Source organism: Macaca fascicularis, chromosome 14 (assembly GCF_037993035.2).
Source record: "Macaca fascicularis isolate 582-1 chromosome 14, T2T-MFA8v1.1".
NCBI lineage: Eukaryota > Metazoa > Chordata > Mammalia > Primates > Cercopithecidae > Macaca > Macaca fascicularis.
Window position 1 is genome coordinate 113,475,598 of NC_088388.1, and position 72,089 is coordinate 113,547,686.

The window sequence follows — 72,089 nt, forward strand, 5'->3', positions numbered from 1 at the left end:
TATAAAATCCTTGTTCATTTAGATTTGTACATTTAGTTTCCTTCTTTTTCATTCTTCTTTGCCTTTCTCTACTGTCATTTGGGAGAATTTATCTCCTGCTTCAAGAACTATCTTTAATATTCTGTAAGACATCTTCTAGTGACAAATTCTCAAGGTTACATTTTTAAAAATCTTATTTTGCTTTCATTTTGAGGGTTACTTTTGCTGGCTATACAATTCTAGATTGACAAGTGTTATTTATTTGTTTTTGGTTTTGGTGGTTAAGAGCATCAGCACTTTGAATATGTTACCTAATTTTCCTTCTATTTCCCTAACTGCCCTTTGTTCCTCTCTTGCTTTCTCTCTAGATTCTAGATCTCTCAACTTCTCACTGCCCCAGTTGCTCTGTGATGCTTAACAGATCAAATATAACATTCTCTAGCTTTTCTAGTTGCTCTCAAAAGGAGATTATAAGCGAGTCTGCTATTTTGGGAAACATAAATTGTATTTATAATTATAAATATAAACTATACACCCATCTATGTATATGTGTTTATGTGTGTATGTATATACATACATATATATGCACGTTCTATATGTTTTTATTTTTTTTCATTTTCCAAACAAATGTCTGTGGCTGATATGTAGAAATATAAGTGTTTCATTTTAATAGTGCTTTTATATAGTCACACATAGAGAACAAAGATGATTAGAAGTGGCCATATTGGATACGTTTGCCTTGTTTTCATTGCTAGTTTCAACATTTTACTACGTGTGATTAAATATATGATGTTGGATTTATGATATTTGCTTTTCTTAATGCCTTTTATTAGATTGAGGAAGTTCTCTTTTAAGAAAGAGTTTGTGAAGTGTTTCTATTACTAATGGAAGTTGAGTTATTGACAAAGGCCTTTTCTGATTCATTGAGGTAATTATATGAATTTTTAAACTTTTATGTTTAAATATGATATATTACATTAGTATATTTTCTAAAGCTAAACAATCCTCCTGTTACTGACTTCAGCTGAACTAGGTCATAATATAGATTGGATATTTATACATAACTCTGTTGTACTATGTAAGAGTCCAAATTAACATGATCGTTTTGAAAGCAGAATGGCAATATTTTTGTTAGTTTGTGTTTATCTATGCCCTATGTCCAAGCAATTCAATCTGGATACATCACAGAGGACTTCTCAGTCAGGTCCATAAAGAATCACATACAAAGTTTGTCTTCAGTTGATTATATATATAGGTGTAGTTGTAGGGAATTAAATAGACTTTAATATGTATTACTATGAAATGGTTAAGAAACAAGTAGTGGATGTGTATTGTGGGACACTATCCAGCAGATAGATGCAACTCACTAGATTTATCTGTAACATGAAGGGCTCGTTAAAACAGCTCTAAGTGAAGAAAGAAAGAAACATTATAAATCTTTATCACAACATTTTTATGTAAATTAAAAATACACATACAAAGCACAATACATGGATACACACATATTCAAAGATACAAATTAAAAAGGAATTCTTCCTGCTTTTCTGGCTTTGTTTATGGCTCATCCTGCTGCCCACCTGGGATGGCCTGCCCCTGCACCAATCTAGACTCTATAGTCAGTGAATCCCCGACTCAGGGGCAATCTCTACAGGAAACTTTCCAGCATGACTCTAGACCACAATGATCTTTCCCATATTTTGAATTCCTGTGACATATTCATACATTTCTCACCCAAACAATGTCATACATAAAACAAGGCAAAGAAATACCAGCTGTAAACAGGTATTTTTGATGTCCTTCTTCCTCTCTCCAACTAGATGTTAGGTTGAGTGACTGTATCCGTGCTTGCTTCCCACAGAGCACTGGGGACTTTTGCTGGTCGGTTATTAGAGAAATATTTTATCTTGATGCTGTCTCACCATCAAAACCAGCCTATCCTTGTCATTAAGAGAGGCTCTCACTATCAGTTTTTTTTTTTGTTTCCTACACTTTCTTCTGAGCTCTCTCCCTTTTCTTCTCTTTCTCTGACTTGGGAGAACCCCTCGGCAGACACAGCCTTTCTAATTCCTTTTGCTTTCTTCTTCCCTGCCCTCCACTGATCACTGGCAAGATTAGAGATAGAGAAGGGCAGTCTCCATAGTTTTGCTTTTGCACCTGTTTTAATGATCTCTCCTATCTGGGTGGCTGGAAAAGTACCTGTGAGTTCTTAACTGGCTCTTGTGGCTGTGTAAAACTTGTTTGTTTCTTGTCTGTGAACACATGTTTGGGAATGGAAAACCCCTTAGTTCTGAAACAGCTGTGGTCCTTGAAGTCATAGTGTAAAAATACCCCAAGTGACTCTATGGATAGGCTTTCCTCAGAAAATCTGAAGTCTCGCGACAACTCCAAACAAGAGAACACATTGTCAGTGGACACCATGCAGAGAACTGGTGGGTGATTGAGAATTCTTTTTTGTGGGGCACTTTTGCAGGCTTGATGAACTTTGGGGCCTCTCTGTCATATTTTGGATATATTCTCCTAGCAGAGAACATGTCTTTATTTGTGTAAAAAAGCCCTTTTTACACAAAACCATCTGTTTAAATAGGTGCTTGTTACATTCCACTTACTCTCTGGCAAATGTAAAATGAATCATTGTATTTTGTTTGTTAGCTATAGACTGAATCTTTAACATATACTAGACATAATTCCTGGTGCTGTGAACAAGGCACCTAGTGAACAAATACACGGTCCTTACTGTTAGAGAACCTAGAGTTTACTGTGAGTAGAACAGGTAAAAATAATATATACAACTAGATTAATGAAATTTTTTGGATAGTGATACATACACTCATGAAAAGGAAACAGTGAAGTAATTAAGAATAATAGGGAGATGGAGTGATCTAGTTTTAGATTGTGTGGTCAGGAAAACTTATCTGAGATTTAAGTGACAAGAAAGACTCATCCTTACAGATCATGGAAAGGAGTTTGGAAACCATTACAGGATTTTATATAGGGATGTCAAATGGATCTCATTTACAGTTTAAAAAGCTCAGTCTGGCTACTGGGTGAAGAATGGGTTGTAGAAGTTTCAAGATTATGAGCAAAAGATCAGTTATTGCCTGAGTGCAGGAAAGAGGTGACATAGTTTAGACTAAGATGGTAGCAATGGTGATAGAGGAGAAAGATTCTCCACATATATTCTAAAAAAATATGGCAGAACTTTGAGAGGAATGAGAGAAGTAGATGAATCAACGACAATTTATGACTGCCTGTATGAATCTTGGAAACATTTCTGAACTGGAGAAAACTAGGGACAAATGCATTTTGGAATATAAATCAAGAGTTCTACTTTTGATCATATTGAGTTTGAGATGCCTCTTAGATAGGTAAATGGGAAATTAAGTAGGCAATTAGATATGCAAGTCTTAAGCGCAATGGAGAAATCAGAGCTGGAGACAAATACCTAGAAGTTACGGAAATCAGAGGTGGTATTTAAGCCAGGGAGTGGATATCATCGCAAATTAGCATATAGATAGAGCAAAGTAGATGCCTAGGAATGAACCCCAGGGTACTCCAACTTTAGAGGCCAAGCAGCAGAGTGGGGATTGGCCAAGGAAAATGGGAAGGAGTGACCAAGGAAGCAGGAGGAAAACACAGAGAAATTTGTGGCACAGAAACAAAGGAAAGTGAGTGAGTGAATAAAGAAGGCACAGTCAATTGGTTCAAACACTACTGAGAGACTGAGTTAGATGAAGACAAAGAAGTAGCCATTGGATTTGACAACACAAAGGCCATCAGTACCCTTGGCAGGAGTGATTTAGAACATAAGCCCAACTGGAATGTGTTGTAACAGACAATAGGAGGTAGCAAGGACAAAAACATATGGACCATGTTTTCAAGAAGGTTTTATGAAAAGGGGAGAAGATATGTGGCCATACCTCAAGAGAAACATACAGTATCAGGGGATCTCTCTCTCTCTCTCTCTCTATCTCTGTATATATAGCATATTTGCACACACATGGAGAATATTTATATTCTCTATACACACATATATATATTTAAATTTATGTTTTCTTTTCTGAGATGCAAACTATTAGAGAGCAGTCTATTTGTTTCCTAAAGAAATGACCCAGTAGAAAGGATTGGGTTGATGACTGTGTCAGTTAATGATTTATTGCCTCTTGACTCCAAATGTGGCCTTCTATACATTCTCTGCAATCATGGACAGAATTCCCTTGAGCACCCTCCTGTATAGTGGGCACATTGCTAACCTTTCTCAGCAGAGGACTTTGGAGGGACATTGCAGAAAGAAGGAACTCTCCTGCTGTTTCTGGTGGCGGTGCAGTAGGCTAGTGTTTTTGGTATGGGGCCATGCAGTGGGGCTCTTCCCCAGCCATGTTCCCAGAATAAGCAATCTTTTGGCAACCTTGCAGCCTCATCCTGGCCTGGCAATAACCTTTCCTGGCCTTCCACATTAGCTACAGCACCCCAGCACTCCCTGTCTGTGAAGGCCTACTGCTTGCATGGGCACTCGATTCCCCATGCAGGCCCCCTGCACAGCTCATCTTTGTCCTGGGCTCATCTTTGTCCTGTGTCCTTGTCCACACCCCTGGTTCCTGGTTGCCTGCACCCTGCCTGGACTACGGAGGATTCCCTTCTGCTTGTCCAGCAACTGCAGACCAGCTCTAGCCTGGGAAAACCAATGATCTTCTCTGTTATACATTTCCCAATAAGGCTGAACCACAGCCTTGGGGAGGGACCTTCTTCTAAGTTCCTTTTGGACACCATCCCTCAGCCTTAGGCATACCACATAGAGATTTCTTTTATCTGATAGTCACTCATTTATCAGCATTTAGTAATTCTTTATATCAAACTTCCCCTGTTTGGCCCACTGGGTGGTTTCTACCTCCTCATTGGACCCAGACTGTTAGTTACAATGATGAGAAAGATTATAACTGCAAGAATTCAACACAAACTGGTACTTAGAATAAACTTTTTATCTTTTTAAATACCCTCTCTTGAAAAAAAATACCTCACCTTGTCAGTTTCTTTTCAGTATATTCTTTAATATGCTTTCCTCTTGTTAATAGTTTCCCTTGGACATTTTTACAATTTTTTTTCTTTGTGGAGTATTTATCCAAAATATTGAAGAATCCATTCAGCTCCAAGGGCTGTATGTCAGTCATTTTTACTTTTTCCCTCTGTTGGAAGAGCAACTTGTGCTTGCTATATATATATATATATACTGGCCAATCATCTCAGACAGGAAATAAACATACAAAACATCACACAGACATTGCCACAGCTAACTCTGTATGTATATTGGTTTGGTTTTCAGAAGAACCATCAAACCTTTATGGATTGCTGCTAGAAAGTGCTAACTTCTGAGAATCATCATTCTGAATGTAACTTTCTATCTGAGCTTACATTCCCTCTTAGAGTTCACATATTACAAATATATATCTTCTTTTCCTTTTCTTAAAAAAAAATCTTTGGGTCACATTCAAATTTCAGTTTCTGTGCTAAATTTATAGTGCTCTATGTTCCCTTTAAATATTCTGCCCCTTTTGCAAGATCTTCAATGCCTTTTATCCATCCTTACCTCAAGTAGAAAGGGGTAGTGGAAAATCACTGTATTAATAAAAGAAAGCAGGTGCTGTTTTACCATTCTTGGAGCTTCACAACCCTTGGTCATTCTTATCTTAGCAGCTATAGTAGTCCCTGGTGATGCTTGAGTTAAGGTACTGCTTCCTCCTCCCTTTATTTCCCCCTCTTTTCTTCACTCTCTTATTCTCTTTCATTCCTTCTTTCTTATTTTCCCTCTCCCCTTCCTTTCTCTCTCAACTACCCACCCATTGTAATTAGGATAAAATTTAAATTCCTTGCCATAGGTAATAAGGCCACATAAGATCTAGCTCCTGCTTATTTCTCTAACTTCTCAAGCCTCTGTCTTCCTCCATTTTGTCTCATGACTGCCTCCTTTTTTAATCTTTTTTATCCTGCTTACAATGCTTCTCTTCTGAGATGCTTTTCTAAATATCTAGTCACCTCCATCACCACCATGCCATTACACTATCACTGATGTGATATGCTTTCTTCATATGACTTTATCGTGAATTATGGAATCATTTTATGTCTTTTTTGTTTATTATCTTTTTCCTTTATTAGAATATAAAGCCTTCGATGGTGAGGTATCTTTGTCTTTTTGATGACTGTATACCTAAAGACTAGAACAATTCCTAGCATATGGTAGGGATTTTAAAAAAAATTTTGACCATCTGAGTGTATATGGGGCATTGAACTATGAACTGTGATTATTGGCAAATAAATAGAAAAGGTATTGTCTCCTGCCCCCCCCTCCCCCGAAAAAACCTGGATAAACATATTTAAGCTGCCCTATTGTAATTGTTTTTTTCCAGATGCAGCTACTCTTGCCATTCTGTCTATTCGGTCAGGGGCCCAGTAGTATCTGGGGCACGGTGAAGAGTACAAAATTAAGGAAGAATATGGTACCAAACTGCTTGACAATAATCACATTGCTCTCTTCAACTGAAATTCTTATATCCAACCCTCTTTTTTGATCAAGTCTTGGGAAGGCCTATTAAAATGCAAATGAGAGTGATTAAAATGTTAACCTACATGTGTAGATTATAGGAACCATTGTTACTGATTATCTACATAATCGTTTTCAGACAATAGCAGCTCTCAAACATGTTTTAAGCCGCGGAATTTTTTCAAACAAAAAGCTGACCCAGGATTCCATATACATATAGGTAAGAGTGACTGATATTCTGGCTGAAGCAGTGGTATTGGAACTAGTACTCTGCCCCATGGGGTACCTCCCCTGACTACTGCCCCTCAAGGTAGTACCCAAAGTACCACATGAGGGCCAGAGAGCTGAAGTTACTTATCCAGTCTTTTGTTGTTGTTTTTTGAGGCTGGGTCTTACTCTGTCACTCTGGCTGTAGTGTAGGGGTGTGTCACTGCAGCCTCAAACCCCTGGACTCAAGTGACCCTTCCACCTCAGCCTCCAAATGAAGAAGGAATTAATGGAATCAACTACAACCTAATAATAGTAGTATTAGCAATTTTAAAATCCTCTTAAAGCTGCTGCAAAGGGTGACCCCCCCAACCCCACACTCAAGTTAAAAGGGAATATTAACAGCCTGTCTTCTCTCTGTGGACAGTGGACCTTATCTATACTCCCCAACTGCACATTCCTCAAAGTTTATTACAGGCCCAGAGAGTTCCTGCTTACCTTCCTGTATGGCTGCAGGGTCACAAGACTGATAATTTTAGGTTGAAAGACCTGTTTCTCTCCAGATGTAAGAAATGTTGTAATGCTGCCTTTGTTTCTTGCTTCTGTAACTCACTTCCTGCCTCATGTGGTTCCTGCCTGAAGGTGTTTAAAAGTAGGAAAAGCCCTTTGTTCAGGGCTCAGACTTTCTGGACATATGTCTGGCTGAGCTGGTGATCACCTTAATTTTTTTTTTTTTTTTTTTTTTTTTTTTTTTGAGACTGAGTCTGGCTCTGTCGCCCAGGCTGGAGTGCAGTGGCCGGATCTCAGCTCACTGCAAGCTCCGCCTCCCGGGTTTACGCCATTCTCCTGCCTCAGCCTCCAGAGTAGCTGGGACCACAGGCGCCCGCCACCTCGCCCGGCTAGTTTTTTTTTTTTTGTATTTTTTAGTAGAGACGGGGTTTCACCGTGTTAGCCAGGATGGTCTCGATCTCCTGACCTTGATCACCTTAATTTAATAAACTCTTCTGAACCTTTTTTGGCCTCTCCAGTCTTTGATTGTCTTGCAACACAAAGTGCTAGGATTACAGGTGTGAGCCACTGCACCCAACCCTCCAAAGTCTTCAAATGATCAACAGCAACAAGACGAAAGACAAACTTCCTGAATTCTAATGCCCCGTGCTTTTACCTGTGTTATCCTATAAACCTGGATGAAAAATACTATTGAATCAGATTAGAGCCTAGTATCAGGAGTTCCTACAGAGAGAGAAAATTTAGAGGTTTTCAGGACCCACGTTTCCTTACTTAGAATCCTCTCTATGACTATGGGAGAATTGCCTCACAAGACTTCTCTTCTGACTTGGAAATTCATCTAGAGCTTGTCTTTAGTGATAGAAATAAACAAACAGGACTGCTTTCTCCAAATATTTATTTTAAAATTACTTTATCACTCTGAATTTTCATGCATCAGAGAGAACTTTTACCCATAGGTATCTTGACTTCCCATTGGTGAAGAGTGGTATGGCTCTGATCAAGAAGGGTAGACTCTTTTCATGAGTGTTTTTAGTTTTACTTTTAAGTGAAAGCCCAGATTAAAAACATCTCATTTAGCTGAATTGGTGGCTTATGGATCAGCCATAATGTAGATTCTCTGCTCTTGCTAGTTGGGAATTCAGAGCCAAACAGCATCTGGCCTGCTAGTAGGCAGTCAATAAATTTTTTTACTTAAGTGAATGAATTTCAGACTTTTGTGTTATTTAACAAATATAGTTTAGCAATATATTAATCTGATTTCCCACTACATGTTGAGGTGGGTGTACATCATTTGTGCCATATGCAATTGTTATATCCCAGGCATCAATGATACTCACACTAAGATCCTGGAAAATGTCCTTTATGATGAGATATTGAATGTAACCATGAAAGTCACTAAATCTTTCTGCATCATTGTACATCTCCCTGATGTTTTCTGTTTTGATGATAACCATAGTGTCTGGGCTTCTCAGAAGAAGACGCTTAATGGCTTTGTGGACATTGAGGGCCCTTCGGATAAAAACATCAATGGGAAAGGGTCTGAAATGCTGGCCCAGGGAAATAACAATGACAGTATTTTTTTCTCCTCCAGTTCTGTCAATGGCACGGGTGAGGTACTCCATCTCTTTGACTGAATAGGTCATTGATCCTACCAAGGGATAACAATGTTTTTGCCACTGGATGTTGATGTTCCTATCCAAATCCACAGCAAGCTGGTGTTGCAATTTTCCAGATTCATGCAGATCCACTGACTTCAGTGCTGATAACAAATAGGCAATCCCAAAATAAAATGAGGATATAGTTACCAAGATTGAGTAGATATAAAGATAGAAGAGATTTAATTGGTATAATTAAATAAGCTAATCATGTCTAATTTATTATAGGTTTAGATGAGGAGATGTTTTTGAAAATTATTTGAACAGTCAAAGTGTTACATAGTTTCTTGGATTAAGATGGTGGATAGGAGGCACGACTAGCTTGCAGCTCCCACTTGGACAGACAGAGCAGCATGTGGAGACTCACATCATGAACTTTTGCTCCAGTAACTACCACAGGAACATACCAGGAAAGTCAGGAGAATCCATAGACCCTTTGAATGAACAGGATCACCACTGCAGCCTCTCTGAGATGCTGAAAAACTGTGTCCCTAGGGCAAGTTTGCATCCTGCCTATAGGATGCTGATGTGCTCTTAAAAGTGCCACCTCCTGGCTGGAGGCCAACCAACACAAAACCAGCACACTAAACAAAAACACAACCAAGGACCCTCACAGAGTCCACTTCACTCCCCTGGTAACTCCGCTGGAGCAGGTGCTGGTATCCAAGGCTGCAAGACCTGAAGATGTGTCACATCACAGGATTCTTTGCAGACATTCTCCAGTACCAACCCAGAGACCAGTAGCTCCACTGGGTAGTGAGACTCAGAAGAGCAAAAACAATCACTACAGTTTGGCTCTCAGGAAGCCCCATTCCTAGGGGAAGGAGGATTAAACCACATCAAGGGAGCACCCTGTGGGACAAAAGAATCTGAATAGCAGCCCTTGAATCCCAGATCTTCCCTCTGACATGTCTACCCAAATGAGAAGAAACCCAAAAACCAATTCTCGTAATACGACAAAACAAGATTCTTTAACTCCCACAAAAGATCATACCAGTTTACCACCAATGGATCTACACCAAGAATAAATCTCTGAATTGTAAGAAAAATAATTTAGAAGGTCAATTATTAAGCTAATCAAGGAGGCACCAGAGAAAGATGAAGTCCAACTTAAATTAAAAACATGATACAGAATATGAAAGGAAAATTCTTCAGTGAAATAGATAGTATAAATAAAAAACAATCACAACTTCTGGAAATCAAGGATACACTTGGAGAAATGCAAAATGCACTGGAAAGTCTCAGCAATATAATTGAACAAGCAGAAAAAAGAACCTCAGAGCTAAAAGACAAGGCTTTTGAATTAATCCATCAAAGACAAAAAAGGATTTAAAAAAAATGAACATATCCACCAAGAAGTCTGGGACTATACTAAATGCCCAAACCTAAGAATAATTGGTATTCCCAAGGAAGAAGAGAAATTTAAAAGTCTGGAAAATATATTAGAGGGACTAATCGAGGAAAATTTCCCTGGCCTTGCTAGAGATCTAGACATCCAAATACAAGAAGCTCAAAGAACACCTGGGAAATTCATCACAAAAAGATCATTGCCTAGGCACATGGTAATCAGGTTATCTAAAGTCAAGAGGAAGGGAAAAAATCTTAATAGCTGTGAGGCAAAGGCATCAGGTAACCTATAAAAGAAAACTTATCAGATTAACAGCCGATTTCTCAGCAGAAACCCTACAAGCTAGAAGGGATTGGGGTTCTATTTTTAGCCTCCTTAAACAAAAAAAATTATCAGCCAAGAATTTTGAATCCAGTGAAACTAAGCTTCATGAATTAAGAAAAGATAATCTTTTCCAGACAAATGCTGAGAGAATTTGCCACTATCAGCCAGCACTACAATAACTACTAAAAGGAGCTCTAAATCTTGAAACAAGTTATCAAAATGCACCAAAATAGAACCTCCTTAAAGCATAATTGTCACAGGACCTATATACAATAACACAATGAAAAAAAAAATCAAGGTATTCAGGCAACAAGTAGCACAATGAATAGAACAGTATCTTATACCTCAATACTAACATTGAATGTAAATGGCCTGAATGCTCCACTTAAAACATACGGAATGGAAGAATGGGTAAGAATTCACCAACCAAGTTTCTGTTGTCTTTAGGAAAGTCACCTGTTAATAACACATAAGGACTCACATAAGCTTAAGGTAAAGGGGTGGAAAAAGATATTCCATGCAAATGGACACCAAAAGCAAGGAGGAATAGCTATTCTTGTATCAGACAAAACAAACCTTAAAGCAACAGCAGATTAAAAAGACAAAGAGGGACATTATATAATGATAAAATAACTAATTCAACAGGAAAATACCACAATTCTAAATATATATGCATCTAACACTGGAGCTCCCAAATTTACAAAACAATTACTAATAGACCAAAGAAATGAGAGATGGCAACATAATAATAGTGGGGAACTTTAACATTCCACAGACAGCACTAGACTGGTCATCAAGACAGAAAGTCAACCAAGAAATAATGGACTTAAACTATACCCTACAACAAATGGACTTAACAGATATTTACAGAACATTCTACCCAACAACTGAAGAATATACATTCTATTCATTAGCACATGGAACATTCTCCAAAGTAGAACATATGATAGGCCACAAAACAAGTCTCAGTACATTTAAGAAAATCGAAAGTATATCAAGTACTCTCTCAGACCGCAGTGGGATAAAATTGGAAATAAACTCCAAAAGGAACCCTCAAAACCAAGCAAATACATGGAATTCAATAACCTGCTCCTGAACGATCATTGAGTCAACAATAAAATCAAGATAGAAATTAAAAAATTATTTGAACTGAACCATAATAGTGATGTAAGCTATCAAAACCTCTGGGATACAGCAAAAGTAATGGTAAGAGGAAATTTCATAGACTTATATGCCTGCATCAAAAAGTCTGAAAGAGCACAAATAGATAAACTAATGTCATATCTCATGGAACTGGAGAAACAAGAATAATCCAAACCCAAACCTGGCAGAAGAAAATAAATAATGAAGATCAGAGCAGAAGTAAATGAAACTGAAACAAAAATAATACAAAAATAAATGAAACAAAAAGCTGGTTCTTTGAAAAGATATATAGAATTGATAGACCATTAGCAAGATTAACTAAGAAGAGAGAAGATCCAAATAAGCTCAATTAGAAATAAAATCAGAGATATCACAACTGATACCACAGAAATACAAAAGGCTATTCAAGGCTACTATAAACACCTTTAAACACATAAACTAGAAAACCTAGAGGGGATAAATTCCTGGAAATATACAACCCTCCTAGATTAAACCAGGAAGATACAGAATCTCTGAACAGACCAGTAACAAACAATGCGGTTGAAATGGTAATAAAAAAATTGCCAATACAAAAAGTTCAGGATAGATTCACAGCTGATTCTGTCAGACATTCAAAGAAAAATTGATACAAATCCTATTCACACTATCTCAAAAGATAGAGAAAGAGGGAATCCTCCCTAAATCATTCTGTAAAGCCAGTATCATCCTAATACCACAACCAGGGAAGGACACAACAAAAAAAGGAAACTACAGACCAATAATATCCCTGATGAACATAGATGCTAAAATCCTCACTAGCTAACCAAATCCAACAGCATATCAAAAAGATAATCCACCATGATCAAGTGGGTTTCATACCAGGGATGCAGGGATGGTTTAACATACGTAAGTCAATAAATGTGATACAACATATAAACAGAATTAAAAACAAAAATCACATGATCATCTCAGTAGACACAGAAAAAGCATTTGAGAAAATCCAGCATCTATTATGATTAAAACCCTCAGCAAAATCAGCATAGAAGGGACATACCTTAAGGTAATAAAAGCCATCTACAATAAACCCCTAGCCAACATAATATTGAATGGGTAAAAGTTGAAAGCATTCCCTCTGAGAACTGGAACAAGACAAGGATGCCCATTCTCACCACCTCTCTTCGACATAGTACTGGAAGTCCCAGCTGGAGCAGTTGGACAAAAGGAAGAAATAAAGGGCACCTGAATCGGTAAAGAGGAAATCTTTTTACTTCCTGTCGCTGATTATAAGATAGTATACCTAGAAAACCGTAAAGACTTATCCCAAAAGCTCGTAGAAATGGTAAATGAATTCAGCAAAGTTTTAGGATACAAAATTAATATACACAAATCAGTAGCTCTCCTTTACACCAACAGCAACCAAGCTGAGAATCAAATCAAGAATTCGACCCCTTTCACAATAGTTGCAATAAAATAAAATAAAATAAAGTAAAATCCTTAGGAATATACCTAGCCAAGGATGTGAAAGACCTCTACAAGGAAAACTACAAAACACTGCTGAAAGAAATTATAGATGACACAAATAAATGGAAACACATCACATGCTCATGGATGGGTAGAATCAATATTGTGAAAATGACCATACTATCAAAAGCAATCTACAAATTCAATGCAATTTTCATCAAAATACCACTATCATTCTTCACAGAACTAGAAAAAACAATTCTAAAATTCATATGGAACCAAAAAAGAGCCCTCATAGCCAAAGCAAGACTAAGCAAAAAGAACAAATCTGGAGGCATCACATTCCTTGACTTCAAACTATACTATAAGGCCATAGTCACTGAAATAGTATGGTACGGGCATAAAAATAGGCACACAGACCAATGGAGCAGAATACAGAACCCAGAAATAAAGCCCAATACTTACAGCCAACTGATCTTTGACAAAGCAAACAAAAACATAATGTTGGGGAAGGACACCCTATTCAACTGTTCAGCAAATGGTGCTGGGATAATTGGCAAGCCATATATAGAAGAATGAAAGTGGATCCTCATCTCTTATCTTATACAAAAATCAACTCCAGATGGATCAAAGACTTAAATCTAAGACCTGAAGCCATAAAGATTCTGGAAGATAACATTAGAAAAACCATTCTAGACATTGACTTAGGCAAAAACGTCATGACCAAGAACCCAAAAGCAAATGCAACAAAAACAAAGATAAATGGATGGGACTTAATTAAACTATAAAGCTTCTGCATAACTAAAGATATAATCAGCAGAGTTAACAGACAACTCACAGAGTGGGAGAAAATCTTCACAATTTATACATTCAACAAAGGACTAATATCCAGAATCTACAAAGAACTCAAAGAAATCAGCAAGAAAAAAACAATTCCATCAAAAAGTGGGCTAAGGACATGAATAGACAATTCTCAAAGGAAGATACACAGATGGTGAACAAACATATGGAAAAATGCTCAACATCACTATCAGGGAAATGCAAATCAAAACCACAATGTGATACCACCTCACTCCTGTAAAAAAGGCCATATTCAAAAAATCAATAGATGTTGGCATGGATGCAGTAATGAGGGAGCACTTTTACACTGTTGGTGGGAATGTAAACTAGTGCAACCACTATGAAAAACAGTGTGGAGATTAAAGAACTAAAAGTAGATCTACCATTTGATATAGCAATCTGACTTCTTGGCATCTACCCAGAAGAAAAAAAATCATTATATGAAAAAGATACTTGTACACTCATGTTTATAGCAGCAGAATTTGCAATTGCAAAAATATGGAACCAGCCCAAATGCCCATCAATCAATGAGAGGATAAAGAAAATGTTTTATTTGTATATATATAATATAAGATGTTATATATATTATATATAAAATGTTGTATATATATAAAATGTTATACACACACATACACACACTATGGAGTACTAGTCAGCCATGAAAAGGAATGAAATAATGGCATTTGCAGCAACCTGGATGGAATGGGAGGCTATTATTCTAAGTGAAGTAACTCAGGAATGGAAAACCAAACATCGTATGTTCTCACTCATATGTGGGAACTCAACTATGAGGATGCAAAGACCTAAGAATGATACAATGGACTTTGGGGACTCGGAGGAAAGGTTCAGGGTTGATGAGGGATAAAAGACTATACTCTGGGCACAGTGTACACTGGTCGGGTGATGGGTGCATCACTATGTCAGAAATTACCACTAAAGAACTTGTCCATGTAACCAAACACCACTGGCTCCCCAAAAACCTACTGAAATAAAAAAATTAAAAATTAAAAAAGTGTATGTAAATGTGAGAGATTATGTTCATGCTACCTTATAGAATCATGTGGAATCTAGTGGAGTGGGGATGGAAAGGTAGTGAAGTAACTTCCTTGGAGGATTATGTGGTCAGTTTTGTAGATATTATTTTTGTACATTTCGTTGACTGTAGACTAAACTCATTTGAGGATAGAGAACGGTACTAATTGATGGTCTTTTCATAAAAAAATATGTAAACCCTATTTCCCCAGCCACTGTTTAAATTCCCTCAAGACTGAAATTATATTCTGTACTTCTGTGTTTCCTTCACATATGCATGGGATAATATTAAGTGCCTTACTATAATAATAAGTATTACTAGTCATTTGTGGAACCCCTTACAATATACAAAGCATTTGTTTGGACTGATCTATCCATTAACCTCAAGGATCCTCTCATGTATATTTAATTGACACATGAATAGAATGAAATGAAGTTCTTCCATTTTCATCATATTAATTAGACTTTTACCAGAACAGCAGGGCTAACTGCCTTGTAGTTAGAACTTTTGAGGAAAATGTGCAGAGAAGGATTATTGATGCTTTGTAACACGGGATTGTCTTAGAAGCAAAAGGCTACGTTTGAAGACTTAACCCAGTGAGGCTGGAAAACAGAGATGCTCTAGGGTAAGTTGGAGGAAAATGGTAGAGCTATTTTCTTCACTCTGCTTCCAACTTACTTCAGTTTTCTTTTCCAAATCACACTCTGGCCATAGAATTTAACTTTTAAGACAATGTACAACAGTTGTTTTTCTATGACAAATTAAAAGATGAGTTGAAGAGGTAGGTAACTCTATAACTCAGTCCTTTATATGACCTAAGAGAATCACTGTTATGGAATGTGATGCTAAAGGCTGTTACTAGACCCTGAATTTTGTAGATGAGGTAATTGAGGTTTCCCTAGGAGTTTAGTCATTTACCAGAGATCACAATTTAAAGCTCTTTGAGTTGACAATTTAAACCTTCTGTTGAGAATTTTTCTTATAACTTAGAACTAAGGCCCTACCAATTTTCCTACTTTTATTGGATCAACTTTCCTTCTAAGTTTGAGATCATGAGTGGCCTCATTTTGGGAAGGCCAGGATGGAGCCACAGCTACTGCATTTCTCTCAGTGATGAGAGCCAGGATCCGGGGTCATAGAGGGACAGCCAATAGTGGTTTTGTAGGTGAGGTTGCTAAGGTCCATTAGCAAATTTGGAGTTATTACTGGTGCACTCTTGGTTTAGTAAATAGAGCAACTGAACTAGGATTTTAGCAATTGGATTCTATTCCTGACCCTTAAATTAAGTAATGATAACAATTGCAATGGCTATTGGTTTTTTGGGCACTTTCTATGTGCCACTACGCCTTGCAATGTGTTAAATACTTTATATCCATTACTTCACTTAATCTTCGATACAAACTTGTATTAGTCTGTTTGCATTGCTATAAAGGAATACCTGAGGCCGGGTAGTTTATAAGGAAAGGAGGCTTATTTGGCTGATGGTTCTGCAGGTTGTACAAGCATGGCATCAGCATCTGTTCAGCATCTGGTGAGGCCAGGAAGCTTTCAGTCATGGCAGAAGGGAAGGGGAGCCAGTGTGTCACATGGTGAGAGAGGGAGCAAGAGAGATGCCAGGCTCTTTTAAGTAACCAGTTCTCACATGAACTGACAGAGCAAGAACACACTCATTACCATGGGGAGGGCACCAAGCCATTCATGAGAGATTCACCTCCATGACCCAAACACTTCCCACTAGGTCCCACTTCTGGTGTTGGAGATCATGTTTGAACATGAGATTTGGAGGGGATAATCATTTAAACTATATCACTATTATTATTCCTGGTTGATTGATGAGAAACACCAGGCAGGGAAAATAAATAACATGCCCAAAGTCATTGTTTCTAAATAGCACAGCCTAGGTCTGTTAGACTCCAAACCCATACTTTACTTGTGCCTACCTGATGCAGTCTATTTCACTTCTGACATCTGTTCTTTTAGGTAATGATGACAGTAATAATACCTTACACAAAAGAGAACTTAACCATGTGAGAAGCAATATTCTAAATGCATTGTATGGATTACCTTATTTTACCAGATAGAAATTCTTTTCATCTTTAGTTGACAGATGAGAAAACTGAGGGATGGAATGGTTATGTAATTTGTTCAGAGTCACCCAGATAGCAGGTAGGGAAGTCAAGTTTTGAACCCAGGCTGTCTGGTTTTAGAATCATACCCTTAATCATTATGCTGGTTCTAGAAGCTGGACAATTTAATATCTTAAGTTATCTTTGGCTCCATCAATAGTTTTCTGAGCCTACTGGGTACATACTGAAGTGTGAATTCTGCAGAGATAGGGATATAGTAAACCTTTTTCTACACTGGTTTCCTTCCAGTTAGATAGCTGTCTTTTTTTTTTAAAGGAAAGATAACAATGCCTTGTGAAAAATTTTGGTGTGTTGTGATTGAAGAATATGAAAAATAAAGAGGCATTTCCCATATTCCCTTCTCCCCTTTGAAATGGAAAAGAAGTTTTTGAAAGGGGTAAGAATTATAACTTAGACTGAGGCATACTGTTGATACTGGCTTTGAAGTATTCCATCCACTGGCGCATCGTGGAATCTCCCATTAGATATATGAGCTTTCCTCTCAGGCATTCCTTCATTTTGACTGTAGCCAAACTACAGGAGACAGGATTCCATGTGTTTCTCCAGACATGCCCACTGGGGATTGTGGATGTCATTCCAACCTTGCATTTCTCTTTCTTTGCAACTGTTTCTTCTGCCAAAGAATCAGTAAGATAGGATCTTCTAAAACATCAAATTACCCATCAGTATTTATTAAGAGCCTTCTATCCTCTAAGTATCCTAAGAGGGGGTAAGGGTGGTGGTAATGGTGGAAAAAGTCTTATTGAAGTATTCTCTTAATGGAACAGATTTTTTTTTTTTTTAATAAAAATTTTTCTGTGATGTGAATTTCCTAAATAATGTGCATTAATGTTCATTATAAGAGTATATGTTTCCTCCTAGAAAAGAATGGCTTTCTGGAGGAAAATTTAAGTATTTTCTAGCCTTTCTATGAAAGTAAAGTCATGAATTCTTGCATAGGAATGGAAGCTCAATTATCCTATCATTTTAGCTCACTTTACCCCTAAGTTTGTCACACTGTAAGTGTCTTAAATGCCACTATCAAAATACAAATCCTTTGAGTTAAATAAAGGTGACATAAAAAATACTAACAACCAGTTTGACTTGGGAACTGGCCAATCCAAATGAATATGGCTATAGGCTGTACAGTATCTTGGAGGTCCAAGATGGGCCAGGGATTAACCCCTCAGTCTTGGAGGGGTTTAGAAGAGTCTTGGAATCCAAGTGTTGAGGTCGCCATGATGGTGAGGAAGCCATGATGGTGAGGAAGCCATGATGGTGAGGAGCCCATGGCAGGTTTGGGGCAGTGATTATTAATCAACCGAGAGAAGTAGTTTAATATTTTAATAACTGGTATGCGTGTACTCGTGTATGTGTAGTGAAAAACAACATTTCTATATCTAGGTACGTATTTAGACTTCAGTGTAGATAGGTTTATTAGTGATTAGCAAGGCTTTCTTTCTTTTTTTTTGTGATTAGCAAGGTTTTAATGCTGAACTTGCAGAGACATAAAAGCTCTTGCCTTGAATCATTTTAGATAGGAGTTTCCTAGGCTATTTGGATTCAAAGAAATTGGAGAGTAATTAGTAAATATAAGTGTGGAAGTTCTATTTTGTATGCTAACAATTGTTTGAAAGGTGGCAAAGATCCAGAGGGAAGGATTATAATAAATTGACACCCAGATGGCAGGTTGGAAACCTCTAGATGGTGATGGGCTAGTGGTGATGTGGGAAGAGGTGATGGCAGTGGTATGAAGAGGGGTGTTGTGGTGAGGTAAAGAACTAGGTACAGAATTGGGAAAGAGTTAACACTTAAAGGTTATTGTATAAATCGGGCAGGGAATTCACTGACTGACAAATAGACTGATGATGAGAGTTACAGTTACTAAAATAGGCTTATGATATCCCGGTGATTCAATTATTCACTCACCTAGATAACTGGTGTCTTGGCCAACCTTAGATAAGCCAGATGAACAGAGTGCTGATAGGACTGAAACAGTGAACAAATCCAGTAGAAAGAAAAAACCCTTTAAATGAGTCTAAAACTAGGCACCACCCACCAAACACAGGAGTACTTACTGTTGCATTTGGAGACACTAATCGTATTGAATTTTTCCATAATCTCTACACCCACATTTGACCTTAAAGACACAAATACAGAAATTAATCTGTGGGTGGCCTCAAATCAGGAAACATACAGAAACTAGATTATCCAGTGCCTCAGTTATTTCTTAGAGATAAGTCAATTATTATGCCTACAGTTTCAGGCCATTTAGTAAATTTCCATTTCTTTGCCTATTAGGCTATGGGATACAGTTACCCGGAAGGCATGTAAGAGGATTTATTGAGATGCAGAAAAAATGTATTAGAGCATACACACATATACAAATGTGCATTTCTCATTTTCTTTTAGTTTTTATTCTGTATATATTTTTATCTCATTGATAAGAATTAAATATTCAAAAAGTTTGTGGATTACTAGAGAATGGGCACTGTCTCTAAATGAATTCACAGATCCTTTCCCAAAAGGTTCTTACTAAAGACACCCAAAATTGATGCACTCACAAGACTTTTCTTTGGATCAGTATATAGGCCAAATCACAATATTTGCACACGTAGTCTCAAGAAGTAATTATTTTTACCTTTCAAAGAGGCTCTTTTCTTGTTTGCTAAGATAAGAAACTTTCTTGTTCTCAGAATGCATATGAGTGAGTGCAGCACAGGGCATGTGTTGAGGCCTCACACAGTAGAAGGCTTCTTGGTCTCTGTTGTCCAGGTACTGGCACAATTCAGCATTTGTGTTTAGGATCAGGCCACATTCAGAGTGGACTTGGGAAGTGCCATTGACGAACTGGCCAATGAAGATCACCCTGTCATAGCCTTGGTTCCTTGCACTCCAGAGTGCTGACACCCCTTCACTGGGGTGGATGAGCAGCAGAGACAGGGAGACCTGGCCCTCCCAGAATAGAGTGAAGCTGACCAGGTAGGTACCATTGTTGAAGTCAGTCACCTTTCCCGAAGCACCTGCCATCAGGGCTGGGGAGGACATCCTGGCCCTCAGGAAATCCCCACCATATTGCTTCCTGTGTCCCAAGTGGTCCCTCATTTCCAGCAGGATGTCCAGCTGGTCTCCCCTGCAGTACGTATCTCGAGGGTTGAGGATGGTGGCTGTGCTGTGTGTGGCGCTGGTAGTGGTGTTCATGTGGGTGAAAGGTCTGGGTGGGATCTGCTGATCTAGTTTTTCTATGATTTCCTTTATTCTGAGTTCAGTCTCTGTTAGTGGCTTTAATGGTATCAGTGGTGCTTTAAGGAATAAGGACTTTATGGAATTGTTCCAGTGATGGAGGGAGATGGGTAAGTTTAGAGCAGACCAAATCTGAAATGACAGCAAATGTGATATGAGATGGATAAATTTAAAGCATACCTGAGCTGAAATGAGAGGAAGTGTAACATGCTATGAAATTAACCTGTTCCTAGTTCTGTTCCTGTCATTTTTACTTATTATGATTTTCAATATTTATTTACATGCTATTGTCAATGTTATTTAAATTATCCAATAAGAAGACATAGAACGGAGAATGACTGACAGGAGGGACAGAGGGACAGGAGGTGAGCAAGATGGCGCAAAGGCAGGGCACCAGGAGGAAAGTCTGTTACTACTATGATAGGGATATTGGAAATTACTATTATGGACAAGCCCACCCAAGGAAGCCTCACTGAATCTGCATGACTCACAGTTTGCTGCTCAACTATGGGTTCTACTGAAAAATGGAAACCCTCCCCCTCACAAAGCCAATGCTGAGGAGATGACCAAGTACCACAGTGATTACTGCATTAAATTATTGTGCTCCATCTGTCCAGATTACGTGTCCAAGCACAGCAAGCAGATGCGGGGATTTAATGTTAGTGAGGACTGTCCAGTATCTGATGGCCTGTTTGACTTCTGTCAGTTGTCTACTGGTGGCTCTGTGGCAAGTGCTGTGAAACTTAATAAGCAGCAGATGGACATTGCTGTGAATTGGGCTGGGGGCCTGCACCATGCAAAGAAGTTCAAGGCATCTGGCTTCTGTTATATCAGTGATACAATCTGGGCCACCCTGGAACTGCTAAAGTATCACCAGAGGGTGTTGTATGTTGATGTTGATATTCACCATGATGATGGCATGGAAGAGACCTTCTATATTACAGGCCAGGTCAGGACTGTGTCCTTTCATAAATATGGAGAGTACTTCCCAGGAAATGGGGACCTATGGGATATTGGGACTGGCAAGGCAGATATTATGCTGTTAACTGTCTGCTCCTAGATGGGATTGATTATGAGTCCTGTGAGGCCATTTTGAAACTGGTCATGTCCAAAGTAATAGAGATGCTCCTGTCTAGCGTGATGGTCTTATGGCATGTCTCAGATGCCTTGTTTAGGGATCAGTTAGATTGCTTTAATCTGACCATGAAAGCGCATGCCAAGTGTATGGAATTTGTCAAGAGCTTCAACCTGCCTATACTGTTGATGGCAGAAGGTGGTTACACCATTTATAACGTTGCTCAGTGCTGGAAATAAGAAATAGCTGTGGCTCTGGATATGGAGATTTCTAATGAGCCTTCATACAATGACTAGTTTGAATACTTCAGACCATATTTCAAGCCCTACATCAGTCCTTCCAATATGACTAACTAGAACACTAATGAGTACCTGGAGAAGATTAAATAATGGCTGTTTGAGAACCTAGTGATGCAGCCCCATCCATCTGCAGTCCAAATGCAGGTGATTCCTGAGGATGCTGTCCCTCAAGAGGGTGGCATTGAGAATGAAGAAGACCCTGACAAGCATCTCCATCTGTTTCTCTGACAGACGAATTACCTGTGAGGAAGAGTTCTTCGGTTCTGATGAGGAGGGAGAGGGTGGCCGCAAGATCTCTCCCATCTTCAGAAAATCCAAGAGGGTTAAAACAGGATGAAAAAGAGAGACTCAGAGATGAAGAAAGAAGTCACAGAAGCGGAGAAAAACAAAGGAGAAGAAGCCAGGAGCCAAAGAGGTCAAGGACCAGGTCAAGCTGGCCTGAGGAAAGCTCTCCAGCTCTGGCTTCCTGCCTAGTCCCCAATCTTTCTCTCCCAAACCCTCAGATTTTATGTTTTCTATTTCTCCAGGTATTCATATAAAATTTATTAAATATAAATAGTTCCAGGGACTAGACAGAAATCAAGACCCTGAGCCCAGGGCAGCTGTGCTGGGTGATCTCTTCTAGGAGCTGCCTTGCCACCCATCCCTCCGCAGGTCTTAACTCCGAAGCATAAAAGGTGCCAGGTCTGGATGAAAGGAATACTTTTGTGCAAACATGAGACAAAATACTGAAATGCCAAGTTCCTGCTTAGTAGCTTTGGAAAGGTGCCTTTATTGCGCATTCTAAAAGGGGTGGGTCTTCAAGGATGCCCTGTTCTTTTCAGGCTCCTAAAGTAACATCAGCCATTTTTAGTTCGGTTCCATTCTCATACCTTCTCACTGGCCTCAAGTGAGCGAGAAAACTCACACTGACTGCTATCTGTCTTCCCCAAGTTCTGCAGGTGGAGGATGGTAGGCTAGTGTCCTGCCCTCCTCCACCTGCAGAATTGGGGGAGTTTTGAGATACTGTTTTTATCTTTGTGAGACTGTAATAAAATGGTATATTTCTATACTCCCTGCCCCAAAGACATAGAATGGTTGAGTAGATTATAAAAAAACAAGACCCAATTCTATCCTTCTGCAGGAGATTCACTTCATCTTTAAGGACACATATAGACTGAAAGTGAAGTAATGGAAAAAGATATTCCATGCAAATGGAAACCAAAAGAGAGCAGGAATCACTATATTTATATCAGATACATTGGACTTTAAGTCAAAAACTGTAAAAAGAGAAAAAGAAGGTCATTATGTAATAATAAAGGGATCAATTCATCAAGAGAAATATATATATAAATATATATATATACACATTTAACATTCAGAACACCTAAATATATAAAGGAAATGAAACAGGAGCTAGAAAGACATTATTTAGGTAGACAGTGAGGGTAAAGGAGTCCTTGGCAAGGCTTCCCTTTTTAACAAAAAGGAGCCCCCAAGTCATTTCTTTTCTAACAAAGAGCAGCCCAGAAAATCAAGCTGCAAACATAGATAAGCAAGCTGAAAGCTTGTATGGTGAATGCTGGCAGCTGTGTCAATAGAAAAGGGCTAACTGAGGGCCAGGCATGTTCAACATGGAGGCCCCATCTTCCATTTTCTTTGTCACAATGTGTACAGTAAAAAAGCAGGCAACATGGAGCTGGCCAGGTAGAGAATCCATCTGCATAATAAAAGATTAGAGTGGGACAGCCAACTTCTTCACGTGCTATGCAAATGGCACACCTGGTCTGACCAATCTTTCTTGCCCTATGTAAATCAGACACTACCTCCTCAAGCTCATCTATAAAATCTCCTGCACTTCACTGTGGACCAAAAGACCCACTCAAGACCCCTCTCTCTACAGAAGAGAGCTTTTCTCTTTGTTTTGCCTATTAAACCTCTGCTCATAAACTCATTCCTTGTATGTCCATGTCCTTGATGTGAGACAATGAACCTTGGGTATTATCCCAGATGAACAATGCCGTTTCATTGTGGGGGCCCACCTGGGATCTGAGGAAGATTCATTGGAAGGGTGAGTGTAGGAGTGGACCCCAACTCCTTCATTTCAAGGCCATCTGCTCTCCATTTTTAAAATCAAACCAAATACTGGGCCCTCAATCAGCCATTTAAAAAGTTAGCATGGCTACCAGCCTTACAAGACTCAGGGGACAGACTTGCCAGGGAGAACTTAGCTATTATCTCCCTGTGTCCTCAGGGTGCTGGGAATGTTGACTTTGCTTCTAATTGGTTTCCTTTTACAGAGAGCCTAGCTGTCATGTGGGGCTGGAAGAGGTCAAGAGGCACTGAAGGTTCCTGGCCAGGGAGACACCTTGGTGTTACCCGAAGGCTTCTGGACTAATTCCAGCCTCCAACAGCCTGGTGGATGATGGCAACAGGATCTCCAAGCCTTTTCTATTGCAAATTTTCTCCTTTCCTATCTGCAAATTCCATGTCTCCTACCCTCTCTCTATATGCAATACTTTGACAATTTTTACAATTCAGTAAAGTAATCCTGTTAGGCAAGATCAGGAAATGCTATAGTACCTGGGAATATAGCTCATGGGATTACTGTTTTTGTGATTTTCTAGGCAGAGAGGGCGTCCTTCCCTCCCCCACACCCCCTGTGAACATCTTTCTCTTTACCCTTGGTCTGGAGAGCACATTGTATTTCAAGGTCAACAGTACCACCTAGTAAAGTAGGAACCCTATCCCATTAGGCATATTATTGACCATTTGCCAAAACACTCTTAGCTTCCCAATTCTTGCTTTTTGTGCCCCTCTACTAGAGACCAGGCTTTATGCTCCTTCTGTGAACAAGAAAACTCTGCCTTCAACAATGAGGAGAAAAAGGTCCTCCAAAACCAAATTTTAGTCTCAACACGGTCCCATCAGCAGGAAAACCACCATTTGATTCCTATGTTCTTTTAAAGCACCTATTCTGCCTCCACTTAAAATGGTATTTAAATAGTAAGGGGAATTTAATTCTGGAAGTTAACCAGAGCCACTGCCTAAGAATAAATATTTTAGTACAGGCCATAATAGCAAATTGTACGGCTCAAACCTGCATTCTCTCTCCGTTAAAGGGCATTGCCCAAATGTAAGTGTAACACAGTCTCTCTCGAGATCCATTTATTGGGAGTCATGCAGATCACACAAGTCTAGGAAGTCAAAGGGAAATCACCAGCAGAGGACTAGAATCACGTGGGTGAGCATGACTAATCCCAATTGATTGGTTCCTTTGGTTTCATTGCTGAGGGTTATGCCTGCATCAGTGGATGGCACCTTTAAAGGATGCCAAGGCTCAGGGAGCCAAGGAGGGAAAACAGTTGGGGGGATGCCCTCTACTGTCTTCCCCTCCACCCTAGGCCTTTCCAAAGGAAAGGAAGGTGACTAAAGGGACATCTTTTTTCTTGCTTCTCTTTCTAGATGAATAACAGACTATCTTTGGTCTGCACTCCTCTGGAGTGCTTTCTGAAGCACTGAGATTCCTTTGACCCCAAGACTCTGAAGAAAAAGTGGCTCATTTTCTTTTGCACAAGGGTGTGGCCCTCTTACCATCTTCAACCAGCCTGGCCTACAGAGGGGAGCCTTGGTTTTAATACTATCCAACAATTAGATGTTTTCTGTAGACGGGATGGCAAATGGTCAGAGATCTCTTATGTACAGGCTTTCTTCACCCTGTGAGACAACCCAGAACTTTGCAAGCATTGCACAATCAGCTCAGCTCTTTCAGCAGTCATATCAGGAGGACCCAATGGGAATGATTCTCCAAAACTAGAGAAGCAACCTCCAGGGGAACTATTTGAGGCAAGTATTGAGTGTCTAGGCTCTTCTTGTCCTCCCTCTCTGAGGCCCCCTCCAGCTGTGCCATCAGGTCCTTCAGCTCCACCATTTCCAAAACTCCCCACTACCCCAGCTTCACTCTTAACCCTTACAGGATATGCTCAATGGAGGTGATGTCACTAGGGTTCCCTTCTCATTGCAGGATCTTAGGCAAATAAAGGGAGACTTAGGCCGATTTTCTGATGACCCTGATAGGTATATAAAAGCTTTCCAAAATTTAACTCAGGTGTTTAACCTCTCATGGAGGGATGTTATGCTGCTCCTAAGCCAGACCCTAACTGCAGCTGAAAAACAGGCAGCTCTGCAGGCAGGAGAGAAATTCGAAGATGAACAGTATGTCTCCTATAGTAGGCCAAAAGGGAAAAAAAGAAAATAGGGAAAGTGAAGAAATAGGGGAAGCATCATTCCCAATAGGAAGAGAAGCACTACCTCTTGACCACCTTGTTTGGAACCCCAGTGACATTACAGATGAATAGAAAAGGAAATACCTTTTAATGTGTATATTGGGGGGCCTATGAAGAACTAGGGCCAAACCTCTTAAGTACTCTAAACTGTCCATGGTAAACCAAAATCCAGAAAAGAATCCCACAGCCTTTATGGAAAGGCTGAAAGAGGCACTAATAAAACACACCTCCTTGTCCCCTGATTCAGTTGAGGGACAGCTCATTCTAAATGACAAGTTTATTACACAGGCAGCTCCCAATATTAGAAGGAAACTACAGAAGTAGGCTATAGGGCCAGACAGCATTTTGGAGAATCTCCTGAGGGTGGCCACCTTGGTCTTTTATAGTAGGGACCAGGAAGAGGCCCAGAAAAAAGAGAGGAAACACAAGAGAAGGACTGAGGCTATGGTAGCTGCTTTGCAGGCTTACAAAGTCTGGGATCCCTGAGGTGCATCTGTGAGTTGCTATCAATGTGGGAAGTCAGAGCACTTTAAAAAGGAGTGCCCAGGAAGCAAGAAGAAGCCACCTCAACCCTCTCTAGCCTGTGACGAGGACCACTGGTGATCAGACTGCCCCCAGAGATGGAGGTCAACAGGTTCAGAACCAGTCTGAGAGATGGTCCAGTAGGACTGGACTGATGGGTCCCGGGGCTCAAGCCCTGGCTCCAGTGGCTCAAACTGCCATTACAGCACAGGAGTCCAGGTAATTCTGGAAACTGAAGGAAGGAAGGTGGACCTCCTTCTGGACACCAGAGCCAGCCTCTCTTTTCCCCTCTATAATCGAGGCCTACCCTCTTCCCATAGCATGAGAGGTGAGGGGTGTCTCAGAAAAACTCTAATCTGATATGTCTTTCTCAACCCCTTAATTGCAGTTGTGGGGACATATTTACATGTGCCTTTTTAATCATGCCTGAAAGTCCCACTCCTTTATTAGGTAGAGACATTCTAGCTTGCATGGGGGCCAGCCCCAGGAAAAACTCTTTTTCTCCTCCAGTGGAAGCTAATATCAATCCAGAAGTCTGAGCAACTCAAGGAAGAATAGGTTGAGCTGTAACCACTATTGTCTGGATCTATCCTAATGATCCCACTTTTTTTCCTAATCAGAGACAATATCGCCTAAAGCCAGAAGCTAAGAAAGGGCTAGAAGCCATTATTAATAACCTGAAGATGCAGGGCTTCCTTAAACCCTGTAACAGTCCCTACAACACCCCAATATTAGGAGCACAAAAACCCAATGCAGAATGGAGGTTCATTAATAAGGCTATAGTCTCAATCCATCTGGTAGTACCTAATCCCTATACCTTGCTAATCCAAATACCTGCGGGAACTAAATGGTTTACAGTCCTAGATTTAAAGGATGCCTTTTTCTGCATACTGTTACATCGTGACTCTCAATACCTGTTTGCCTTTGAAGAATCCCTCTGGCCAAACTGCCCAGTTAAAATGCATGGTGCTGCCTCAGGGATTTTGAGATTATCCCTCATTTGTTTAGACAGAAGCATTGTCAAAGGACCTCTCTGAGTTTTCCCATCCTTAGGTAAGGGTCTTGCAATATGGGATGATATACTGCTCTGTGCCCCAACTGAGGAAACCTCTTGGGAAGGCACTAAAGCTCTTCTTAATTTCTTAGCTGACAGAGCATATAAGATTTAAAAATCTAAGGTCCGACTTTGCAAAACCTTGGTAAAGTACCTTGGTTTGGTGCTTCTGAAAGGATCAGAGCATTAGGGGAAGAAAGAATTAAGCCCATTTCCTCCTTCTCCCTCCCTAAAATCCTCAAGCAACTGACAGGATTTTGGGGCATTACAGGATTTTGCAGGCTATGGATAACTGGGTATGATGAGATAGGTCATCCTCTATATCACTTCATAAAAGAAACTCAAGTGGATAAAACTCATCTCCTAACCTGGAAACCTAAAACTCAAAAGGCCTTTAGCCAGCTAAAGCAGGCCTTACTTAAGGTACCAACCCTCAGCCATCGTGTAGGGAGGACCTTCAATCTTTATGTATCAGAAAGGAAAGGAATGGGAATGGAAATTTTAATTCAGGCCTGAGGACCAGCCTAACAACTAGTGGGCTACCTGAGTAAGAAACTTGATTTGGTGGGTGAAGGATGGCCAGCATGCCTCTGAGCAATGGCCATGTTGGCCCTACTGGTACTAGAGGTCACCAAACTATCCCTGGGAAAATGGCTTAACTGTTTATGCCCCATATAATGTAGCAGGATTGCTGTCTTTTATGGTGAACCTTTGGCTAACAGACAGTTGGCTCCTAAAATATCAGGCTGTGCTGTTAGAAGGGTCAGCAGTTCAGTTAAAAACTTGTTCTTGCCTAAACCCAGCCACTTTCCTCCCCAAGAAAACTGGGGAACCTGAACATGACTGTGAGCAATGCCATGTTGTGGTACAGATCTATGAAGCCAGGGAGAATCTCAGGGAAACTGCCCTAGAAAATCCAGACTGGACCATCTTCACAGATGGCAGTTCCTTTGTAGAGCAAGAAGCCCGTAAGGCAGAATATCCAGTAGTCAACTCTGAATGATATTATTGAAAGTGCACCTCTCTATCCAGGCGTAAGTGCTCAACTAGCTGAACTGATAGCTCTTACAAGAGCACTTGAATTAAGCAAGTGAAAGGTAGCTAACATTTACATTGACTCCAAGTATGCTTTTTTAGTTCTCCATGCTCATGCTACCATTTGGAAGGAAAGACACTTTCTTACCACTAATGAATCTACTATAAATTACCACCAGGAAACTAACAGATTATTATCCTCAGTTTTCCTTCCATGAGAGAGGTAGCAGTGATGCATTGTAAGGGACATCAGAAGGGAACAAAAGAAATAGCTGAAAGAAACAAGTTAGCAGATCAGGCAGCCAAGTCAGCAGCAAGAAAGCCTCATGGCATCAACTTGAAGCCCCTCTAACCTGGAAAGGCTCCATAAAAGAAATTAAGCCTCAGTACTCCCCTGCAGAAATAGAATGGGCCATTTCTCAAGGGTTTACTTTCCAGCTCTCAGGATGACTACAGTCAGAATATGGCAAACTCCACTTGCCAGCCTCCAGCCAATGGAAAGTCCTTAAAATCTTTCACCAAATGTACCTCGAAACAATAAATTCCTCATGGAATTCCAGACCCCTGTATGATGTTTGCTAAAAGTAGTGACCTACAAATCTGTGGGTGAACAGGATATGTTTGGACTGACAGCCTTTGATGCAAGGATTATCTGAGATATTGACCAGGGTATATTATGTCCCTAATTTTTTGAAAGTCCATTTGTCAGGTGGACCCTTCTCATTTAACAAAAATCATATAATCATCTCAATAGAAAAGGCATTTGATAACATTCAACTTCGCTTCAGATAAAAATATCTCAACAAATTAGGTATGGAAGAAATGTACCTCAAAACAATAAAATCCATGTATAACAAATCCACAGCTAACATCACATTCAATGTGGAAGAGTTGAAAGCCTTCTGAGATCTGGAACAGATAGTGTTGACCGCTTTTTACCAGTTTCATTCAACATAGTATTGGAAGTCCTAGCCAGAGCTAGGACTAGAAGAAAATTAAGTCAGAGAAATAAATAAAGGGCATACAAATTGGAAGGAAGGAAGTTAAATTGTCCCTGTTTGCAGACCACATAAATTTATATTTAGAAAACCCCATAGACTTCAATGAAAAACTGTCAGAACTGATTTTAAAAACTCAGTAAAGCTGTAGGATACAAAATCAACATAAAAAAATCAGTAACATTTCTATACACCAATACCAAACAACCTGAAAAAAAATCAAGAAAGCAATTTCATTTACAGTAGCTACAAAAAAAAAAAAAATCCTAGGAATAAATTGATCTAAAGAGATGAAAGATCTCTACAGTGAAAACTACAAAACATTGATGCAAGAAACTGGAAAACACACACACACACACACACACACACACACATACACATACACACACACAAAATAGAAAGATATTCCATGTTCATGGGCTAGAAGAATAAATGTTAAAATGTTCAGACTACTAAAAGCAATCTACAAATTCAAGGCAAACCCTATCAAAATACTAATAATATTCTTTGTCAACATAGCAAAACAATCTTAAAATCTGTATGGAAACAAGATCCAGAATAGCCAAAGCTTTTCTGAGCAAAAAGAACAAAGCTGAAGGCATTATATTACCTGACTTCAAAATATACTACAAAGTTATAGTAAACAGTGTTATACTGGGATAAAAATAGTCACATAGACCAATGGAACACAATAGAGAACACACAAATGAATCCACATATTTACAGTCATCTGGATTTTTGACAAAGTCATCAAGAACATACAATGGGGGAACAAAAGTATTTAAAATAAATGGTGCTGGAGAAACTGAATATCTATATGCAAAATAATGATATTAGACCCTTTTCTCTCACCATATACAAAACTCAGTTAAAAATGAATTAAATACTGATGTGTATGACCCAAAGTATGAAAATACTAGAAGAAAACATAGGGAATACTGTTCAGGACACTGGAGTAGCCAGAGGATTTTTGGATAAGACCTCAAATGCACCGAGAACAAAAGCAAAGATAGACAAATGGGATTATATAAAACTGAAAACTTCTTCACAGCAAAAGAAGCAATCAAGTGAGTGAAGAGTTAACCTCCAGAATGGGAGAAGATATTTGCGAACTATCCATCTGACAAGGGATTACTATCCAGAATATACAAGGAACTCAACCAACTCTATAGCAAAAAAAAATCTAACAATCCAATTAAAAAATGGGCAAAAGATCTGAATAGACACTTACCAGAAGAAGATATACAAATGGCAGTCAGGTATATTACAAGGTGCTCAACATCATTGATCATTAGAGAAACACAAATCAAAACTACAATGTAATATAATCTCACTCCTGTTAAAATGACTTTTATCCAAAAGACAGGTAGTAACATATGCTAGTGAGGATGTGGAGAAAAGGGAACCCTTGTACACTGTTGGTGGGAAAGTAATTAGTACACCACTATAGAGAACAGTTTGAAGGTTCCTCAAAAAACTAAAAATAGAACTACCATATGATCCAGCAATCCCACGGCTAAGTATATACCCAAAAGAAAGGAAATCAGTATATCCAAGAGCTACTTGCACTCCCGTGTTTATTACAGTACTAATTACAGTAGCCATGATTTGTAAGCAGCCTAAATGTCCATCAACAGACAAATACACAAAGAAAATATGGTATACATACATAATGGAGTAGTATTCAGTTATAAAAAGAACAAGATTCTGTCATTTGCAGCAACATGGATGGAACTGGAGGTCATTATGTTAAGTGAAATAAGCTAGGCACAAAAGACAAACTTTGCATGTTCTTTTTTATTTGTGGAAGTTAATAATTAAAACAATTGAACTCATGGAGATAGAGAGTAGAATGACGGCTACCAAAGGCTGGGAAGGGTAGTGGGGGCATGGAGGTGAAGTGGGGCTAGTTAATGAGTACAAAAATATGATTAGACAGAATGAATAAGATCTAGTATTTGATAGTATAACAGGGTAACTACAATCACCAATAATTTATTTTACATTTAAAAAATAGCAAAAAGAGTATAATTGTATTGTTTGTAGCACAAAGAAAAGATAAACTCTTGAGGCAATGAATACCCCATTTACCCTGATGTGATTACTATGTATTGTATGCTTGTATCAAAATATCTCATCTACCTCATAAATACATACACCTACTTTGTACCCACAAAAATTAAAAATTAAAAACAAACAAATAAAACCCAAAAATACAGATATTCTGTTCTTCAGATGTTCCCTTAAAGAAAGTAAAAAGATGAGGTAAGCATTGCAAGAAGATAAGTGCAATGCATTTATTTGTGACAAAGAAAGAATGTGTATGTGTGAACACACACACAGTATTTATCCTCTCACATATTGCTTAATGATTATCAGGTATGTTGTTTGGTATCTAGCTGTTGAAACTCCCCTCCTATGATCTACAAGTCTTGTAGTTTAGCCTTTCCTAGAACAGATGAGGTAACAAGCAAAAATAAGCTTTTGTAAACCACATAAATAAAGCATTTCCTACCTTTGTGGAGTTCTGGAAAACTGTAAAAGCGATCCAGGAGGCTAATATAAACAACAGTGCCCACAGCGACTTATAATTTATCATACTTATTTTCATGATTAGGATCCTACAAGAGACAATACAAAAACAAGCACAAAAACATACAACAAAACAAAACAGAAAAGCAAACAAACGTTGGAAACATTTGAAATTTTTTTGACTCATGATTACTTTTTAGCCTCACATAAATAACTCCCAGAAGTAAACCTTCACCCTCCAAGCTGTACTTGGTATCTCCCAGGTGCTCTCTTTTAGCTATCTGCTTGTACATTCTACAGAACAAATATTTCATGGAGCCCACAGTGAACTTTAAGAAATCGAGCAGCTAAGGGCCTGAAGTATGCAAGCTTGCTTGTGTCTAGATGAAGTCTCCAGACTATTTGCCACCTATCAGGTTCCCTGTTCTATTCCCTTAAACTCAAGGGCAGACACAAAATACTCCAGCAAATATTGACACCGAGAACCACATGATTATAGTGCCTGTTGAATATAAATTAGTTTTTCTGTTTCATTAATGCCAATCTGTTAATACGTCCTCGTTTTCTGTTTTGGCAGGCTTTCTAGCACCTCTGAAGCTTGAAAAGAATTATTTTAAAACATTTCTTACTTAAAAAACAATTCAGGCCTTATCAGTATTTTTCTATGATTTGTCTTAACATTTCTCTTTGCACTGGAATTCCAAGTTCTCTTTTAACTTGGAACTTTAAACTTTAACATCAGATTGCTTGAATGCTGCCCTTCTAAAACTTTCCATCCCTCAAAATTTACCATCCTGTAGAAGCACCTTTCACCCCAGGTCTCTAGTTTATACATGGGCATTAGACATTTCTGCACCCGAAAATAAATGTTATACTTTTCCCTCACCCCCCCAATTTTACAAATATTTTCATACCTTTAGTTTGAAGACTGTTCGATCCCATACATAGACTCTCTGGCGAGCTAGGAGTTGAGGATTTCTTCTGAAGCCACCAGTGTGCTACTGGCATACCTCTCCTTTGTACCACAATAAACTGCAGATATAAGTTACAGTTTGTTTACCTTTAGCATGGATTCACAACCTTTTGCTTGTTTCAGCTAAGACAGAAGCGTCAGCTATGTCAACTCCACCTTAAGGAGGGGCCTGGATCACAAACTGTAGTTATTAGCTCAAGCAGAGGCAGGAAGGAGAAATGAAGTGTTCTGCATAGTAGGCTATATGATTTCAAATTCCTAAAGTTTTATGAGTCTAATTCTAGTTACAATAAATAACTGACGAGAAAAAGAGTGTTGGATAAATAATTGTATTTAGTTAATACAATTTGATAAATATTATAGTTACAATAAATAACTGATGAGAAAAAGAGCCAGAAGTTTGAATGATGGAGAGTAATTGTCAACCGAAAGTCAAACTTTCTAGTTTCCATCTGAGCATTATCATCAAGACCCAGTTGGCAGGATTCAAGTGCATATTATCTCATACATAGTAGGTTGCAATACAGTTTGCTGAATTGAACTAAAAGAACCTCAAATATAACATAGGGAAGACAATAATATTAATTGCATCTGAGACTAACAGAGTGAAAGCTTATAGTCATGGGTTTGAATCCATCTGGGATTTGTATTCTTGATCTGATGAAAACAGTGCTGGAAATAGCAGGCACCCAGACAGCTGCACCAGTGCCCACAGGAAGCAGTAACTGCTGGCCCTGTGGCTCCCTCCATGGGTTTATTACTGCTGCCCTACACAGGAGGGTAAACTTATTTAAGCATGCCCATCAATCTTTCCAGTCTTATGTTTTTAAAAAGATGGAATCAAGACCAATTTCACAACTGGTCTTCTTGTTTCAGATCTTGAAATTCTTCCAACATCTTTGGTCCTGTTCTACCAAATTCGCTTTAACAATACTTCTTTATGTCTTTACATGATGACCTTTGGAAAAGCTGTTTTAACCTTATAAAACTGGGTCTATGATTGTCAAATTTTTCACTGAGGAGCCTGTAATAAGGAAAAAGTATTTGCAGTGGGTTTGGTTTGGCTGCTCCATAGAGGACTGATGCCAGCACCCACCCAAGTTCACAGTCTACTCTGAGACATATAGATTTATAGATTTTAATTTGGTTTGGTCACATAGATTTTGAAATCTAATGTTAACCTGGGATCTTTTTATGAGGTAGGCATAATAGATATGCTTGACTTAAAGAACCAAGAGCACAGAACAAAGTTTGAATGATTTGTGCAGGTCATCTGATGAACTTTGAAACAGGACTGAATCCAAGATTCCTGTCATTTTGATCTCTAACACTGTGTATATGTATGACATAGTGTATATGTATGACAACGTAAGCACAAAGAATGAAAAGTAGGAAGTTGGAAAAACTATCTTGAAGTCTTTATACCATGTGTGAATTGGGATAACATTACTTGAAGATAGACTCTGATTAATTAAGAAAAATACTGTAACCCTAGTATAACCACTAAATATTTCTTTTAAAAAGTGATATATATAATAAATCAACAATGAGGATTAGATGAAATAATAAAATATGTTTGGTTAGCCCAATAGAAGGAAAAGAAGGAAAAAAAGAAGTGGAACATGGAAAACTTCTGTCAATATATTCTTAAATTCAAATATATGAACAGCGATCTGAAATCGGAATGATATAAACCAGGGGTGGACAAACTTTTTCTATAAAGAATCAGATAGAAAATATTTTAGGAGAAAGAAACTATAAACAAGAAAATGTAATGGGTATATTAAAATTAACCTTGTGATATTCACAAGGATTAGAATTATCAGTATGCATTCAGAGTTTTTTGATGGATAAATATGCATTTGTATGTATACATGGGTTCATGCACACAGACATATATTTTCAAGCTCTATCCATAGAGAAGCCCTAGAAGCAATGACACCTAGTGGCTAGACCTTGGTTTCTTTATTCTCCAGTAAAGGGAGCCAGAATTTCTTAGAGAAGTGGCTAGTTGATTCCATCACTTTGTCAGGGGATATGAGATGAGCCTAGAGCATCTTGTGGTGCTAGGAAATGTCTTTTAAAAAATGGAGGGACATGACAAAATGGTCCAGAAGCTAACCTGAAAGAGCTCCTGATTACCAAAGTTGCAACAATTTGAGTCACAAAATAAATAACAATTGTTTTGGAGCCCATATTAGTCTACTCTCACATTTCAAAATACAATCATTGTTCTCACATTTCAAAATACAATCATGCCTTCCCAACAGTACCTCAAAGTCTTAGTGAATTTCAGCATTAATTCAAAAGTCCAAAGTCCAAAGTCTCATTTGAGACAAGGTAAGTCCCTTCCACCTATGAGCCTGTAAAATCAAAATCAAGTTAGTTACTTCCAAAATACAATGGGACTATGGGTGTTAGGTAAATATTTACATTCTAAAAGGGAAAAATTGGCAGAAAGAAAGGGGCTACAGGCTTCACGCAAGTTCAAAACCCAGAAGAGCAGTCATTAAACTTCAAAGCTTCAAAATAATCTCCTTTGAACCCATGTCTCACATCCAGGGCACATTGATGCAAGGGGTGGGTTCCCAAGGACCTGGGCAGCTCTGCCCCTGTGGCTTTGCAGGGTTCAGTCCCTGCAGCTGCTCTCAAGGGCTGATGTTGAGTGCCTTTGGTTTTTCCAGGTGATGAGTGCAAGCTGCCAGTGTATCTACCATTCTGGGGTCTGGAGGATGGTGGACCTTTTCTCACAGCTCTACTAGGCAGTGCCCCAGTGGGGACTCTGTGTGGGGGCTCAGGCCTCACATTTCCCCTCCACACTGCCCTAGTAGAGGTTATCTATGAGGGTTTCACTCCTGCAGCAGACTTCTGCCTGGACATCCAGGCTTTTCCATACATCCTCCTAAATCTAAGTAGAGTCTCTCAAGCCTCAACTCTTGCACTCTGTGCACCTGCAGGCTTAACACCCTGTGGAAGCCACCAAGGCTTATGGCTTGCACTCTCTAAAGCAATGGCTTGAGCTGTACCTGGGTCTCTTTGAGCCAGGGCTGGAGCTGGAGCAGCTGGGATGCAGGGACCAGTGTCTTGAGGCTGTGCAGGGTGATAGGGCCCTGGGCCTGGCTCACAAAACCATTCTTCCCTTCTAGGCTTACAGGTCTGCGATGGGAGAGGCTTCCACAAAGGTTTCTGAAATGCCTTTGAGGCCTTCTCCCCATTGTCTCCACTATTAGCATTTGACTCCTTTTTACTTATGCAAATTTCTGCAGCCTTCCTGAATTCCTCCCCTGAAAATGGCCATTTCTTTCTACCACATGGCCAGGCTGCGAATTTTTCAAACTTTTATACTTTGCTTCCTTTTTAATATAATTTCCAGTTTTACATCATTTTTTGCTCATACATATGAGCATAGGTTGTTAAAGCAGCCAGGCTGCTTCTTGAACACTTTGCTGCTTAGAAATTTCTTCTCCCATATACCCTAAATCATCACTCTGAAGTTCAAAGTTCCACAGATCCCTAGGATGGGGGCACAATGCCTCCAAGTTCTTTGCTAAAGCATAATAAAAATGACCTTTACTCCAATTCCCAATAAGTTCCTTATCTCCATCTGAAACCTCCTCAGCCTGGACTTCGTTGCCCATATCACTACCAGTATTTTGGTGGCAACAATTTAACAAGTCTTTAGGAAGTTCCAAAGTTTCTCTTATATTCTTCTCTTCTTCTGGGCCCTCTACCTTCTGCCTGTTACCCAGTTAAAGTTGCTTCCACATTTTCAAGTATATTTTTGGCAGTGCTCCACTCCGCAGTACCAATTTTCTGTATTAGTCTGTTCTCACACTGCTATAAAAATATTTGAGACTGGGTAATTTATAAAGAAAAGAGATTTAATTGGCTTATGGTTCCACAGGCTGTACAGGGAGCATGGTAGCTTCTGCTTCTGGGAAGGCCTCAGGGAGCTTTTACTCATGGCAGAAGGCAAAGTGGGAGCAGGTGTCTTACATGGCCAGAGTAGGAGCATGAGTTTGTGGAAGGGGCTACACACTTTTAAACAACAAGCTCTTGTGAAAACTCACTCACTATACAGTCCCAGTTGGGGTTGGTGATAAACCATTTATAAGAATTCTGCCCCCATGATCCAATTACCTGCTACCAGGCTTCAGCTCCAACACTGGGGATTACAATTCCACATGAGATTTGGGCAGGGACACAGATCCAAGCCATATCAGAATATAACCCATAGAATTAAAAAAAAAACCTATGAGTTCATATCTATAAAAGTAAATAATAGCATAAATAAATGGGGTAGAAGAAACAGCTGTTCCTCACAGAAGAATTCCAACTAACAAAAATGGCAAAAGTGAAGGAAATACAAAATGAGCATTAGAACTCTTCAGTAATAATTGCTGTACTCATTATCTGCTAACGAATACTAAAATCAGCGAAGAAAAATTTGAAGAAAAACAAGAGTTTATTTCCACCAATATATTTGTAATTTCAAAGTTAAAAATAGTGACATTGGAGTGGATAAAATCAATGAACATCTGCTTACCCAAGTGACAAAGGTTAACATAACCAGTAGTAAGACATATATTGGTTGGCAATAATCTGCCAGACTTTTCTGTAATTCAAAAACACATTTAAAAGTCAAAACAATCAAAAATCTTCTCAAGTTGAAAAAAAAAGTTATACATGAAATGACTCAGTTTCCTAATTCCTTCATTTACCAAATAGTCTGCCAAATAGTTAATCATTTCTAATAATAAGACACAAATGCTGTACTGAGAAGGGCATATCACATCTATGGTATGCTTGACAACAATGTATAACTTCAATCTAATTATGAGAAAATTTTGGATAGAAAAAAATTGAGTGACATTCTACAAAATAACTAATTTTTCTAAAGTGTCACAATCATGAAAAACCACATAAGACTAAGCAACTGTCCCCGACTAAGGAGACATGATAACTAAATGCAATTTGGATTAGGTCCTGAAATAGAAAAAGGATATTAATGGAAAAACTAGTAAAATCCAAAAGAAGTCTGTAATTTCATTGATAGTTGCTAGTGTACCAATGTTAATTTCTTAATTCTGAACATTTGGTGATAATTACGCAAGATGTTATTTACTGATGCTGGCTGAAGGATATATAAGCATCCTCTATACTACTTTGAAACTTTTCTGTAATTCAAAAATGTATTAAAAGTAAAAAAGTTTAAAACCTTCTCAAATGGGAAAAAATCATATAGTTCTCCATGAAATGATTGTTTCCTCATATCATTTACCAAATAATTTGCCAAATAATTTGTTCATCATTTTGAACAGATTGATGCTGCCACTTGAACGTTTCAAGTTGCCATCTATATATGCTTTAATCTAGTTTTAATCTATCAATGTCACACTGCTGTTTTTTGTTTTGCTATTTGTTTATTTATATTTAAATAACTTTAGGGGTACAAGTGGTTTTTGGTTACATGGATGAATTGTATAATGGTGAAGTTTGGAGTTTTAGTGTACCTGTCACCCAAATAGCATATATTTTACCCAATAAGTAATTTTGCATCCCATGTCCCTTCCCACTCTCCCTCTTTCTGAGTCTTCAAAGTCCATTATACTACTCTTTATGTTTTTGGGTACTCATAGCTTAAACCCCACTTATAAGTGAGAATATGTGGTATTTTGTTTTTCATTCCTGAGTTATGTCACTTAGGATAATACCCTCCAGTTCCATCCATGTTGCTGCAAAAGACGTTATTTTGTTCTTTTTAAATTCATATATATTTATATTATATATTGTATATATTTATATATATATAAATGTAGCATATATATGCTACTTTTTCTTTATCCACTCATCTGTTGGTCAGTTGTGAATTGTGCTGCAATATAAATTCAAGTGCAGATGTCTTTTGATATGACTTCTTTTCCTTTGGGTAGACACCAAGTAATGGGATTGCTGGACTGAATGGTAGATCTACTTTTAGTTCTTTGAGAAACTTCCATACTATTTTCCACAGAGGTTGTACTAATTTACATTCCCACCTACAGTGTGTAAGTGTTCCCTTTTCACCACATCCTCACTAACATCTGTTGGTTTTTTACTTTTTAATAATGGCCATTCTGATTGGGGTAAGGTGGTATCTCATTATGCTTTTAATTTCCATTTCCCTGAAGATTAGTGATATTGAGTAGTTTTTATACATTTGTTGGTATTGGTATGTCTTCTTTTGAAAAATGTCTGTCCATGTAATTTTCCCACTTTATAATGGAACTATTTATTGTTTCTTCCTAATTTGTTTGAGGTTCATGTAGATTCTGGATGTTAGTCCTTTGTCAAATGTGTAGGTTACAAATATTTTCTCTCATTCTGTAGGTTTTCTATTTTCTCTGTTATTTCTTTTGCTGTGCAGAAGCTTTTTGGTTTAATTAGGTCCCATTTACTTTTTTGTTGTTGTTGTTACACTTGCTTTTGGGGTCTTAGTCATAAATTCTTTGCCGAGGCCAATATCCAGAAGAGTTATTCCAGGACTTTCTTCTAGAATTTTTATGGTTTCACATCTTAGGTTTAAGTCTTTAATCCATCTTGAGTTACTTTTTGTATAATGTGAGAGATGGGGATCCTGTTTTATTCTTCTACATGTGGCTATTCAATTTTCCCAGCACTGTTTATTGAATAGAGTGTCCTTTACTGAAGTGTATGGTTTTGTCTGCTTTGTTGAAGATAAGTTGGTTCTGGGTATTTAACGTTTTTTCTGGGTTTCCTATTCTGTTCAATTGTTCTATGTGTCTTTTACACCAGTACCATGCTGTTTTTGTTTCTATAGCTTTGTAGTATAATTGAAGTTGGGTAATGTGATGCCTTCGGATTTGTTCTTTTTGCTTAGGATTGCTTTGATTATTTGGGCTCTTTTTTGGTTCCATATCTATTTTAGGATTGTTTTTGCTAATTCTGTGAAAAATGATGTTGATGTTTTGACAAGAATTGTGTTGAATTTGTAGATTGCTTTGGGTAGTATAATCATTTTTACAATATTGATTATTCCAATCCATGAGCATGGAATGTTTTTCCATTTGTTTGTGTCTTCTACAATTTCTTTCGTCAGTGTTTTATAGTTCTTCTTGTAGAGATCTTTCACCTTCTTCGTTAAGTACATTCTTGGTATCTTATCTTATTTTTTGCAGCTATTATAAATGGGATTGAGTTTTTGATTTGACTCTCAGCTTGGTTGTTATTAGTGTATAGCTGTTCTACTAATTTGCATACATTGATTTTGTAACCTGAGACTTTGCTGAATTTATCGAATCTGGGAGTCTTTTAGAGGAGTCTTTAGGGTTTTCTAGTTGTAAGATCACATCATCAGCCAACAGAGATAGTTTTACTTTCTCTTTTCCAATTTAGATGTTCTTCTTTTCTTTCTCTTACCTTATTGCTTTAGCTAGGACTTCAAGTACTGTGTTGAATAGAAGTGGTAAAAGTGAGCATTATTTTCTTGATCCAGTTCTAAGGGAGAATGCTTTCAACTTTTCTCCATTCAGTATGATATTGGCTGTGGGTTTGTCATGGATGGCTTTTATTAAATTCAGATATCTTCCTTGTATGCCTAGTTTGTTGAAGATTTTTATCATGAAGCAATGTTGGATTTTATCATATGCTTTTTTTCTGCATCTATTGAAGTGATCATATGGTTTTCATTTTTAATTCTGTTTATGTGATGACTTACATTTATTGACTTGCATATGTTGACTCCTTGCATACTTGAGATGAAATCCACTTGATCGTGGCAAATTATTTTGTGATGTGCTATTGGATTTGGTTTACTTGTATTTTGTTAAGAATTTTTGCGTCTATCTTCATCAGGGATATTGATCTATAGTTTTCTTTGTGCATGTGTCCTTTTCTGGCTTTGGTATCAGGATGATACTGACTTCACAGAATGAGTTAGGACAGATTCCCTCCTTCTCAATCTTTTGAAATACTTTCGGAAAGGTTGGTGTCAGCTTTTCTTTCAATGTCTGATGAATTCAGCTGTGAATTCATTTGATCTTGTCTTTTGTTTTTGGGAGTTTTTAAAATTACTGATTAAGTCTCAGTAGTTCTTATTGGTCTTTCCAGGATTTCTATTTTTTCCTTATTCAAGCTTGGGGGGTTGTTTGTTCCTAAGTCCTTATCCATTTTATCTAAATTTTCTAGTTTTTATGCATACAGGTATTCATAGTAATCTTGGATGATCATTTTTATTTCTGTGGCATCAGTTGTGATATCTCCATTTTCATTTCTGATTGAACATATTTGAATCTTCTCTCTTCTTCCCATGGTTAATCTAGCTAGTGATCTATCAATTTTGTTTATCTTTTCAAAAATCCAACTTTTTGTTTCATTGATCCTTTGTGTTTTCTTTGTTTCAATTTCATTTAGTTTTGCTCTGGTCTTTGCTATTTCTTTTCTTCTGCTAGATTTGAGTTTGGTTTGTTCTTATTTTTCTAGTTCCTTGAGATGTGACGTTAGGTTGTCAATTTTTGATGTTTCTGTCTTTTTGATGTGGATATTTAGCACTATAAACTTTCCTCCTGGCACAGACATCTGATAACTTGTGGCACTGTTTTCATTCTTTTCAAAAAAAAATTTAGATGTCTATCTTGATTTTATCATTGACTCAAAGATCATTCAGGAACAGATTATTTAATTTCCAGGTACTTACAAGTTTTGAGAGTTCCTCTTGGAATGGATTTCTAGTTTTATTCTGCTGTGTGGTCTGAGAAGATACCTGATGTGATTTCTGTTTTTTAAAATTTATTGAGACTTGTTTTGTGCCCTATCATATGGCCTATCTTGGAAAATGTTCCATGTGTCAATGAGAAGAATGTATATTCTGAAGTTTTGGGGGTAGAAAGTTTAATAAATGTTTGTTAGGTCTATTTGTTCTAAAGTCCAGTTTAAGTTCAGTGTTTCTTTGCTGACTTTCTGCCTTAATGATCTGTCTAGTGATATCAGTGGAATATTTAAGTTCTGTGCTGTTATTATATTTGCTATCTATTTTCTTAGATCTAGTGATATTTGTTTTATGAATCTGGGAGCTCTGGGGCTAGGTGCATATACATTTAGAATTGTTGTATCTTCTTGTTGAATTGATCCACTTATCATTTTGTAATGACGTTCTCTGGCTTTTTTTTTTTTTTTTAAACTGTTGTTGATTTAAAGTCTGTTTGGTTACCATTTGTGTACAATATTTTTTTTTCACTCCTTTACCTTGAGTCTGTAAGATTTTTTTTTTTTTTTTAGACAGAGTTTCACTGTTGTTGCCCAGGCTGAAGTACACTGGCATGATCTTGGCTCACTGCAACCTCTGCCTTCTGGTTTTCAAGTGATTCTCCTGCCCCAGCCTCCCAAGTAGCTGGGATTATAGGCACCTGCCACCACGCCCAGCTAATTTTTTTTTTTTTTTTTTTTGTATTTTTTAGTAGGGACGGGGTTTCACCATATTGGCCAGGCTGGTCTTGAATTCCTGACCTCATGATCCACCCGCCTTGGCCTCCCAAAGTGCTGGGATTACAGGCATGAGTCACTGCACCCGGCCTGATCTATAAGAATTTTTATAAGTTACAAGGGTTTCTTGAAGGCAGTAAATATTTGGATTGTGTATTTCTTTTAAAACTTGGCTTTATATGTATCTCACTTTCTAAGGGTAAATCCCTTTTGTTGCTCTTTTAAAAAAAATTAGCTATCCATTTATTTTATTTTATTTTTTGTATGCTGTTAAGGATCAGTGTTCCTAGTAAGGTAGCAAGATGGAATACTAACAGTGGATACTAGTGCCCAAGTTTGATCCAATCTTGGAGATGCCACAGAATGAGAAGGAGATGATAGATTTCAGATAATAATAAAAACTGTAAGAAATCCCTGGAAAGTCCTAGTGATAGGATTCTGATGTATATGATGGAGTGAGGGTTTAAGAAGCGGAAACCAACCCAGAGGGAGAAAAGAACTAGAAGCCATGACAGGGAAAGGGCTCAGTGAGCATTCTGAGTTCTTTTAAGTCCCTTACAATTCCCTGGTTAGCACATTGATTGCCACCTTCCTTCTCTAGTCTGAGAGAAAAATAGCATCATCATTCAGCCCAACTGGAGGTAGTGTAGTAACATTGGGGACCACTACAAAACCCTGAGTAGAGATAGTAGAAACCTACATGTACAAATTAGTCAATCAAAAACTTTAACTCCTTCCCATTACTACACATGAGGGCACTATTGTAATTTTGTTTGGGACTTCATTGTGTGGGAGTTTTACATGCACTATGGGATATTTAGTAACCCTCTTTTCTTGCACTAAATGCCTGTGGTAACCCAGGATCATTATAGCAATCCCCAAATTTTCCTCACACATTTATAAATGCCACCTTTGGTTGAGAACTTCCGTTCTAGATGATTAGATCCCAATACAGTGATGGCTTCTGGGAGAAGTTGTGCTTGGGCAAAAGTAGAGAAAAGTCACCCGAAATCAGTGTCACATTATATGTGCGAATGAGGGAATGGGAAATGGTTGAGGACAAATTAAAAGAGAGGTTCTTAGCATTAAGGAACCCTTCTAGCTTCCTAAAATCACCAGTAAAGGCAGAAGCCAAGGCTTGAAATTTGGCTTATTTTCTTTGGGAGACATTACCATCAAAAGTAGCAGATAATCCTAGGGGAATGTGACCTCACAGAAAAATTACTGAGACATTTGAAGAGCATAGGCATTTATATAAGAAAGGAAAAAGGCAGTAGAACACATAGAGCAATAATTAGAATTAAGTGTAATCAACATCACTGGAGAATGATAAGGTAGAAATATTTAAAATGCAAAACAGAAACAAGACATCAGAAAGAAGAACCAGTTGAAGATTCTTGGTCTGAAAAGTATAATAACTGAAATAAATAGTAGTCTGGTGCACAAGTAGAATGTATACCAAAACCACATAAGTGAGCTGGAAGATTAGGTTGAAGAACTCTCCCATAAATAATCAAGAAGGAATATAGAGTTGAAAAAATATGAAAGACAAGTTTAAAAATATGGGGGAAAGAAATAATAATATCACTATCTATATTTTAAAAATTCCAGAAAGGTAAGGTAAAAAATCCAATGAAAATAGAGAAGCAATACGTTATTTTCAAGTACATGTGAAAACCAAAAATAGACCATGTACTGAGTCACAAAGGAAATCTCAGCAACTTTCAAATTCATTATTTAAATGTAAATTGCAATAAAATTGCAAAATATTTGACAATGAATGACAATGAAAATACTTTATATCAAACATTAGGGAATGCCACCAAATTATATTGAGAGAGAAATATATAACTGTACATGAAGCTATTAAATAGCAATGAAAATTAAGACTAAATGTGCTAGATGTCCAAGTCAAGGAAAGGAAGAGAATAGCAAAGTAAACCTGGAAAAAGTAGAAGTCAGGAAATCACAAATAGAAAAGGTACTAATAGGAAGTAAAACAAAGAAACAATAGAGATGATCAGCAGGATAAAAAGCTAACTCTTAGAGCAAAACTGAAAGTGGGCCACTTTCCAGTAAATTTGATTAAGGGGAGAAGAAAACACAGAAACAATTAATTTGGGGAGTGAAAAAGGGTATATCACATCTGACGCCAGGAAGATATTTTAAAGATTATTTGGGGAATAAAACAGGATACACATCTGAATTGGTGTTCTCATGAAAGAACACTAGAATAACTTTATGCCAACACATTTGCAAAGTTTGACACAGAGGACAAATTTTTGTGGTATATAACAACACAATTGATGAGAAGGGAAATTTTTAAAACCCCAATAAAAAAGTAATTATTCTCTGCATAGTTATTTCTTTCCAAAGAATACAGCATGGAAAAGGAGAAAGAGTAACTTCCAAAGTGGAAAAGCCTGGCAAACACTATCTCAGCTAGATGATCAAGGTCAACACTGGCAGTGAAAATTATAGTAATATGTACCCTTGATATGATGTGATGAAAATGGCACTTTACTTCTGTGGTCCTTCTCCCCCAATCCAAAAAGCCTAGTCTAACAATGAAAAAAACACCAGATAATTCCCAATTGAGGGATACTGTTTATAAAATACCTGACCATGAGCAGTGGTTTGTAGTTCTCCACATGTGCAGAACGTGCAGGTTTGTTACATAGATATACACGTCATGGTGGTTTGCTACACTCATCATCCCGTCATCTACTGTAGGTATTTCTCCTAATGCTATCCCTCCCCTATCCCTGCAGGCCCTGACAGGCCCCAGTGTGTGATGTTCCCCTCTCTGTGTCCATGTGTTCTCATTGTTCAACTCCCACTTATGAGTGAGAACATGTGGTATTTGGTTTGTGTTAGTTTGCTGAGAATGATGGTTTCCAGCTTTATCTATGTCCCTGCAAAGGACATGAACTCATCCTTTTTATGGCTGCATAGTATTCCATGATGTACATGTGCCACATGTTCTTTATCCAGTCTATCACTGATGGACATTGGGTTGGTTCCAAGACTTTGCTATTGTGAATAGTACTGCAATATACATATGTGTGCATGTCTCTTTATAGTAGAATGATTTATATTCCTTTAGGTATATACCCAGAAATGGGATTGCTGGGTCAAATGGCATTTCTAATTCTAGATCCTTGAAGAACCTCACACTGTCTTCCACAATGGTTGAACTAATTTACACTCCCACCAACAGTGTAAAATCATTCCTACTTCTCCGCATCCTCTCCAGCATCGGTTGTTTCCTGACTTTTTAATGATCACCATTCTAACTGGCATGAGATGGTATCTCATTGCAGTTTTGATTTGCATTTCTCTAATGACAGGTGTTGATGAGCATTTTTTCATATGTTTGCTGGCTGCATAAATGTCTTCTTTTGAGAAGTATCCATTCATATCCTTTGCCCACCTTTTGATGGGGTTGTTTTTTTCTTGTAAATTTGTTTAAGTTCTTTGTAGATTCTGGATATTAGCCCTTTGTCAGATGGATAGATTGCAAAAATTTTCTCCCATTCTTTAGGTTTCCTGTTCACTCTGACGATAGTTTCTTTTGCTGTGCAGAAGCTCTTTAAGTAGATCCCATTTGTCACTTTTGGCTTTTGTTGCCATTGCTTTTGGTCTTTTAGTCATGAAGTCTTTGCCCATGCCTATGTCCTGAATGATATTGCCTAGGTTTTCTTCTAGGGTTTTTATGGATTTAGGTCTTACCTTTAAGCCTTTAATCCAACTTGAGTTAATTTTTGTATAAGGTGTAAGGAAGGGGTCCAGTTTCAGTTTTCTGTATATGGCTAGCCAGTTTTCCCAACACCATTTATTAAATAGGGAATCCTTTCCCCATTGCTTGTTTTTGTCAGATTTGTCAAAGATCAGATGGTTATAGATGTGTGGCATTATTTCTGAGGCCTGTATTCTTTTTTTTTTTTTTTTTTGAGAAGGAGTCTCGCTCTGTAGCCCAGGCTGGAGTGCAGTGGCCGGATCTCAGCTCACTGCAAGCTCCGCCTCCCGGGTTCACGCCATTCTCCGGCCTCAGCCTCCCGAGTAGCTGGGACTACAGGCGCTGCCACCTCGCCCGGCTATTTTTTGTATTTCTTAGTAGAGACGGGGTTTCACCGTGTTAGCCAGGATGGTCTCGATCTCCTGACCTCGTGATCCGCCCATCTCGGCCTCCCAAAGTGCTGGGATTACAGGCTTGAGCCACCGCGCCCGGCCCTGAGGCCTGTGTTCTGTTCCATTGGTCTAGATATCTGTTTTGGATACCAGTACCATGCTGTTTTCATTGTTGTAGCCTTGTAGTATAGTTTAAAGTCAGGTAGCGTGATGCCTCCAGCTTTGATCTTTTTGCTTAGGATTGTCTTGGCTATATGGGCTCTTTTTTGGTTCCATATGAAATTTAAAGTAGTTTTTAAATAATTATGTGAAGAAAGTCAGTGGTAGCTTGATGAGGATAGCAGTGAATCTATAGGGGCAGTATGGCCATTTTCATGATATTGATTCTTCCTATTCATGAGCATGGAGTGTTTTTCCATTTGTTTGTGTCCTCTCTTATTTTCTTAAGCAGTGATTTGTATGTAGTTCTCCTTGAAGAGGTCCTCTACATCCCTTGTAAGTTGTATTGCTAGGCATTTTATTCTCTTTGTAGCAATTGTGAATGGGAGTTCACTCATGTTTTGGCTCTCTATTACTGGTGTATAGGAATGTTTGTGGTTTTTGCACACTGATTTTGTATCCTGAGACTTTGTTGAAGTTGCTTATCAACTTAAGGAGATTTGGGGCTAAGATGATGGGGTTTTCTAAATATACAATCATGGCATCTGCAAACAGAGACAATTTGACTTCCTCTCTTCCTATTCAAATGCACTTTATTTCCTTCTCTTGCCTGATTGCCCTGGCCAGAACTTCCAATACTATGTTGAATAGGAATGGTAAGAGAGCATTCTTGTCTTGTGCCGGTTTTCAAAGGAAATGCTTCCAACTTTTGCACATTCAGTATGGTATTGGATGTGGGTTTGTCATAAATTGCTCTTATTATTTTGAGATATGTTCCATCAATACCTAGTTTATTGAGAGTTTTTAGCATAAAAGGGTGTTGAATTTTATCAATTCCTTTTCTAAGCAGTAATAGTAACTTATTAAAAATGTAATAGAAAAATATCCTATTTGCTACTCCATGTAAACATCTGAAATTAAAATAAGATATACAATATTTTTATGGACATTACAATATTGAAGGACATGAAAGAAGGCACGAATAAATGGAATATTATGTCAGGTTTATGAATTGGAATTTCTAATATCATAAAGATGGTAATTCTTCTCCAAATTTTATCATATCTCTATAAGCTGATTCTAAACATTATATGGAAGAGCAAAGGGCCAAAAATACATATGTAAATCTGCAGAGGATGAAAATAATGGAGCCCACCCTGCCAGATATCAATTTTAAAAAAACTGTAATTAAGATAATGTAGCATTTGCACAGCTATAAACAAATTGACCACTAAGATAGAATTAAAAGTGCAGAACTCAATCTATTAAAAAAGCTTGATAAGTAACAGAAATTATCATGACATGTTGATGAAAAAGGATAAACACTTAATAAATGATTATTCACACTATTAAAAAAAAAAAAAAAAGGCCGGGCATGGTGTTTTATGCCTGTAATCCCAGCACTTTGGGAGGATGAGGCCGGCAGATTCCTTGAGGTCAGGAGTTCAAAACCAACCTGGCCAACATGGTGAAATCCCATCTTTACTAAAAATACAAAAATTAGCTGGGCATGATGGCGTGCACTTATAATCCCAGCTACACGGAGGCTGAGGGAAGAGAATCGCTTGAACCCGAGAGGCAGAAGCTGCAGTGAGCTGAGATCATGCCACTGCACTCCAGCCTGGGTGACAGAGTGAGACTCCATCTCAAAAATAAATAAATAAAAATAAAAAAACCCAATCCCTAAAAGATTCCCTATACCATGTCATGCATGCCTCTGCAAATTCCAGGTAGATCTTCCAAATTTCAGGAGAAAATGTAAAAGGATGTATTTTCTAGAGAATAAAAGGATTTCTGAAAGACAAACAAAAACCAAAACCAAAAATATAAATGATAGAAGAAAATGTTGATAAATTTAACTATATTAAATTTTTGAATTCAGTACAATAATAGATACCCTAAAACAAGTAAAAATGCAAGGCATAAGCTACGTCCAGTTAATAAAATGAACAATGTATTTGTGTCCAAAATTAGCAAAGAACTCCTCCAAAGTAAAGGAAAAGAAAACCTGATAGAAAAATGAGGAAAAGACAGGAATAAACAATTCATATACAGTGATATTTGAATGACGAGTATATATATGTGAAAATGTTCAATGTTACTAGTTATAAAATAAGTGAAAATTCAAATCACAGTGACAGATGTCATGTTCATTAGATAGGCCAAATTTGAGAGTATAAAAATTATAATTTGTTGGTAAGTATTTGGCGTAATGGGGCTCTTCTACCTTTCTGGTATGACAGTCATTTTGGGAGAACATTTATGGCAACATCTAGTAAAATTAAATATGTGTATAGCCTTTGACTCAGCATTTATATGTATTGGTTAGTACTTCAGAGACAAATCTTTTGATTTTGCTAGGCTAAATGCAGATATGATATGATCTGCAAATGACAACTTGTGACTTCCCTTCAACGTCTTTTATTGCTTAATATATTTTCTTATTTTTATGTGCTGGCCTGAGGTAATAGTAGTATCTTTGTCATTTCTATATCTTAAAATTGCTATGTCTAAAGTTTCTCTGTTAAGTACAATCACTGCTATGGAATTTCACCAGATAGCCTTTTAAAAATATGAGGGCTCCATTCTACTTCTAGTTTTTCAAGAATTTTTTTCATAAATATTACATATATTTATATTACAAATAAATGTAAATAATTTAAGTTCTTTTCTGCATACATTAAAATAAGTGTTAATTAAACAGAAAGGACATCCACACCAAAACCCCATCTGTACGTCACCATCATCAAAGACCAAAGATAGATAAAACCACAAAGAAGGGGAAAAAACAGAGCAGAAAAGCTGAAAATTCTAAAAATCAGGGCGCCTCTCCCCCTCCAAAAGAATGCAGCTCCTTGCCAGCAATGGAACAAAGCTGGATGGAGAATGACTTTGATGAGTTGAGAGAAGAAGGCTTCAGATGATAAAACTTCTCTGAGCTAAAGAAGGAAGTTTGAACCCATTGCAAAGAAGCTAAAAACCTTGAAAAAAGATTTGACAAATGGCTAACTAGAATAACCAATGTAGAGAAGTCCTTAAATGACCTGACAGAGCTGAAAACCATGGCATGAGAGCTATGTGACAAATGCACAAGCTTCAGTAACTGATTCGATCAACTGGAAGAAAGGGTATCAGTGATTGAAGATCAAATGAATGAAATGAAGTGAGAAGTTTAGAGAAAAAATAGTAAAAAGAAATGAACAAAGCCTCCAAGAAATATGGGACTATGTGAAAAGACCAAATCTACATCTGATTGGTGTACCTGAAAGTGACGGGGAGAATGGAACCAAGTTGGAAAGCACTCTGCAGGATATTATCCAGGAGAAATTCCCCAACCTAGCAAGGCAGGCTGACATTCAAATTCAGGATATGCAGAGAATGCCACAAAAATACTCCTCCAGAAGAGCAACTCCAAGACACATAATTGTCAGATTCTCCAAAGTTTAAATGAAGGAAAAAATTTAAGGGCAGCCAGAGAGAAAGGTTGGGTTACCCACAAAGGGAAGCCCATCAGACTAACAGCAGATCTCTCAGCAGAAACTCTACAAGCCAGAAGACAGTGGGGGCCAATATTCAACATTCTTAAAGAAAAGAATTTTCAACCCACATTTTCATATCCAGCCAAACTAAGTTTCGTAAGTGAAGGAGAAATAAAATCCTTTACAGACAAGCAAATGCTTAGAGATTTTGTCACCACCAGGCCTGCCCTACAAGAGCTCCTGAAGAAAGCACTAAACATGGAAAGAACAGCCGGTACCAGTCACTGCAAAAACATGCCAAAATGTAAAGACCATAGATGCTAGGAAGAAACTGCATCAACTAATAAGCAAAATAACCAGCTAACATCATAATGACAGGATCAAGTTCAAACATAACAATATTAACCTTAAATGTAAATGGGCTAAATACTCCAATTAAAAGGCACAGACTGGCAAATTGGATAAAGAGTCAAGACCCATCAGTTTGCTGTATTCAGGAGACCCATCTCGCATGCAGAGACACACCTAGGCTCAAAATAAAGGGATGGAGGAAGATCTACCAGGCAAATGGAAAACAAAAAAAGGCATGGGTTGCAATCCTAGTCTCTGATAAAACAGACTTTAAACCAACAAAGATCAATAGAGACAAAGAAGGCTATTACATGGTGGTAAAGGGATCAATTCAACAAGAAGAGCTAACTATCCTAAATATATATGCACCCAATACAGGAGCACCCAGATTCATAAAGCAAGTCCTTAGAGACTTAAAAAGAGACTTAGACTCCCACACAATAATAATGGGAGACTTTAACACCCCACTGTCAACATTAGACAGATCAACAAGACAGAAGGAACAAGGATATCCAGGAATTGAACTCAGCTCTGCACCAAGCGGACCTAATAGACATCTACAGAACTCTCCACCCCAAATCAACAGAATATACATTCTTCTCAGCACCACGTTGCACTTATTCAAAAATTGACGACATAGTTGGAAGTAAAGCACTCCTCAGTAAATGTAAAAGAATAGAAATTATAACAAACTGTCTCTTGGACCACGGTGTAATCAAACTAGAACTCAGGATTAAGAAACTCAATCAAAGCCACTCAACAACATGGAAACTGAACAACCTGCTCCTGAATGACTACTGGGTACATAACGAAATGAAGGCAGAAATAAAGATGTTCTTTGAAACCCATGAGAACAAAGATACAACATACTAGAATCTCTGGGACACATCTAAAGCAGTGTGTAGAGGGAAATTTATAGCACTAAATGCCCACAAGAGAAAGCAGGAAAGATCTAAAATTGACACCCTAACGTCACAATTAAAAGAGCTAGAGAAGCAAGAGCAAACGCATTCAAAAGCTAGCAGAAGGCAAGAAATAACTAAGATCAGAGCAGAACTGAAGGAGAGAGAGACACAAAAAAACCCTTCAAAAAATGAATGAATCCAGGAGCTGGTTTTTTGAAAAGATCAACAAAATTGATAGACTGCTAGCAAGACTAATAAAGAAGAAAAGAGAGAAGAATCAAATAGACGCAATAAAAAATGATAAAGGGGATATCACCACCGACCCCACAGAAATACAAACTACCATCAGAGAATACTATAAACACCTCTATGCAAATAAACTAGAAAATCTAGAAGAAATGGATAAATTCCTGGACACATACACTCTCCCAACACTAAACCAGGAAGAAGTTGAAGCCCTGAATAGACAATAACAGGCTCTGAAATTGAGGCAATAATTAATAGCCTACCAACCAGAAAAAGTCCAGGACCAGACGGATTCACAGCCGAATTCTACCAGAGGTACAAGGAGGAGCTGGTACCATTCCTTCTGAAACTATTCCAATCAACAGAAAAAGAGAGAATTCTCCCTAACTCATTTTATGAGGCCAGCATCATCCTGATACCAAAGCCTGGCAGAGACACAACAAAAAAAAGAGAATTTTAGACCAATATCCCTGATGAACATCAATGCAAAAATCCTCAATAGAATAATGGCAAACTGAATCCAGCAGCACATCAATAAGCTTATCCACCATGATTAAGTGGGCTTCATCCCTGGGATGCAAGGCTGGTTCAATATATGCAAATCAATAAATGTAATCCAGCATATAAACAGAACCAAATACAAAAACCACATGATTACTCAATAGATGCAGAAAAGGCCTTTGACAAAATTCAACAGCCCTTCATGCTAAAAACTCTCAATAAATTTGGTATTGATGGAATGTATCTCAAAATAATAAGAGCTATTTATGACAAACCCACAGCCAATATCATACCAAATGGGCAAAAACTGGAAGCATTCCCTTTGAAAACTGGCACAAGACAGGGATGCCCTCTCTCACCACTCCTATTCAACATAGTGTTGGAAGTTCTGGCCAGGACAATCAGGCAGGAGAAGGAAATAAAGGGTGTTCAATTAGGAAAAAAGTAAGTCAAGTTGTCCCTGTTTGCAGATGCCATGATTGTATATTTAGAAAACCCCATCATCTCAGCCCAAAATCTCCTTTAGCTGATAATCAACTTCAGCAAAGTCTCAAGATACAAAATCAATGTGCAAAAATCACAAGCATTCTTATACACCAAGAACAGAAAACAGAGAGCCAAATCATGAGTGAACTCCCATTCACAATTGCTTCAAATAGAATAAAATACCTAGGAATCAAACTTACAAGGTATGCGAAGAACCTCTTCAAGGAGAACTACAGACCACTGAATGAAACTAACAATGAAATAAAGGAGGACACAAACAAATGGAAGAACATGCCATGCTCATGGATAGGAAGAATCAATATCGTGAAAATGGCCATAGTGCCCAAGGTAATTTATAGATTCAATGCCATCCCCATGAAGCTACCAATGGCTTTCTTCACAGAATTGAAAAAACTACTTTAAAGTTCATATAGAACCAAAAAAAGCCTGCACTGCCAAGACAATCCTAAGCCAAAAGAACAAAGCTGGAGGCATCATGCTACCTGACTGCAAACTATACTACAAGGCTACAGTAACCAAAACAGCATGGTACTTGTACCAAAACAGAGATATAGACCAATGGAACAGAACAGAGCCCTCAGAAATAATACCACATATCTACAACCATCTGAACTTTGACAAACCGACAAAAACAAGCAATGGGGAAAGGATTCCCTATTTAATAAATGGTGCTGGGAAAACTGGCTAGCCATAAATAGAAAGCTGAAACTGGATCCCTTCCTTACAGCTTATACAAAAATTAATTCAAGATGGATTAGAGACTTAAATGTTAGACCAAAAACCATAAAATCCCTAGAGGAAAACCTAGGCAATACCATTCAGGACATAGGCATGGGCAAGGACTTCATGTCTAAAACACCAAAAGCAATGGCAACAAAAGTCAAAATTGACAAATGGGATCTAATTAAACTAAAGAGCTTCTGCACAGCAAAAGAAACTACCATCAGAGTGAACAGGCAACCTACAGAATGGGAGAAAATATTTGCAATCTGCTCATCTGACAAAGGGCTAATATCCAGAAACTACAAAGAACTCAAACAAATTTACAAGAAAAAAACAACTCCAGCAAGACATGGGCAAAGGATATGAACAGACACTTCTCAAAAGAAGACATTTATGCAACCAATGGACACATGAAAAAATGCTCATCATCACTAGCCATCAGAGAAATGCAAATCGAAACCACAATGAGATACCATCTCACACCAGTTAGAATGGCAATCATTAAAAAGTCAGGAAACAACAGGTGCTGGAGAGGATGTGGAGAAATGGGAACACTTTTACTCTGTTGGTGGGACTGTAAACTAGTTCAACCATTGTGGAAAACAGTGTAGCGATTCCTCAAGGATCTAGAACTAGAAATACCATTTGACCCAACCATTCCATTACTGGGTATATACCCAAAGGATTATAAATCATGCTGCTAAAGACACATGCACACATATGTTTAGTGCAGCACTATTCACAATAGCAAACACTTGGAACCAACCCAAATGTCCATCAATGACAGACTGGATTAAGAAAATGTGGCACGTATATACCATGGAATACTACGCAGCCATAAAAAAAGGATGAGTTCATGTACTTTGTAGGGACATGGATGAAGCTGGAAACTATCATTCTCAGCAAACTATCGCAAGAACAGAAAACCAAACACTACATGTTCTCACTCATAGGTGGGAATTGAACAACGAGAACACTTGGACACAGGGTGGGTAACATCACACACCGGGGCCTGTCGTGGCATGGGGGTAGGGGAGAGGGATAGCATTAGGAGGTATATCTAATGTAAATGACGAGTTAATGGGTGCAGCACACCAACATGGCACATGTATACATATGTAACAAACCTGCACGTTGTGCACATGTACCCTAGAACATAAAGTTTAATTAAAAAACAGTAAGTGTTAATTTTTATCTGTAAGTCCCTAGGTGGTATTTCAGTGAATTACATTTAGAAATTTTCTGTGTGAAAACATTCTTGCATTTTTGAGCTGAATCTCATTTCATCATGAGGTTAAGATCACTTAACCTTATTAGAGAAATGTAATTTTTTAAAAAGCCTGAATTATAAAAGTGAATTATCATAAATCAAATGTAGTTGCTAGTCATTTCAATGGGAAAATATGTTACACATTCTTAGCATCAAAATAACAAGTATTTTTACTATAACACCACCAAATACCATTAAAATAAACCGAATTACCTCAATAATTGAAAATTATTTTGAGAACACAACCTGCCAAGATAGTTTCTCTTTATTAATTACACAATATAATAAGTTTTGTCTTCTCTCATTAAATAATTTTCTTTTTAAGCTAGTATACACTTTATGCTTAAGACTATGGTTACAAAGCAGGACCATATGTGATTCTCAATGTTTATCCAAAAAACAAAAAACAGAGCAAAGGAACTTGATAGAAGCAAGGCAAATGATATTATACTCATGAAAAAGTTGACAAGAAGCATGAGGTTGGAGAATATCAGTGCTGTAAACCAACACAAGTGTCCTGAAAGGAGAAGAGACACTGACGGCACACCTGCAAAGGTTACCCATGATTGGGTTGCATCTCCTAAAGCACACCTGCTTGCAATGTGCCCTAAATCCAGAATGAACCTTGTAAACAAACATGAGCCCTCATAAGTTGAAATAGTAATATTAAATAAAACCACTAATTATACTGATTCTTATTACCTGAATGGGTATTTATCACTATTATGTTATTCACCTTCTACATTAGTAGATTTGGGTAATTAATGTCTCACTTAAGATTTTGAGTTTATGTTCCTAAGTTAAATGGGCCTGTAATTTTCTTTTATTGTACTGAGTTTATCAGCCTTGGTACAAAGTTTTATAAAATGAATTTTGGGTGTTCCCTTTACTTTCCAGAACAACTTATGTAAGATAGAATGAGTTCTTCCATAAAAGTTTGATAGCTGTCACTTGTAAAACCATTTAAATCTAGTGCTTATTTAAAGGGAGGCGAAGTCTTTACCATGTTTTATTTCCTTAATGCTCACTAACTGTAAGTTTTCTGCCACAATTTTGGCATTCTCTATTTTTTGGAAATGTATCAGTACTACTAGGTTTTACATTTGCTGTTTAATAAATTTCTTAACATTCTCTCTTTCAGCTTCTGGATTATATATGGTTATTTAATGTCATTCTGTATTTTGTCTCTTTCTCTCAATCAGCATTTGGGAGATTTCCTTTTTTTTTTTTTTTTTTTTTTTGAGACAGAGTCTCACTCTGTCACCCAGGCTGGAGTGCAGTGACATGATCTGGGCTCATGGCTACCTCCTCCCACTGGGTTCAAGTGATTCTCCTGCCTCAGCCTCCCGAGTAGTTAGGATTACAGGCTCCTGCCACCGTGCATGGCTAATTTGTGTAATTTTAGTAGAGACGAGGTTTCACCATCTTGGCCAGTCTGGTCTTGAACTCCTGACCTCGTGATCCACCTGCCTCAGCCTCCCAAAGTGCTGGGATTACAGGTGTGAGCCACCATGCCCGGTCAACTTAACGTTTTTTTAAGAACTAGATTTTGGTTTTGTTAATATTCCCTGTGGTATATGAAACACATGGGTCTTTGCCCCTGGTTCAAAGCTCCAAAAAACCTTAGAATTTCCTGGTGATAGGAGTATCTTTGCCTATTTATAATGAGCCCTTTTTGAGCACATCTGAGTTCGTGCTAGTGAAGTGACTCAGGGAGGGGCCCTGAGATGACCTTAAAAGATGGGAGCTAGTCACTAGTCTGAATTTGAAGGCATGAGAACCAGGAGAGCCAATGGTGTAGGTTCGCTTCAAAGGCTGGTAGGCTCCAGGTCCAGGAAGAGCCAATGTTTTGGTTCTAGTCCGAAAACAGGACAAAAACTCATATCTCAGTGTGAAGGCATTCAGGCCGGAAGAATTCTCTCTTACTCAGAGGAGGGTCAGCCTTTTGTTCTATTCAGGCTTTCACAGATTGGATGAGACTCACCTACATTGGGGAGGACAATTTGCTTTACTCAGTCTACTAATTTAAATGTTAATCTACCAAAAAACACTCTCATAGAAATACCCAGAATAATGATTAATCACATATGTATACCTCATGGCCCTGTCAAGTTGATACATAAAATTAATCATCATGTCTACCCCTTGTCAAGTTAGCACCCATATGCATCTCCTTAAATCACACTTAATCTCCAAATGAAGACAATGACAAGTTCGTAATTCCACCTAAAATATGATACAATCCTGCATACAACTGAAAACTTACTAACCTCTTCTCCAGAAAAGGTGATAAAGTCCTTGAGTGATATTTACTCTTCTTCTTCATATTCCATAACTTGAATACTTGATATCTTATAACTTGTATGCCATAGTTGAAATGATACAATATAAAGTGAACAGTACTTAAATACTATGATACGAAGTCAATGCATCTTATGTTATATGATAAGGAGATAAGAGGAAAGAAAACAAACAAATTTGCTTTATACACACAATACAAATATATTTTTATACAAAAATAAGAAGGAAATACTCATGACAATTACAGTCTTTGTTTATGTAACTGCTCACATGGTTATAACTGATATTTATCCTCCACTACCATTCCATATGCCTTTTGCCTTCAGCAAGCACCTCAGCTTGTCATTTTTTTTTTACCTGGTGGGATGACCCAAACCTTTACTTTTGAAGAGTCTGGACCATTAATCCTGCCTCGACTGGGTCATTTTAGTTTTCCATTGACGTTAATCATAGGGCAGGGTAATACTAATGAACCACACAAAGACTTGCACATACATGTTCTTAGAAGCATTATTCTTAGTAGCAAAAAATTAGAGAAAATCTAATGTATTTTAACTGGTGAATGGATAGACACAATGTGGCATATGAACACAATGAAATAATATTCAGCAATGAAAAGGAATGAGCTACTAGTACATGTTAGCATATGGAAGGACCTCACAACTATTATGCTCAGTGAAAGAAACCAGACACAAGAGGCCACATGTTGTGACTCCACTTGATTGAAATAGCCAGAAAAGGCAAAGCTATAGAGACAGAAAGCCCATTGGTGGTTGCCTGGGCAACTAGGTAAAAATCATCTTGGGATGATGAAAATTTTCTAACTTACGATGATGGTAATACACCCCTATGAAACATAAAGTAGGTTGAGCTGGAAGGAGACTGGAGGTGGGGGAAACAGGTAGTAGGAGGAAATGATCATAGGACTCCAAGGCTGGGTGGGGTGATGAATCCAGTTGCCTTTTTTGACTCACACAATAGCCTCCAGAATAGACTTTCTGCCTCTGAGCTAATATTTACCAACCATTTCCCATGTTGGAATATGTACCTGAGGGTTCTGACACTCTTTTCAGTTACAATGTTTCACTAAGGCAGGGATTCTAGGGCTGGTTGGTGAATGAGTGCAGTTTGTAAGAAGCTTCAATTGTACATCTGAAATGGATGAATTATATCATATGTAAATATGCCTCCCATAAAGTTGTATTTTAAAAGGTCAATAAAGATTTCGGTTTCTACATAAATTGTAATAAGCTTCAAAAACACTGCTTCCACCCTAACAACGAAAAAAAAAATCCAGATAATATACAAAAATGTAACTTTCTCAAATACATCCTGGAGCTCAAGTAGCAAGATGACCAAGTGGCCGGAATTCTAAAGAGGAACAAGCCCCTTCAGGGAGAGATGAAATACACAAATGATTTCATCTTTGGCAGAGCACAGGAAAAAGAGAAGAGAGCAATAGAAAAAGAAAAGAAGAATGCTGCCAGAATTAAAATGAATTGTTAAAGGCCCAGTGTGAGCTAGTGTGCTAATTCAGAATAGCTGGGATTACCGGAAAAGAGGAGGTCACAATCACCCATGAGCTCTTCCCTATGATCCTCTACTAGTATTTATGAGAAAGACTCAGAGAAGACCAGGAGATTGAGAGGGTGCTCCTATTGGGTGCAGGCATGAAGGAAGTAATTGGCAGCAGCTAGGGGATGGGCATAAAGCCCTCTCCTTAAGCAAGAGCCTTACATCAATGGAGGAAGGGCAGGTATTGTTCTCCTTCCCCAGGAGGTGAGCAAAAATCTGCTGCAAAGGGAGGAGGTGGAAGAATAAGACCTTTACCCCTAGGGGCAGGAAGCTGTCTTGGACGCAGGATATATGCTGATATCAAGCAGAAATCTGCTACCACCATGAATAGGGCAGGCAACTCCCACCCAAGACCAACCATTGATACAAGGCAGAGTGTGGCTGCCATGGGAAGGAGGAGCAGGTGCTTGCCAAAGACAGAGGTTGGACCAGGAAAATGGAGTCTCTCTCCTGCCCTACCCCAAGAAACAACAGTAAAAACGGCAGGCTGCAGCTGGTGAAGGGGGAGCCTTGTAATACTGGCTAACAGAGATGGCTGAGAGCACAGCAGGAAGCAGGAACACTGAGGAAAAACCCTCCTGCATCTCAGCCCCCACCCTAAGCAGAAGGCAACAAAGAATTCAAAGTCTGTGGTACATTGAAGGTAATAATATAATAGCTAGCATAATGTATAATATATATAATATTACATATATAATAGCAAAACAAAAACCATAAACAAAACAAACCAAATTATTAGGGTGCTGTTAGGTTCACAGTGGCACCCCAGCTTGCTGCATCCCAGGTTGAAGTGGAACTTGGAACTCAGTTGGAATTCCAAAGCATTTGTTACCCAACTGATAAAGCTATTTACTTTTTCTAAAACCTACACCAGTACTTCAAATTGTTTTTTTAATCTACTGCCTAGAGTGTTTCACACCCTGGTCAAAGTACTCTAATAAGACTCCGGATGGGTGAGAGATAAGCAGGGAGAGAAGGGTCACACTGAGAGGGGCTCTGAGACCTCAGTTGAGTTAGCAGGTGAATCTGGCACATGAAAAAATATTTATGGATGTTGAGCATATGGAAGGGGAAATGATGCCCTTAAGGAATCCTGTTCCTTTCTACCCCTTTGGAAAGGCTTCAAAGCACCAGAGCCAAAGCTACCTGTGCCTAAGCTTGAAACTCCCTAGACTGTGATTTGTACGGTCAAAAATTCAGTGTCCAGAGTGAGATTCCAACACTTGCAGGATTTGAGATCTTGGGCAGATGTGTTAAGCTTCTAGGGTCTCACAGTTCTCTGCTATAGAATGAGGATTATGATGGAATTCATCTCTAAGGGCTGTTGTGAGGATTAAAAGAGATGGTCCATGTAAAATGCTTAACACAGTGAGTGTTGCTCGACATATGTTAACTGTTATTGTTATAATTGTCATCAGGAGGTAATAAAGTCTTGAAATCATTCTTGAAGTTAGAATTAGGAAGAGGAAATTGAAGCAAAGAATATTGTAGAGAACCTGACTTGCTGAATGAATATGAAGGGTGATACAGCAGAGTCAAGAATGACTCTATGTTTTGAGACTCTGGGGTTGGCAGAATGGTGGCACCTATGGGGCACTGAAATGCCTGTGTCTAGTTTATAAAAGGCAACGCATTCAGCTAGAGCATTTTCCATTTGGTACTACAAGCCTAGTGGTGCCAACCACTTTTTCAAGTCAAGCCAGAAATCCAGATGATTATGTAAAATCTGAAGTTTTAGTATTCTTAAAAATCTGGAGCAAACAAAAGATGACTGTGTGATGAAAATTTGCAACCTCTGTGTAAAATCTGGACGGCTCTGCTGATGTAGAACTCATCATTATATGTTCCATAGTGCCTTGTGCCTTTTTACTCATTCAATGTATAAATTTTCAAAACAAGGGTTTTCTAAGAAGTATTTATACCAATACTGACTGGTTTTATAAGTTTCAAAGTTATAAAAGTATCTGGAGAAAGGGATTTTAAAACAAAACATTTATTATTCTAGATTTAACAATGTAAGACTGGAAGTGCAAAAGGAAATGTAAGCAGACATTATAAAAACGTTCTCTAAGGGCTGAGCCCAGACAATATTGTTCAAGAAAGCAGCAGCCATCTCAGTCTGCTCTTGTTAATTTTATTGTCCCTATAAGTTCAACGGCTTTGTCATATAGACAATAAACCATCTATTTTTTTTCTTCATTGCTCATGTGACTCTACTTTTCTTGCTGCCTCTGGAAAGCAGCTTTGAAAATATTTAACCCTTGGATGTTTGTACTCCGTATTTCATTCCCTTTTCTTGTTAGGACTATCCTTGTCCTGCTTTCCTTTCTACCTGCCTCTGGAAAGCTCAAGATTCTAGCTTTCCTAAGCAAGGAAGAGCAATCTGCATTTGTGAACTAGAGAGGAAGTTCCCATGATATCTTGAAACATGAGTTCCAGTTAGCCAGGAGAAGGAGGCATACCTGGAAGGAAGGCATAACCGGCAGAGGGGAAAACATGCAAAGCATGAACGTAGGGAAATCAAGTAATGACAGTGATACAAAGTGGTGAAGGTGTATACAAAGAAGCAGGAGATGAGGTTGGAAAGTAGACCCCACACTGGCTTTCAGGATCCAATCTACAACCCTTAGCCTGGCATTCAAGTCTCTTCATCGCTGAGCATTTCCAGAGTGAGATGCCTGCCTTCCATCCAGAGAAAAACACACCCAAAGCCCCTCAGGAGCTTTGAATGAAACAGAGCTGTGTTAAATATATGCTCTGCCACATTCAAGCTATCGGATCTTAGGAAAGTTGTTTAAAATCTTGGGATCCCAACTTTGTTTTTTATTTCTTAAAAAAAAAAAATAAAAAGGGATACACATGCAGAACGTGCAAGTTTATTACATAGGTATGTGTGCCATGGTGGTTTGCTGCACCTCTTGATCCATCTTCTACGTTCCTTTCCCTCACCCCCAGCAACCCCCAGTAGGTCCCAGTGTGTGTTGTTCCCCTCTCCGTGTCCATGTGTTCTCAATGTTCAACTCCTACTTATGAGTGAGAACATGCAGTGTTTGGCCCTCTGTTCCTGTGTTAGTTTGCTGAGGATGATGGCTTCCAGCTTCATCCATGTCCCTGCAAAAGACATGATCTCATTCCTTTCTATGGCTGCACAGTATTCCATGGTGTATATGTACCACATTTTCTATATCCAGTCTATCATTGATGGACATTTGGGTTGGTTCTGTCTTTGCTATTGTAAACAATGCTGCAATAAATGTGTGCATGTGTCTTTATAGTAGAATGATTTATATTCCTTTGGGTCTATACCCAGTAATGAGATTGCTGGGTCAAATGGTATTTCTGGTTCTAGATGCTTGAGGAATCGCTATACTGTCTTCCACAATGATTGAACTAATTTACAGTCCCACCAACAGTGTAAAAGCATTCCTATTTCTCCACAGCCTTGCCAGCACCTATTGTTTCCTGATGTTTTGATAATCACCATTCTGAGTGATGTGAGGTGGTATCTCATTGTGGTTTTGATTTGCATTTCTCTAATGACCAGTGGTGATTAACTTTTTTTTCATATGTTTGTTTGCCACGTAAATACCTTCTTTTTAGAAGTGTCTGTTCATATCTTTTGCCTACTTTTTGATAAGATTGTTTGTTTTCTTCTTGTAAATATGTTTAAGTTCCTTGTAAATTCTGGATATTAAACCTTTGTCAGATGGGTAGATTGCAAAAATTGTCTCCCATTCCGTAGGTTGCCTGTTCACACTGATGATAGTTTCTTTTGCTGTGCAGAAGTTCTTTAGTTTAATTAGATCCCATTTGTCAATTTTGGCTTTTTTTGGCATTGCTTTTGGTGTTTTAGTCATGAAGTCTTTGACCATGCGTATGTCTTGAAGGGTATTGCCCAGGTTTTCTTCTAGGGTATTTATGGTTTGAGGTTTTACATTTAAGTCTTTAATCCATCTTGAGTCAATTTTTGTATAAGGTGTAAGGAAAGGGTCCAGTTTTAGTTTTCTACATATGGCTAGCCAGTTTTCCCAGCACCACTTACTGAATAGGAGATCCTTTCCCCATTGCTGGTTTTTGTTAGGTTTGAGGAAGATCAGATGGTTGTAGATGTGTGGTATTATTTCTGAGGCCTCTGTTCTGCTCCATTGGTCTATATATCTGTTTTGGTGGCAGTACCATGCTGTTTTGGTTACTGTAGCTTTGTAAAATTCAACATCCCTTCATGTTAAGAAAAACCTCTTAACAAACTAGGTATTGATGGAACACATCTCAAAATAATAAGAGCAATTTATGACAAATCCACAGCCAATATTGAATGGGCAAAAGCTGTAAGCATTCCCTTTGAAAACTAGCATAAGATAAGGATGCCCTCTCTCACCACTTCTATTCTACGTAGTTTTGGAAATTCTGGCCAGGGCAATCAGGCAAGACAAAGAAATAAAGGGTATTCAAATAGGAAGAGAGGAAGTCAAATTGTCTCTCTTTGCAGACGACATGGTTTTATATTTAGGAAACCCCATCATCTCAACCCAAAAACTCCTTGAACTGATAAACTTCAGCAAAGTCTCAGTATACAAAATCAATGCACAAAAATCATAAGTATTTCTTTTCACCAACACAAGGCAAGCAGAGAGCCAAATCATGAATGAACTCCCATTCACAATTACTACAAAGAGAATAAAATACCTAGGAATACAGTTAACAAAGGATGCAAAGGACCTCTTCAAGGAAACTACAAACCACTACTCAAGGAAATAAGAGAGGATACAAACAAATGGAAAAGCATTCCATTCTCATGGATAGGAAGAATCAATATCAAGAAAATGGCCATACTGCCCAAAGTAATTTATAGATTCAATGCCATTCCCATAAAATTACCATTGACATTCTTCACAGAATTAGGAAAAACTATTTTAAATTTCATATGGAATCAAAGAAGATCCTGTATAACCAAGACAATTCTAAGCAAAAAGAACAAAGCTGGAGGCTTCATGCTCCCTAGATCCCAAGTTTTTCATCTCTAAAATGGGGATCAAATATGTTGCCTCAAAGAAATGTTGTGATAAGTTAATTGCATGAGAAATATTTATAATATACTTAATACAGTACTAATAATCAACTTCAGCAAAGTCTCAAGACCCAAAATCAATGTGTAAAAATCACAAGCACTCCTTTACACCAAAAATAGGCAAGCAGAGAGCCAAATCATGAAATTAATTGTATGAAAAATATTTATAATATACTTTATACAGTACTTGATATTTATTATAAAATACCCTTAAAATGGTAACTAGTAGTAGTACTGTTTAAAAATACCAAATTACTGCCTGTAATCCCAGCACTTTGGGAGGCCGAGATGGACAGATCACAAGGTCAGGAGATCGAGACTATCCTGGCTAACACAGTGAAACCCTGTCTCTACTAAAAATACAAAAAATTAGCCGGGCATGGTGGCGGGAGCCTGTAGTCCCAGCTACTCAGGAGGCTGAGGCAGGAGAATGGCGTGAACCCAGGAGGCAGGGCTTGCAGTGAGCTGAGATCATGCCACTGCACTCCAGCCTGAGTGACAGAGCGAGACAGTGTCTCAAAAAAAATTATTTTCAGTTCTCGGATTGTACTATACTCATCCTCAGTTGTACAATTTTTCAGATGCTGGAACATCCACGTGGAATTTCCCTGATGCCTTCTCTGTTTTTCCTACCTCTATCTCTGATTGCTGTTGATGGTTCTCTGTTTTTAGGACAGAGGTTCGTAGCCAGGGGTCCCCTTGAGAGATCTTGATATAGAATTTAGAGGAGTCTGTGAACTTAGATGGGAAAAAGATCACATCTTTATTTTTCACTAACATCTAATTGAAGTTCAGCATTTTCTCTAATTTGAATGTAGGCAATAAAGCTCAGCAGTGTTAGTGATATCCAAGATTTTTATCAATGGAAATTATAATATTTCGTATCATGCTACAATTGTTGCAGGTATCACAAAGTGCCATTTACTCTTACCACTACTTTGAAATTATAGCAATTAGGCCCACACTAGATATTGCTATTTAATGTTGTATAATAGGAAGGAGGTATATTTATATATCATAATAAAATACTTAGAAAACTGTAATTTAATATGATTGGTTTTCTTTATAATCTTTTATATTTAAATTCATGCATTTAATAACACTGTTTTGAGAAAAAGTACATAGATCATAAAAGGCTTCCATGAACAAAGAATAAAAGGATATACGAACCCCTGTTTTAGAACTTACCATTATATTTTTCATTAATTTACTTAAATATACTGTTTTCACTTACAAATCAGCTTCCATCCCCAATTTTACAGACTGAGCAAAATCTCTCATAGATTCATTTAACACCATCATCTTCTCAATCAAAAGAGGAATAGAATACAGTTATTTACCATTAGTCATAGTCTATTAATGCCCAATCAGTTAGCTTATTGAACAAACTAACTTATTTCTTTCTTTAAGTTATATTTCCTGGTCTAAGGACCTTGTCTTCCTAACATAATTTTGTTTCCTTTAAAATAAACCTTGGGGCCGGGTGCGATGGCTCAAGCCTGTAATCCCAGCACTTTGGGAGGCCGAGATGGGCGGATCACGAGGTCAGGAGATCGAGACCATCCTGGCTAACACAGTGAAACCCCATCTCTACTAAAAAATATAAAAAACTAGCTGGGTGAGGTGGCGGGTGCCTGTAGTCCCAGCTATTCGGGAGGCTGAGGCAGGAGAATGGCATAAACCTGGGAGGTGGAGCTTGCAGTGAGCTGAGATCCGGCCACTGCACTCCAGCCTGGGCGACAGAGTAAGACTCTGTCTCAAAAAATAATAATAATAAATAAATAAACCTTGGAAGACTTAGCTGCAAGAGGCATCATCACTCCCGTCATAAAAAAGAAAAATCTGGATAATCTACAAAATAACTTTCACTTAACTCAGAAATTAAGGTCACAGGCCAACTATCTAACTTAAAATCTAATGAAAGGCAGAGCAGAAAGAACACAAATACTGACTCACTTTTGAAAAGAAAGCAAGGGAAGAGGATGAACTGCCATATAGATGGGTAAGAAGAATTCAGCTAAATTTTAAAAATGAATTTCTAAAGGCTGAATGTGGGCTAGTATGAGAGTATTGAACTTTCAGGTGCATAGACATAAAGGGACTTTGCACATAAAGAGAATTTGTTCCTACCTCGTACCTCTTTGTTTTGGACCTCCACTGGGCACTCATGAGAAAGATGGGTCAGGGCGGGAGACCAGACCTCACTAATGCAGGCCTGGAGGGGGAGGGTAGCTGCCTCAAAGGAAAAGACATACAGCTCCCTCATGCCCTTCCCCTAAGAACACTAAAATGTTATGCTACTGGCAGAAGGGCAGCAAACTCTGTGATTTCAAGACACATATGAAGACCCCTGTGGCTGGGAAAATGGAAAAATAATAAACTGTGAACTTCTTGAGGAAGGGCAGAAAACCATCCTGGGGAGAGACAGGAAACTGTCCTGGGCTCAGACCATCAGAGATTTTTCTAATACTATGAAGAAGAGGACAGGATCACTGAGAAGGCCTTTCCCTAACCCTACAAAATAACATGAACACAAGACCTACCTAGGATTGAGGCTGATCCCCAACAAAAGAGAATCTCACTTGTTCTCCCAGTAGGCTAGGCAGCACCAGGTGGAAAGCAACAGCAATCTACCATGGAAGAAAGGACAAGAGCATAAAGAGAAGCTCTTTCTGGGACATTGACACACAAGGAAGGACTAAGCTAAGGGTGAAATAGGAACACTGAGAAAAGCTCTATGTCAAAAAAATAGCCACCTTAAGCACCCAGTAACCAGAAAAATTTGCAACAAAAACCTCAAACACAGCTGGACTGACTAGATTGAGTCAATGCTCCTCTCTACCTCATGGCTCAGGAGAAGATATGTACCCATTTCTTTGCATGAATACTGTTTATGTTAATCTATATTGTTTTAAACATTATGCCTTTCAATAATAAACAAAGTATGAGATGTACAGAAAAGGAAGAAAAATAATCCACAGTAAAGAGCTAGGCAATCAATAGACTCAGAGATGACCAAATGTTGGTATTATCAGCAGAAACAGTCATCAAGATGAAGTATGCTTTTGATGGCCTTATCAGTAGAGTTGACAAGCATGAGGAAAGAATCAGTGAATATGAAAATAGGTCAATGAAAATTATTCTACTAAAAAAAAAAGAGTGAAGAAAAAAAACCAGTATAGATTACCCTAGAGATGTGAAATAATATCAAATGGTCTAACAAAAAATGTTTGGAAAACCCCAAAATATTTTGAAAGAAACAATATACTTCTACATAACTCAAGGGACAAATAAGAAGTCATAAGAATACTAGAAAATATTTTTAATGAAATGAATATGAAAACAATATATCAAAATATGGGGATGCAGGTAAAGCAGTGTTTGAAGGATAAGTTGTAACATTAAATACATGTATTAGAAAAGAACAAAGGTCTAAAATCAATAAACTAATCTTTTGTCTTAAGAAACTGGAAAAAGAAAAACAAATTAAGCCCAAAGTAAGCAGAGGAAGATAATAATGTAGATAAGAGCAAATAATCAATGAAATTAAAAAACCGAAACAAAATAAAGTAAATGAATGAAACAAAGCTAATTCTTTGTAAAGATCAATGTTACTGCTCAGGATGACTAAAAAGAGAGACGGCACAAAGTTTCAGTGTTAGAAATGACAGAGGGAATATTATTACAGATATAACAGATATTAAAAGAATACTAAATAATTTTATATCTATAAATTCTACAACTCAAAGGAAATGAGAATATTCCTTGAGAGACACAAACTACCAACATTCACTTAAGAAAAATAGATAACCTGAAAATTCTATAGCTTTGGGAGAAACTACATTCCTAATGAAAAATCTGCATCAGGATTTTTCGTAATTCCTAATGAAAAATCAGGCCTAAATGGTTTTATTTGGAAATTTGACCAAATATGAGGAATAAATAATAACAATTCTACTGATTTTTTTTCAGAAAATAGAAGCACTGATGACACTTTGCAATTCATTTTATGAGAAAAAGAGATTCCAAAACCCTAATTTCAAAACTATAATTAACACAGAGGCAAACATCCTCAACAAAGTATTAGCAAATTGAATTTAGCAATTTTTAAGATGGATAATATATCCTGACAAAGTGAGGCTTATCTTGGTAATAAAAGCCTTGTTCAACATTTGAAGATCAATCAATCAAAGTAATCACCGTATCATTAGGCTAAAGAAGAAAAACCCTATGATAATCTCAGTATAAACAGGAAAATTATTTAACATAATTCAGCATTCTTCATAATGAAAACATATGGTAAACTAAAAATGGAAAGGAGTTTTCTTAACTCAAAGGCATTTAGGAAACCCTATATTGATATCGTGCTCAATGGTGAAAGACTTCTTTGCCCCAAGATATCGAAAAAAAAGTCAATAATGTTCACTCCTGCTGTTCTTATTCAGCATTATACTGGAGGTGTTAGAAAGAAATAAAATAAAAGGCATACAATTTGGATAAAGGAAAATACAACTATGTATCTTCACAGCCAATATGATTATCTAAATAGAAAATTCCAAAGAATCTACATAAAATCTACCAGAACTGTTTAGTGTCAGCAAGACTATAAGGTTCGAGGCTAATATAAAGTTTTTTTCTTCAGGCCTGCTCCTTAATATAAAGTTTTATTGTTATTCTATCAATCATCAGTTTAAAATTGAAATTAAAAACATAGCATGCTTAAGAATAGCACAGAAAACAGGAAATAGGTATAAATCTAATGAAACACACAAGATCTGTATACTGCAAACCATAAACCAAGATGAAAGAAATCAAAGAAGACATAAATAAACGGGCCATGTTTGTGGATGGGCAGGTTCAATATGATTAGGATATTAGTTCTCCCAAAATTGATCTATGGATTCAATAAAATTGAAATAAAAATCCAATGGGGTACTTTTTGTATAAATCAACAATTTGATTTTAAAATTTATGTTGAAAGGTAAGGGAAATAGAATAATCAACTGGTTCTGAAAAAGAAGAGCACTATTGGAGGACTCTGCAAAGGTTCCTGGGTCTGGTCCAGTGAGACAGAACACTTGTACCACAAGTCAGGCAAAGCAACTTTATTACTCAGATAGGCAACAAAGGTAAACAGAAGCCCAGGATCCATGGTGAGCAAGCTCAGGAACGCCTGTTTTGCCTGCACTGTCATCATACTGCAGCTGATGGACTTCAAAAGTACTCTCCTCTGAGTTTTACATCCTGCATACCACTTGGGTTGCTGAGTACGAGCATTGTAGAACATCCCATTCTGGGTGGAACAAGGACAAAACCTTGATTGTTACAGACATTTCCTCTTTATCTCATGATTTTGCATTATCGATACATTCTTCCCAAGAAATGCAAGCAAGAGGGACAAGAACTGCGTTGGCCAAGGCCACTGGTGACTTGTCCTCTTACAAACACATAGTAGTTCAATTCAAGACTTGCTGGGAAGCTGTAGTAATTAAGACAGTATGGTGTCAGTGAAAAGACAGACACATAGGTTGACAGAAAAAAAATAAAGATTCTCTGTATATACCCACATGTATATGGTCAATGGGTTTTTGATGAAGGTGCAAAGGCAACTCAATGAGAAATTTTGTCTTTTCAAGAAATTATGCTGGTAAAAGGACCTGTGGGAGGTGGAGCAAGATGGCAGAATAGAAGGTTCCACCAATCACCACCCTCTCCACCCACCCCCTGCAAGGACACCAATTTAACAACTATCAACACAAAAAAAGCACCTTTATAAGAACCAAAAATCAGTACCTCGTTTTAAGTCCATATCACTGAGAGAGGCACTGAAGAGGTAGGAAAAACCCTTCCCTCAAATCCCGGCAGTGGTGACATAGTGTGGAGAGTGTTTCTGTGCACTGGGGGGAGACAGGGAGAGTGCACAGCAACTGTGAGGCATTGAACTCAGTGCTGCCCTGTTATAGCAGAAAGCAAAACTGGACCAAACTCAGCTGATGCCCCCCCACAGAGAGAGCATTTAAACGAGCCCTAGCCAGAGGGGAATTACCCATCCGGGTTATTGGAACTTGAGTTCCCACAAGCCTCACCGCTGCAGGCTGAAGTGCTCTGGGGCTCCAAGTAAACTCCAAGACAGTCTAGGCCACAAGGACTGCAACTTTTAGATGAGCTGCTACTAGTGCTGAACTTGGCCCAGAGTCAGTGGACTGGGGAGCACACAACTTTCTGAGACACCAGCTGGGGTGGCTAAGGGAGTGCTGGCATCACCCCTCCCCAAATTCCAGGCTGCACAGCTCACAGCTCCAAAAGAAACCCCTTCCTTTGCTTGAGGGGAGGAGACGGAAGAGTGGTGAGGACTTTGTCTTACATTTAGGATAGCAGCCCAGCCACAGCAGGATAGGGTATGGGTCAGAGCTGTGAGGCTGCCGCTCCAGGCCCTAGCTCCCGAATGACATTTCTAGACACATCTTGGGTCAGAAGGGAACCTGCTACCTTGAAGGCAGAACCCAGTCCTGGCAGCAGTTATCACCTGCTAACTGCAGAGCGCTTGGGCCTTGAATAACCAGCAGCAATATCCGGGAACTATATTGAGGGCCTTGGGTGAGCCTGAGACTTGCTGTCTATAAGTACCAGCTCGGCCACAATGGAGGAGAGCAACAAGCAGCCTCTTGAGGTCCCTGATTCCAGCACTTGTCTCTTATATGGCATTTCTGGACCTGCTCTGCACCAGACAGGAGCCCATTGCCCCGAAGCATCAGTACCAGGCCAGACATCATTCACCAAAGGCTGACTGAAGAGCCCTTGGGCCTTAAGGGAACATTGGTGGTAGTCTGGCAGTGCTCTCTCTGGGCCTGTGATGGTAGCCACAGGTGGAAGTGCCTCTTACTTTGGAAAGGGGAAGGGAAAAGAGGGGAGGACTGTGTCTTGTGGTTTCAGTGCCAACTTAGCTGCAGTACAATAGAACCATTAATATCCATTGTAGCCTCAATGCTGTGCCTAGGCTGCTCTTGTAGCCTGCCAATCTCTGGATTGGCGGGCCCTCTTCCTGTTCATGAGTTAGGACTCAATGGTTGTAGGTAACAAAAAATGGGTGTGGGTTTATGTAAAATAAAATGGTGGTTGCCTTAGATGGACATGGTGGTGTCTTATGGAAGCCAAGCGCATGAGTGTCCCACCCCTCAGTAGGGCTGTAAACTGGGAGCTGTAAGGTCACCAGGCCCCTTCACCATCTCCTGTCTATCTCTATCTATCATCTCTATCTATCTATCTATCTATCTATCTATCTATCTATCTATCTATCTATTTATCTATCTATCTAATCTACCTACCTATTGCCAAATTCAATAATAATAAGCAACCAAAGTAAAAAATGGACAAACTTTAAACATTTCATCCAAAAAAGATATAGAGATGGTAAATGAGCATATAAAAAGATGCTCAGCATCATCTGTCATTAGGGAAATAAAAATAAAATCACAGTGAGATTGTACTACACACCTATTAGAAGGTCAACTTTGGCACATTGCTGATGGAGCGCAAAAATGGTGCAGACAATTCAAAACAGTTTGACAGTTTCTTATAATGTTAAAACAGACTTACCACACAGCAACGCCACACCAGAGAAATGAAAACTTATGTTCACACAAAAGTTTATATGTGATTATTTATAGAGAGGTTTTATTCACAATTGCCAAAAACTGAAAAATACTTCAAATGTCCTTCGACTAATTAAACAAGCTGGGATACATCCATACTGCTGAATGCTGTAATTCAGTGGCAACGAGATACACAAGTACTATAATATGAATCTCAAATGCAGTATGCGAAGTAAAAAGAACACAGACAAAAAGGCTTATATAACATTCTGGGAAAGGCAAAACCATAATGGCAGAAAATAAATTAAGGGCGAGTTTGTAAAGGTCTGGGATTAGGGACAAGGGCTGAACACAAAGGTGTATGAGTAAAAGTTTTGGATAGTGGGGAATTATTCTCTCTTTTGATTGTGGTGGTAGTTACATTATCATCGAAGCTTACACCTGTAAACAAAAAAATGGTGAATTTTACTGTATGTAAATTGTACCACAATAAATTGACTTTACAAAAACCTGGACAGAGTGCCATTTCCCACATTTGCTCGTTGTCAGACTGTTCTGCACACACAGAAGAAAAGGACCTCCTTGAAAGTACAAATTCCTTAAAGTGACATATATATGATTTTGTGTGCACTTAATGACACAGTCCCCAACTTGTGAGGGTTTGACTT

General features: G+C 38.2%; 1 protein-coding gene and 1 pseudogene across 1 annotated transcript; one reads left to right on the top strand and one right to left on the bottom strand.

The window, feature by feature from the left end:
- Nucleotides 1–8,106: 8,106 nt before the first annotated feature.
- On the bottom strand, nucleotides 8,107–33,175 carry NXPE4 (neurexophilin and PC-esterase domain family member 4). The gene is made up of 6 exons (XM_005579707.4): nucleotides 33,075–33,175; nucleotides 32,144–32,249; nucleotides 19,779–20,512; nucleotides 19,216–19,277; nucleotides 17,565–17,771; nucleotides 8,107–8,987 (listed from the first exon to the last, which is right to left on the bottom strand). Exons 2-6 carry the CDS (start codon nucleotides 32,237–32,239, stop codon nucleotides 8,452–8,454), a joined length of 1,635 nt encoding a protein of 544 aa, XP_005579764.2. The 5' UTR covers nucleotides 32,240–32,249; nucleotides 33,075–33,175; the 3' UTR covers nucleotides 8,107–8,451.
- On the top strand, nucleotides 20,755–22,814 carry LOC102131418 (histone deacetylase 1 pseudogene; annotated as a pseudogene).
- Nucleotides 33,176–72,089: the final 38,914 nt, after the last annotated feature.

Bases quoted from the DNA above. Each gene is read 5' to 3' on its own strand.
- NXPE4 (XM_005579707.4), bottom strand. From the start codon at position 32,239: ATGAAAATAAGTATGATAAATTATAAGTCGCTGTGGGCACTGTTGTTT. The intron at 20,513-32,143 runs GTAGGAAATGCT...CTGTCATTTCAG, and splicing joins TTTTCCAGAACTCCACAAAG to ATTTGGTCTGCTCTAAACTT. The intron at 17,772-19,215 runs GTAAGTACTCCT...ATTCTTTGGCAG, and splicing joins TAGTGTCTCCAAATGCAACA to AAGAAACAGTTGCAAAGAAA.